Source organism: Gallinula chloropus, assembly GCF_964237585.1.
Source record: "Gallinula chloropus genome assembly, chromosome: 9".
NCBI lineage: Eukaryota > Metazoa > Chordata > Aves > Gruiformes > Rallidae > Gallinula > Gallinula chloropus.
In genome coordinates this window covers 9,557,786-9,629,874 of record NC_140094.1, presented here as the reverse complement: position 1 = coordinate 9,629,874, position 72,089 = coordinate 9,557,786, and the positions used below count along the sequence as shown (strand labels likewise).

At 43.2% G+C, this 72,089-nt stretch overlaps 1 protein-coding gene across 1 annotated transcript; it reads left to right on the top strand.

Moving 5' to 3' along the window:
• Positions 1 to 12,146: 12,146 nt before the first annotated feature.
• HOMER2 (homer scaffold protein 2) lies at positions 12,147 to 69,765 on the top strand (the record flags this gene model as incomplete). Its single annotated transcript, XM_084268180.1, has 9 exons — positions 12,147 to 12,241; positions 35,860 to 36,016; positions 53,622 to 53,753; positions 59,991 to 60,083; positions 61,335 to 61,474; positions 62,998 to 63,154; positions 65,436 to 65,546; positions 68,002 to 68,082; positions 69,475 to 69,765. The coding sequence occupies 9 exons, from the start codon at positions 12,147 to 12,149 to the stop codon at positions 69,661 to 69,663; spliced, it is 1,155 nt and encodes a 384-aa protein (XP_084124306.1). The 3' UTR covers positions 69,664 to 69,765.
• Between the last annotated feature and the right edge of the window lie 2,324 nt (positions 69,766 to 72,089).

Here is a 72,089-nt window from a genome sequence, read left to right as displayed (position 1 = left end):
GAAGGTTTTTCATAGCACATCTGGTGCACAGGTTATATTCCTTCTCAGATGTAGGTACTGTACAAGGGGGGGGGGGGGGAGGAAGGAAGAAAAAAGAAAAAAAAAGAAAAAAAGAAAAAGTGGGAGGACTATTCAGGCACTTAAAGCATACTTCTGTGGATCTGCTTGAAAGTCAGAAAATGGAGTGGCCGATTGCTAAGGTATCGAGCTCGTCATAATCGTCAGGCTGTCTAAACTCCAACTCAGATGCTTTTTAGATGTCAAGTAATCCTGCAAGCGGGGATGTATGAATCAGTGCTACCACGGATTGCCTATTGTAAAGAGAGTTGCAAAATACAAAGGAGGCACTTGCACAAAGTTTCTAGGACTAGATTTTATTCATACTCAATTTTCTTTTATTGTTGGATATTTAATTTTAGTTTGGGCTCATTTCTGGTGTTCATATCCAGTCTAAAACATTCAAATCTGCTGCAGCATGGAAATGCAAACTTATAAGTTAGATACTAATAAGTAGCACCTAGCTGAGTTTAGAAGGGGAATTCAGAGAATTTCCTCTTTGCTGTCAGGGAGGAGCTGGAAGGAATGGGGAGCTAATGGCACAGCTGGTGGGGTAGGGGGCCCATCCCACGGCCCCCAGGCAAGGCTATGGGGGTCAAACAAGTTCATGGGGCAAGTCCAAGATAAGTCAGAAATTCAGTGCATGGGTCACTGCCCAGACTGAAAGGGTAGCATGGCCAGGCACAGCACAGCGGCACTGGGCAGGGACCCAGAGCCCAGGGCTGAGCTCACATGAGCCCTTGTGCCCCTGGCAGGAGTATGAGGGAGGCCCAGGGGCTTGGTCATGGCAATTAAGGCCTGTCAGTGCACTCAGGGCCCAGATGCACACAGCTGGTAACAATTTCTGGGCTGTTTGAATCAGAAGCTCAGATCCTTGCAAAACCTTGGATCTAGCAGAAGGAAATGGTTATGCCTTTTTAGTAAATGTCTAGCATTTCTCCTGGCTTCCATAGTTTATGGAGTTTGCATGTTGCACGCCAATCAGTTGCCTTGGATACAAAGTCAAATATTCAACCTCTAAAGAGGATACCTAGGTCTCCTATTTTAGCCCTGGAGTCTCTCTTGTGTGGATGGTGACCTTCCCCAGGCACTGAGGCTCCTGTGTGGGCCTGCCATGCCCTCACAGAGGCCCACGTTTGAAACCTGCCCTTGCAGCCAGCCCTGCGGACAGATATGCAGTGAGGCCCCGCTCCTGCCTGTCCTCCTGCTTCTGTGTCTCAGAGCCACTGCAGATGTGCAAGCACGTGCTCAGATTCTGCTAAAGACAAGGAAATTCAATGGTATTTCAGTGCTTTGTTCCCTTTCAAGGCTCAGGTCATTGGAACTGGTCTAAGTAATGCTCCCTCCATTAGATGCTAAACCCAGCTCCCCTCAGATGGCTTTACCACAAAACTGTTAGTTAGCACGGGAATTTGTCTCCCACCTTTCTCTTCTTTGCATGTCAGGAGAGGTCTTCAGTGTACTCTGCAGTTCCTCTTAAGGGTAAGGGCCATTAGAGAAAGCAAGAGCTGAAGTACAGGACAGCTTTGTTCTCCTTCAGGTTTGGAATGTCTTCTTATTCCGAAGTTTTGTGAGGTTTTTTAATTGTAAACCAGAATTTTCCTGAGATAGCAATCTGTCTTGAGCCCCCACTGTGCTAGAGTGAAATAAGGCACAAGTGCAGGCTGAGTCTGTGGAGGAGCTGGCAGGATTTTGCAAAGCTGGATGAGCAGTCAGCTCCTTGTTCCGACATTGCTTCGCTACTGCCGTGCATTCCCCTGTGCATCCACGCATCGTCCCTTGTCCTACACAAAATCAAGAAGCTCTTTGGGCAGAGACTATCTATTCATTTTATGTTTGTGCTGTGCTGGGGCTGGTCCTTGTCTGGGGGTCTAGGTCACCACTGCTCCCAGCAGGAATTACTCTCCCTCCTGTTACTAAATTAGGACTGGAGATCATTCTTTCCAACAGACAAGGGTTCCTAATCTTTTAGGAGATTATGCTGTGGCTGCCACCCTTTTGCATACCCTCCTGCCCTCTCAAGACCTCTGCCTCACAGTGTCCTTCCCTGCCCCAGTGTTGCTGTAGCTCTTTCTCCATCTTTGCCCTGGGCTCCTGTGGCAGTTTCCTTTCCTGGAACCTTTCCACAGTGCCACTGTTCCCCTGGCCCTGCTCAACTCCCAGTTTAAGGTTTCTCTCTTCAGCACTTTCCTGAGTTGGGGCTTTTTCTTCCCCATCTCTGTGCTGCCTGCAGAAGTCACGCTGTGGTGGTAACCAGTTGTTTGGCATGCTAGTGCTTAGCTGAGCACTGCTTTCTAATGTTGGCTGGGAACCAGTGCAGAAGAACATGCCGACTACTCAACAGTCTACACTTAAAAAAATAGAGATGTTATCTTGGAAAATGTGAAGTTGTGATGGAGCCTCTGATGGAGGCTTATTAAAAACAAACTCAGAAAATCTCACGCCTAAATGAAAAACACACAGTAATTTTTGGTGATGTGGTGAATGTGATTGTTTCATATTATGCTATGGCTGCTCATTTTAAGAATAATCCATAGTTATTTTCTTGGTCTTAAGTGCTGCTGTGGGGGTATCTCAAACTTCCTGAGTAAAAACTTTAATTAAAAAGCAAACGTTAATCTCCAAGCAATAGCATCTGCAGCATATTGCAAGATAAGACTTCGCCAACCTGAAAAACTAAGCAAGATCCTAATTAAATCAGGGGGAAAATGATGAACTAGATATAGGTTTTATTTAAGGATGGCGGTTACATAAGGTATCGAGGATCTCATGGTTGCTGTCTGATGGGAAATGTTACTGCCAGATCTCACAGTTTATTTCCAGCGAGAGAAATCCTTGTTCTGCTGGTTCCAAGTACTGTTTTGATTTTGCCTTCAGTGGGGTCAGGACTTTGCTGTGGCTCTTTGTTTGACTCGGAAGTCACATTGGTCCTGTTGAAAGCTGCAGATGATCCAGTAATGAAGCAATGTGTCAGCAGGGTATGAGGAAACACTGCACTGCGAGTGCTGCCATCTTTCCAGTGAGGCACAAATACAAAGTCCTGACTATTTACGGTTATTAAAGGTCCCAGTGCACCTTTTGAAAAGTGAGGCTCTTAATCCCTCTGTGCTGGCCAAAATCTATTTCCAGCAATGCCACTCTGGCTATCAGCATTTCCTTTATTGTTCCAGATGGAGATAGTGTTGGCCATTGCATCCTGTTCTGAACTGTGTGCTGGGCTCCTCTCTGTTTTGGAACAGCTGATATTTTCCAGAAACAACCATGCTGCAGTGGTGTGTGAAGTGATCTCTATATATCCCTCATTTGTCTCACAGGAATGGAATGAGGATTAATCAGTTGTGACCGAATGATGATCCCAGTGAAGGCAAAAGAAGGGTTTTTCCACTGGCATCATGAGGGCCAGGGTTGGGTTCTGTGAGGATATTATTGTTTTGAGATACCTGTCCATAAAAACAAAATGAAAAGCACTACCTTGCTGAAGGTGTCTGTGTAGTGCAGATTCCTTTAGCTGAAGAGGAGAAAGCATTTCAAAGGCTGTTTGCTCAAGAGTCCAGTTACTTGTCACAACAGGCATTATTGTGCATGAGGAAATTCTGCTTTGTTGAATGTGGCTTTAAGCATGTCATGTTGGTTGGCTGGCATCTGTGGCTTTGCATGTCCTGTGCATTCAAAACATGCAGAGCTGACTCCTGCTCTTTTCCCAGTGTAGCTGATGGTGTGGAATTGTATCTCAGAAGCCATGTTCTTAAACCATCAATAATTCAGCTTTAAATATTGGAACAGAGTTGAACTGCGTTACAATAGCTGCAGGTTATTCTCTTTGACCAAACATTAATTCTTCTGTGCAAACAGAGGACCTAAAACAGGGAAAGTCCAACTAGGTTTCTAAGACTGCAGAGTGTTTCCTGCCTAGATCTTCTGTCACCTGCCACTTACGATGTCACATTTCAAATTATAAATCAATTTACAAGTTGGACAAGTGATATCACTGAAAAACATTTTTGCAGGATCACCTAACTTCTTCCATGCAAATATAATAATAGTACCTCTCTCATGCAAATGTAGGAAAGAGTGGTCATGGACTATTTTAGGAAAAGCACCCTCACCAGATGGACATAGACAGAATATTCAGGCAGTCACTGAGAAGCAGAAGTACAGTAATAAATAATATTAAAGGTGGGTATGGATGAAGATTAACCTGTTCCTCCAGGAAAAAAATCAAATTAGACTTGGAAAAATCTTGGTACCTTCATAACATAAAGCATGTGCTCTTCTGCAGATGAACAGTAAATGAAAAATAGAGGGTATGTGACACACTTTATAGCGTTGACTTCATGTTCTCAAATATGTAGAAAAAGGTTTTGATGTGTGTATGTTAATATTTTTCTATTGAGTAAAGATTAATTTAAACCAAAACATGGCTCAAAGCTTTTCTGGAAGTTTCAAGTGTTCTGCTCCACCTTCCACCAGGTCCCATGGAGTTCAACTGAATTCTGTATCTGCGTGCTTGGTGTCACCTTATGTGGTAGCACTCTGTGATCCCTCCCTTGGCTCCAAAGCCCTAGCTGAACTGTGGCTGAAAATCTTAATACAACATTAATGCAAAGCTGCTGCTACCTGCTGTCCTTTTGGTACTTACTCAAAACCCAGGTAAGCACTCTGGATCTAGCTAGTGCTCTTCCAGGTGCTTGAGCTGCAAAAATGACCCAAATATTTTTTATTTAAATATTAGCAAGTGACTAAAAATGTTGCTCTGTTGTTTTTTTTTTAAATACGGATTTTATACACCCCCCAAGGACTATGAAGTTTCCTCAGAAAAGTAAAATCTGTGTTTCCCATTAGATCAGGCACTTTATAAACTTCTATTAGCTAGGTTTACACAAGATTGGATTTAAGAGTGTTGACAGTAAATACTTTCTGAGAAGCAAGATATGGAGCTGAAAAAATCTGATTGTGTTTGTTTAACTGATTAATAGTGTTTATGTATTTTGTCATCCAAGTCTTGTTGCAGAACAAAGTTCTGTTAGGTAGAATTAGGAATGCAGAAGCTCCCCTTGAGCTAATTTTATCTGAGGAAGACATGCAGCCCAACAAATTCTGCATGATCTGTGGCCTGCTTCACCTTTATTATTAATTATTGTAGTCTAGCAGGTCCTTAGCAGGACATAAGGACAGGTATAAGTCAAGGTCTTTAACTTTATTTATACCATTTTCAAATAAAGTTAAATCTAATAGGATTTTTTTAGTTATGTCTTTTTCTAATGCATTTTGGAAACATGGAAACATTACCCCACTTCTTAAATACATCTTAATTGCTCTCTGTGGTCTGTATGGTGAAAAACTCAAAGCCTTTTTTATAGAACATGGTGCAAAAATCACTTTTGTGGTGACAAATACTTTCCTTCACAAATGAATGCTACCCCTGCCTGTGAATGACACCCATAGCTGAGCACTTCCAACTTCATATCTCTGAGCCAGGTCTGGCTTCCCTGAACTCAAGATACTGTCCAGAATTGGAGGAGAGAAATGTGCTCTGGTGCTACTCATGTCCTTATGAGCTTTAGTGAGAGATTTGGGGTGCTCACTACTACACCTCAACCATCAGGTTTTGTAAATAGGCTTGAAATCCAGACCTCTGGTGTACACGGTGAGATTTCTTCCTCTTCCAGAACAGCCAGGAGCTGATTAAGGGGCAAAGTCCCCCAATGAGTAAGGTATAAAGAAACACTGGTATTTTGCACCAGTCTGAAGTACAAATTCCCTCTTTCCTTCTGCCATACCCATCCCCATCTCCACATGTCCCTGATTACACTCTGGACTTGTACCCACCGCTGGAGAAAGTCAAGTGAGAGGCAGCACATTTCAGTTTTACTTACCCACTTGGGCTGGCTGTGGTCTCATGGGCAGGACTAGTTCTGCACATGACTCAGGACCACAGCAGAATTCCAGGCTCAGCAATGGTCCCTTAGCCCTGCAGCCCCCTTGGAGGACAGACCCCCTTTCTGATGCAGGAGAGCAGCCTGCAGTAAGCCTGGGGTGGGGGGTGGGGGGAGTCTTCTCCACCTCCCCTCTTCCCTGTGCCCCCAGACCCTTGCCCAGCTCTCTGACCAGCACACATTGCTCCTGCGCCGTAGAGCCCAATGCAGCCAGTACAGCAAAATGGGCTAATTAAAAAGGCAGCACTTAAAATGCCAGACTGTGGTTGCTTGGAAATGTAATCCAACTATGGTATTATTTTCGAGCTTAGATTTTTGAATCTAAAATTCCATGTGACGGAAGAGATGGGTATTTAAACAGATGTCTGCAATTTCTTTAAAAAATAGAGATTGAGTTACAGATGGTAGAAAGGGCCTGAGAATTAAAAACTCCTGAGCTACAAGGAAATTTACATGTGAGCAAAATGATTTGCTGAAATGACTGCTCGTGCAATTCTGCATGTTTGAAAATTAAGCTTTTTTCACCAAAAAAGTGAATATATTTTTCCCTTGCATATTATCTGCTTCTCTACTAGTACCCTTGGCTGTCACCATCATTGTCACAGCCACATCACAATAGGAGGGTCCTGTTTCTAGCAGACAAGGCATATAGTTCTTTCCTTCTCCTATCTCTTGTACAATTTTGCCTGCCAGGACCAAAAATTTTGATCTGGATTAGTTTTAAAGAAAATGAAACTACCCCATGTACATAACCAGTGCCCAATTGCTCTAGCTTCCATTTTATAAACCACAAATAAATGGAATTTTGTGATGTAAGCCTGGAAGGAAACCAGAGTCATCATCTGTACTTGCAGATGCAATGGATTATTTTTTTCTTCTTTTGGGGATTTAAAAAGAAAATTACCAAAATACACTTTGAGTAAAAAAGCTGATAACATCTAAAGTGACATATGAAATACAAAGTGCTGCATATTGGAAGGAAAAACTGAACATATTTGGTACAGTTTTGAGGAGCAATTCAGGATCCAGCTCATCAGCTGAGAGACTTGTGCATTGCTATGAAGAGCTTTATGAAGATCTCCGCTCACGCACACGCGCTCAAAAACCCAGCAGTATTAGGAAGTATTTGAAACAAGTACACAGACTCAAATACAAGCTGTAAGGAGACCTTTGCTTCCAGTGCTCCTCACCTACTCTGCAGAGACCCAGTCTTTCCATTGCAAAACCAGTTCAGGCTGGCATAGTTTCAGAGAAGAGCAGCAAAGACCCAGTAGGTGAGGGAAAACGCTGTCATGTGAAGGGTGAGCGACATCGTTTACTTTACACTGGAGCAGACATAATCAAAGTGTTTACATGAATGAAAACATTGAGAAGGAGAATCAGGAGTATCTGTTTTCTTTGTAAGGGCAAAGAAATAGGTTTGTTAAAGAGAGTAAGGTTGGCTCCAAGTATGGCACCACCTTAGAAGTGTTCAGGTTCAGGCTGCACTCCTGGATGTGTCCCAGGCTGGATTTCTAGTAGACCAGAGTACAGAGGATGCCTAGAGGATCTGTCCCAAACTGTTTATTAATGCTGACAGATGCTCTCTGACTATGCCAGTATCATTAGAAATCCATCAGCCTCTTACAATTTGTCAGCCTTCAACACTGTGCTGGGTACTCACATTCAGGGCTGGGAGACCTGTGGTGTCTGGTTGGGCATTATTCGGGTTTGGCTGGCTTTCTTTACATGTCTATGCCTTTCCTCTCTAAAATTTTATTTAATATTATTTTTTGTTAGCTGTGTATGTGTCTTCATTGAGAAGGCAGCATATAGCACAATGTGATGACACAAGCTCTTTGCATTTACATAAAAACCTGCTTTGAACTGATATTTGCTTATTTCACAGGACAACTTTTGGAAGTGCGGTAGAAACCACTTGTGTACTTTCTATTACTCGACTTAGACAGGAGCTTCCTGGCACTAATTATATATATTAGAACAAGCTGCAAAGAATAATAAGAGCATGTTCAACCTACTCATTTAGAGATGATTGACAAAACGCTTTTAAATGGGCTTCTCCTTTTTTTTTACTTTTAAAGACACTGAAAGTAGTCCTACATGATTGTTCTGGGATTATTTGGCTTTATTTCTGGAGGAGAGTGCAGAGGAAAACTGCTTTTACCTTTGGAATCACATGTCTTGCTGGAGGACTTGTTGAAGGTCTCAGATGTTTATTGTGAGCTCTGACATTTTAATTGAAAGGACAGGATTGTTGATTTTTTTTTAAACAAATAGATCCTTTGTCCAAATTGTTTGTTAGATATTGGATTAAGAAGGTTTTAACAACAAAAAACATAAATCAGTGTTTTCAACCGTCTGACTTAAAATCCTTTCTCTTCTCAGATGCTCATCTTTAAAATTTTGTATCCAGTGATATTATAATTACATTAATTCTCCATTTGTCAGGGGATTTTGAAAACTAATTCTCTGTTTCAAATGTAAAAATCAAGAATTCCCTGAAGCTTTGCTTTTTTGTTAAACTCCTGGATAACATTTAAAGCTTGAAAATGGTTAGTTATTTGTCAAAGTAAAAAATAGAAAAAAAGAAAAAAGGGAAATAGCACAGGTCTGTTTGACTAAAAAAAAATATGCAGATTTCATCAGTCTAGCTGGAAAAAAGAGAAAATCACAGTACTGAATATTTTATTTAATACTATCTGCCATGGGAGAAGACTACCTTGAAGTATAATAGTTGAAAAAGACTAAACAGCAGGTTTTCTGAAATAAAATTATATCTAAAATAAAACAGCATGGCAAATGATGACAATAGTGAAAGCCAAACAAAAGGAGAGAACAGAAACACTGAGGGAGAGGAAGAGACTGGTGAGCTGTCTGCTTTTCAGAATGCAGACTGGGTACATACTCCTGATTGCTAGATCAGTTATCTGACAAGGATATTCACCCTGTATCTAGGAATCAAAAAAATTGTATCTTTGGTAGGGCCATGGAAACAGGAGAAATTTCTCATCTAAAGAAGTTACATCCATTTACAGAACGTGGGTATTTTTATTGCTCAGCTTGAATCATACTGAGGGAACGTGCACCTTCAGTATTTTGAGTCTTCCTAACCGTGCCCCAGGAATACTGTGCACACTTGTGAATACTAAATGAGGATTGAATTACCATCATGTACACATCCTGCAGCGGAGCCAAATCGGAAGTGAAATATCACGTCACATATGAAAGCTCAAGAACTGATTAATTTTGATAGCATATTTATAGTCCTCATTTATGGAGAACTCAAAGTACTTTAAGAAAATGGAATATAAATTGTTCTAAAATAATGTAAATCAAGGGGAACTATACACTCTCTGACGGTGGTGTTCAAGACAGAACTGTCTGTAAAGCAATCGCTTCATCCAGTATTGATAATGTAAAACAATTTTCATGAGATCTGGACCTCATTCACATCCTTGGGACTTTTACCATTGACTTGAAACAAGAACAGGACTTCTTCCTCTTTTGGGCAGAGATAAGAGGACAACAACAGTGTGCCATGCCTCAGCAAGAGGAATGGCTCATCCCTTTGGAAGAACAGAGAATTTTATACAAAGAGAGTGCACTTATAGAAACCCAAATATGAGCAGAAAATTGAGTTAACTCGCTGTCTGCCACAACAGATGTCTCAGGGTCCTTGAGAGATGGGACCAGAACTCCATCTCTTCTAGACAACAGTTCTTCTGAAAAGAACATAAATCAAATGGGAAATTCTTATGAACAGAAGCAATATATAACATTTTGTATCATGCAGATTTCACAGGCAATTATGCTTCTGTAAGCTTAAGCTTTTTTTATATAATTGGGAATGAAAATACACTCTTGAATGCAAGACTGAAAAAGATTAAAACATTAGAAAATGCTAAAGCAACAGCAGTTCCGATTTCCAATTTTCATCTTATCATGACATGTAGTAAATGCATTACCCCATTTTGATCCAATTCCATTAGATATTTGTAAATCACATGCAGCACTTGTGCATAAAACACAGCCTTCACATCCTCACCAAAAGGAACAAATTAATCAGGGAGGACTAAGACAACCCCCTCTGATGAAAGGAATTTGTAATTTAACAAAATGAAGTAAATGGTGTAAAAACAGTGAGATAAAATCATCAGATTTATGGTGGAAGTTTTTTCTACAAGATTTCTAGGCTGCTGTTTTTCCCCTGAGAGAACACTACCCATCGCTGTTTCCCCGAGAAGAGAGGAACGGGCATATCAAAGCAATATTCAAGGCTGCAGCCCATCCTGAACGCAAAAGGACTGTGAGTTTTGCCATGACTATCCCAGAGGAAAAGGAACCTCACTTCCAGCTGGCAGAACAGGACGTGAAGTCTTTAGACATCAGGGATTACGTAAGGAGTTGTCTCCTTCAACATCCACAGTAACCATCTGACTGTGGTACTGAGAGTAGGTCTGTCAGAGGGGTGTCATCCCACAGCCTTTTGTAAACAGCTGTGTAATTCACTCGGCTTTCCCCCCCCATAGATTTTATTTGAGTGTATGGGATTGAAACTCCATGTTGCTGTTCCAGACGTCAGGAAATAATTGTCTGTCAGAGTAGGAGACAGTTTCATTGTCCATAGCTGGCAGGTGTTATGTTGCTGTTTAAGTTTTCCTTTGAGGTCCCCAGGTAATAACTGGGGACAACCCCAGTTATTACACAAAGATAAAGCAAGCAAACATAAAGCCCTTCCCACAACTTCTAAACTTTCTTTGAAAGCAAGGATAAATCAACATGAGATTAAAAAAGATTAAAATAATCACTCTTGCTGGCAGGTTAGTAATTATAACTTTGTGTGGGAGAAGTTAAAATCCTCTCTTATGTGTGAATTGGCCATCTTTTCCCAATGAAAGAATAACTGTGTCTGTGTAGCACAGATCTGTGGATACCCAAATGAGCATGTCCATGGCTTTGCTGTGGATTTGTGTCCTGGGATCGCCTATCAGATGTCAGTTTTGCCTTCGTGGTTGCGCAGCCATTACGCAGCTCTGCCACACTCAGGAATTTTTTCCTTCATGGAAAGGAATCATCCCTCCCTATTTTCATAAAACCCATAGGGAGATGACAGCTTTGGGACATGCCAGGTGCAGGTTTGCAGGGGGAGGACTGATGAGGGCTAAAAGAGGGGCAGTCATGCAGCAGTTTGGATTTCTGGGTTGAGCAGGAGGCTGGTGGCCAGATCAGGACTGGGGGGGCTGAGTGTGCCAGGGCCCGTTGCCCAAATGTGGCTGAAGTTGCCCAGTGGCTCAGAAGCTCTGGGGGACGGAACACACACACGGTGCTCCCTTCCTTTCCCTGGGAAATCGGATTCAAAGCGTGAAAGGACGTGGGGAAGGGTTTGATGGTGGGAGAGAATCGCCTGCTTGTGTTTCACCTGGCATCCCTCAGCGGTGACATCCTCTCGGGGTCAGAGGGGCATCCTCGGGATCCCCGCTCGGATCTCGCAGCCGTGCCCGCGTCGCGGAGCCGGGAGTGTCGGCGGGGCGCGCTTCCGCTGCGGGACAAGCCGCTCTGGGCTGAGCCGGTGCCGGGACGGCCGGTGGGGCAGCAGTCGGATTCCCGGGGAAGCCGGTCCCGGGAGGAGCATGTCCGGGACCGCCGGTCTGGGCTGTCCTCCCCGCCCCCCGCTCTCCGTTGGGGCTTCACTGGAGCGGGCGGGGCCGCCCAGGGACACCCCCACAACTTCACCCGGAGTTTTCTCGCCACCCCGTCCCCCTCCGGCAGGTCGCGGCCCCACCCGCCCCGCTCGCCGGGGCACGCACGGGAGGGGGGGAGTGTGTGAGATGCTGAAGTCTCTCGGCGGAGATTCTTGTTCCCTACTTGGGGCACAAACCCCGCAGAACGACTGTCGCCGCCGCCTGCCCGGGCCCGGGGCGGGGACCGGAGCGGCCCCGGGGGCGCGCCCCGCCGCCCCGCCCCGCTCCGCCCCGCCGCCCCCGCGCTGCCGCCTCGCAGGGCGGCGGGTGCCGCGGGAGGCTGCTCGGTGCCGCCGCCGCCCGGGAGGGAGGTTATGTAAGGGGGGAGGGAGGCGGCGGGAGGAGGAGCAGGACGCCTCGCCGCCGCCGCCGTGCAGCCGCAGCCAGCCGGGGCCGGTACCGGGGCGGCCGCATGTGCGAAGTGGGGACGCGGCCGCCGCTGGCCGCCGAGCGCGGGGAGCCGCCCGGGGGTGCCGCCGCCGCCGCCGAAAGGTGCCGAGACATGGGGTGAGTCCGCCGGGCCCCGGCCACGCGTGGGCGCCGCGTCCCGCCCTGGCCCCGCGTGGGCGCCGCCTCCGCCGCCCCGGCCCCGCGCCCCGACCCACGCGTGGGCGCCGCCTCCGGCCCCGGCCCCGCCGCAGGTGCGCCCGGCCGCCGCGAAAGGCTGCGAGAGCCCGGGTGCCCTGTGAGCGTTCCCCCAAACCCGGCGTTTTATAACGTAATTACTCGCTTACCCCCCGCTCGGAGCGGCGGCGGGGAGGCTCCCTTCCGAGCCACCGGCGGAGCGGGCACGCAGCGGAGGAAAAGCACCCCTGGTACGACACCGGTGCCAGAATCCCCGCTGGAATAAGCGGGGAGGAGTTGGGGGTGCCTCAGCCCCGGGGAGGCTGATGCGGAGCCGGGGGTCCGGTCCCTCACCGGGAAGCTGTGGGATGTGCGCACCGGGCTGAGCAGCGAGTTCATTGCCAGGTGTTCCACGCTCTGGTTCAGCGGGAGCTCTCGGCTGCCGAGGCACACGGTAAACTTGCCTCAGCTGTGCCAGTTGTTCGTAAATCTGTGTGAATGTTTCCTTCGCCACCCTTTATTTTTTTAAAAAACATGCAAGGAGCGTCTGCTCACATGTGGTGGCCTCTCGAGAATGCACCTTGATCTCTCCAAAAATCAGTCCTGGGTTTTTCCTATCCTCTAACTTTAACACGGGGACAAAAGCCGCCTGCTGGTATTAGAGCAGTTGGTGAGATAAATATCATGAAACAGAGGTTAGCGTTGTGCTTTTGCCTTGATCTATATATAGGTTTGAGATCCTCTCGACCAGAATGTCTTGGGGGATTCCAAACCCACACGTTTAATTTGCTTTATTTTTATCCTATTATGTTCTCTTACACCTTTTCTCTTCCCTGCCTCTCCTCACCCCCCTGTGGCAAGGAATCGCTCTCCAGTTTCTGAACTTCCTCATGCAGCTTCCAACTATGCAAACTCACACTATAGATTTATTATTGACAAAGTGATATAATTTGAGACAACGTGGATAAATAATGAATTAAAATGCCATGCGTGTGTCTGAATTTGATACCCAGGAGTACTAAATAGAAGCACAGAGACAGAGGGAGAAATAAGATCTAAGTATCTCCACGTGTTTCCCTTCAGGATTACAAGGAGCTCACCTGCTTCTTAATTAAGCAAAGTTCCACTGGAAAATAAACCAGAAACTGACCTTGGGGTTGGAGAAGGAAACATCAAAACCTGGCTGGAGCAGTGCTGCCCCACTGAGTCCAGGACGGACAGAAACATCCATTCAGGGGAAACTTGCCTCTGTTGTTGTACCTGGGTGCCTCTAAAGGCAAATATTTTTGTTGTCATCATTTTAAGCCAGTTCCATACTAGTAGACAGTTCAGCTGAAAAGTTTAGCTGTGGCTTGAAGAAAATTGAGTGGAAGGATACAGTTGTACCACAGCCTTCCTGTGAGCAGCAGTCATAGCCCTGGACTCAACATGGTCCTGCTCTGCCCTCCAGAGCTGTTCCAGCTGTGAAAGGTTTTGAAGGCTTTTGTGTGCTTTAGTTTTGCTCGTGTCTGTGCTGACAGTCAGGTCATGAGGACTTGTACAGGTTTGAGGCACGTTCACCAGTCTGGTTCAGTATCCTCGTTCAATGTGTTGCACTTCAAGGAAGCTATTTCAGTCTTACACCGGTGCATGTGAGATGAAGCTCTCAGCATCATTCATTCCCAGGGTTCTGGCGTGGGTTGTACACACTCACACACTCTGTACAGAGTGCAGACAAGGTGGTTTTTGTATCTGTGTTTTGCCACTGTCTCGCGTATTAGCTTGCCATTCACCTTTCTGATACAGAGAACTCGGAAGTACATTTGTGATAGTGTTATTGCAGCCATGGCCCCACGCACTTGGCATGGGAGCACACACTTCCCACCCCCAGTTCCATCTCTGCTGGCAAATCCTTCACCTCAGAGTGCTCCAGCATTCCCTTCTGTGGAATGGGCACCTCTGTGCTCATCTGTCTTTGTGAAGAATGTTGTGGTCAGAGCTCGGTCTTTCTTACTTGAAAGAATGTATTTTGACCCTGGCGTTCCAGTGGGATTTGCTTCCTGGGCACATTCTGATGTCACGTACAGGACATGTTCTCACAGAAATTGTGACAATGACTTGACTCTTACCTCTTATATTTATTTTTTTATTCCTGGGGGTGACCATTGGTAATGACTCACTGAAGTGCTTGCCTATGGATTTGGCAGTGACTGATGGTGCTATGAAACCTGATACAGCTACTTGAGCTCAGCAAAGCTATTTAAATTGCTTATTAGCTGTGAGCTGAGCTATTTAAACTGTTGTTTTAGTTCAACTTACTAGGCAGTAAGGCACTGTCAAGTTTTTAAAAAGTAATTTACATGCTTAAAAAAAATTAATGCCTGCAACTCAGGGCATGTGAAAACAGCATTGCAAAAAATAATACAGTATCCAGGCAAAAAAAAAACCAAACCAGCCTGTTTCAGTGCCCATTAAAGTCAGTGTTCCTGCTGGCTTTGGTCAAACCGTTGTTAAGGAAGGATCTCTATGGACAAATGTTTACTTTAAAAGGAACAAATCTTTTCCTAAATCAACACTCTCTTCTACCCAGCATATCTGATAACTGCTGTTCCCTCAATCATCTCAAAGCTTAAACTTTAGCTATTTGAAAACCACAATGTAACACATTTCCAGCAGTGGAAATCTTTGTCTGAAAGTACCACCTGATTTGTCTCTTGGTGTTGCAGGCCAAGGGCTAACAGAGCCGAGAAAACAGTTCGCTTGTCTCTGGCTCTGACTTTAGCAAGTTATACTTACTCATCTAATCGCCATGATCTGATTCAATTTGTCCTCAATTTAAGCAATCTAAGCCAACTTTCCAGTTATAAAGATGCTTCAGGTTTAGTTATTAGATGATTTAAGGAGGTATTGGTTAGCTGCTTCCTCTGTGCTTACATTCTTTGACTATTTTAATTTCTTGAGTATATTTGTATTTCCTTATTGGTCTGTTACAAATTATTTCTTATGAGGCATGTGACATGTATCCAGTTTGATTAGACCTGTAAATCACTTCACTGCTGCTGAAGCTGTTATATATATATTATCTGTTGGATTAAAACTCAACTAATTTAAATACCCTCTAGCAATAAAATTGAGTTTCAAATCTGTTTTATAAATCATATTAAAATGAAAACCAGGCCTCTGTGTGTTAGAAATTACTGCAGTAAGCTGTACAGCAATGTAAAATGTGTGCTACGTGGGTTAATGATGAACTAGCTCATAGCACACGTTTCTTTTGCCTGATGAGATGTCTTCTCTGTGGTGCTTCTGCAGAGGTTAGTGCAATAAGTAAGCCCTGGCTGGCTGGATCCATCCATTCCTGTGCCAGGTGGGCTTTGAGTCCACTCCTTCCTTTAGGAAGGTGGGAAAAGGCAAGTTTCTGAGCCTGGATCAAGTGATGACATAACCTCATCTTAAGGGGACTGGATTCATCAACATGACTTGCCACTCCTGTAATACTTTCGTGATGTGGTGCAGTTGGGGGCCCATATTTCTGAGACTAATCATATGTAATGCTTTTATTATGCAGTGACATTTAAGAGCATCAGGAAAGTCTGTCTTGCACTCTCCCCTTCTGCTGTTAGCAGTGTCCGTTGGCCGACATATGGCTTTATTTGGGGAGCAAACGGCAAACCAATGGGAGGATGAGGAAAGAAGAAGGTGAAAGAAGCAGATGATGTGATGAAGCTGGTGTTATAGGAAGTCGTTAATTTTGGATGATGTTCAAGCTGGCCTTTCCTGGTACCAGCAGTACTCTAGATACCATGGTGATAAGCTTTGCCTAAGAAGCTCTGTAGCGGGGAATAGTGTGTTGCAGAGGAAATACACCCTGGCCCTTGTCCAGCTCCTGCTGAAGTCCACAGGAGACTCACACCAGCTCCCTTGAAAGTTTGGCTGAGCCATCTGTCCACGAGGGAAGGGGTACCGCAGGAGTGGTGGGCAGATGACGGCACCCAGCTTTCACTGCAAAGCCAGTGTCCCTCAAAGCAGAGCTGGGATGAGCTTATGCCCAAGTGCAGCTGTGATGGTACTGCGAGCTCAGGGACTCTTTTTTTGAGGTTTTAAGGTCAGCAGCTTCAGTTCGGTTCCTAGCATAGCTCAGGGGACAGATTATATCAGGTATCATCCAACTGGTGGCTGTGCTGGTGTTCAAGGAAAGGGACTGAGGTGTGATAGATGCTGTTCATCTTGTGAGTTTTGAAGCAGCTGGCTGGGGATGCTTGATTCTGCCCAGCCTTGGTTCCTTATGTAGCTGTTCCTGTTTTGCACAGTGGGTATAAATGGCTGCTGTTCTGATGTAGAGACTTTGGTATTTCTGTGTAGAGATACAGGTTTCTGTACAAGATCCGGTGGTAAAGGCAGGTTCAGAGAACTTTTAAGTTCTGGAGCAGTATTTCGAGTACACTGAAACGGATGGGAAAACTCAGCTGACATTAACAATATGTATAAAACCTATTATGTGTAGTTCTGTTCTTGCATTTAACACAGTGTAATGAAGTTAGGCAGGGAACTTGGGTGGAGGAAAGAACAGAAAAAGAAGGAATAGCTGGATGGTCATAAGGACTTGTGTATGGTTAGGATTTTGGTGTGATTGCATTTATGTGAGTGAACAAACCTGTAATGTAGGAGTGTTCCTCCCAAGTCTTGTCAAGTGAGAGCCCTTGTCTTCTCTCATATGATTGGGCATGAGCCATCAATGTGCATCTGCGGCCCAGAAGGCCAACTGTATCCAGAGCTGCATCAATAGAAATGTGGCCAGCAGATTGAGAGGTCATTCTGCCCCTTACCTCTGCTCTGATGAGACCTCACCTGGAATACTATGTCCAGGTTTGGAGCTCTCAACGTAAGAAGGACATGGACCTGTCTGAGTGTGTCCAGAGGAGGCCACAAAAATGATCAAAGGGCTGGAGCACCTCTCTTACAAGGACAGGCTGAGTTGGGCTTGTTCAGCTTGGAGAAGAGACTGCTCCGGGAGGAGCTTATATGAGTCCAATACCTGAAAGGTGCCTGTAAGAAAGCTAGGGAAGAACTGTTGCCAAGGACATGTAGCAATAGCCAACGGGTAACAGTTTAAAACTAGAAAAGGGGAGATTTAGGTTGGATATTAAGAAAAAAATCTTCAATATGAGAGTAGTAAATCACTGGAACAGGTTGCTCAGAGATAGTGGAGGCCCCATCGCTGGAGATAATCAGTCAGGCTTGATGGGGCTCTGAGCAACCTGATCTTGTAAAGATGTCCCTGCTTACTGCATGGGGGTTGGACTAGGTGACCTTTGAGTGTCCCTTCCAACCTAACACATTCTATGATTCCGTGCGAGTAATTCGTAACGTTGCAGATGCACGGAACTGAATTTCAGCAAACAAATCTCCTGTGTGAATAAGCTCCAAGGAGAACATGGGATTGGGACAAGTTAAAAAGCAAGCTAATAAAAGAGTAGCAGAAAGAAATGATGAAAGAATGATTGGCATGAAAGACAGTGGGTTAAGTGGGGCAAGTTCAGCAAGTTGCAGTAGGAAAAGTCAGCCAGTGTTGCAGATACTGTTCAGTTCCCTGGTGCAAATCTCACCAAAATTTGCTCACATAGACAATGCTGTAGAGAGTGAACAGAAAGAAAACTTAATGCTAAGAGCAATCATAGTCAAGTTTCTTTCAGCTGCTAGACTAATTAATTGCAACTATTAATTTGATCATCACTTGAGAGAAAAACTTATAAATAAAATATTCTCCCCAAAGTGGGGATTTCCCTCAAGCCCCTCTTTCTATTTGAAAAGAGGATGGCAAGTAGGTCTCTTGATTTAAAAAAAAAAGGCATCATTTGAAATGTTAAAAAGGAGTTATCTGATGTTCAGTTCCTTAAAATTGAATGTAGTTTTAACTGGTTCAAGATCTGACAAAGTGTTGTAAACTGTTCAACCATATTCCCAGTGTGACTGAAGCGAGCTGAGAGGAGCAATGAGTTTGCTGAGAATCCAAGAGCAAGGGCATCAGCCTAGTTTTGCATCTAGATTTTCTGCAGTGCTGCATATTTGTTTTATTAATTCATTTGGCTTTACTAATGAAGTGCCTACAATAAATAGCCTCACCCATGAACACTTTAAGGACGTGTAAGCATTTTGATTCAGCTGTTGGTTTTCCTGTTGACTTTGTGATAGGGCGTGTGTGGACTGGGAATTTCCTCAGTCCTTAAGGTTGCTACATGGTCAAATCTCTGCTAGCTTTCACCTTGAATGCTATCCATCATGTTTGTGCACTTTGTGCACTGCCAAGGCAGCGTGTGACTTGTTTGTACTGTGTTTTGGTCATGGCTCTGTGTGGTGTGAATGTGCTTAGGAGAGCGTATTTCAACTATGTTTCTCTGATAATTCAGCTGTACACTGTAAATAGCCGACAATCCTGTTATTAAATCTCAGAATGTGACAAGGGCACTGCCTTCAAAGGAAGACAGGAAGCATTTAAACTTGAGCATTAAAGAAGCACTTTGAATGGCAAGAGCAATTAGGCAGGGAATAGAGCATTAGAATCAGGGCGGGTTACTGCTGCACCATAGCCTCACAGCACCCAGCACAGGTTAGAGATGGCGTGAGTAGGGGTTGTGTAATATGTACTCATGCAAAATGTACAAGATGAGATTGGATGATGCAGTTGATCTTTGATTATATTTTTGATGACACATCCTAGCTGCTCTCTGCCTGTTTGTAAGAGAGAAATCTGCCCGCTGCTGCTGGCTTGGAACTCTGTGCTTAGCTCATGTGTGACACGGGTAGCTGGCTGCTTACTCCCCATTGACGTAGCAACTATTAGAGGCTATTGGACCCTGTTGCATCACTTGGAAATGATTCGTAATGGTGATTTTGCCACTGGGGTCAGGATTAAAATGAAGATAATATATTTAAATAATTGATGCTTAAGGCGTTTTAGAATTTGTTTAAAAGAAGTGGATATTGCTGGATGACATCACCAAGTGGGACAGCCTGGTTAATGACTCATACGGGAGCAGGAGGCTCTGCTGTGTAGGTGTTCTAGGATTTGTGGGCTTCATGTTGAAGGCTGGCAAGACCAGGAGCTTTAGCTGCAAAACAACTGTGGCTTTCTCGTGGAGAAGAGAGGGAGCAGATTTGACACCGGGGAAAGAGGGCCTGGCAATGGAGGTGTGAGCAGAAGTGAGTGCCGGTTACTGTGCAAGGCGTGCTCACTTGGGTGGCAGAGCTTCCTCCCTTCCTGCCTCCCACACGCTCACTAGTTGATTTTATTTATTTGACGTGGCTTATCAAAATGCAGGATTGTAAGGATTTCTGAAGTGACAAACTGTTTTCTTTCCGTCTGGAAGTTTCACTGCAGCCTACAGGATTTAGAAACTCAAACCCTGCTGCAGTTCAAAAAGAAATGTTCTGTAGAAGTTGTGGTGTTCTGCCTACACATAAGGGGCCTAGAGAACCCTCCAGAGCAGCTAGGTGCTGTTCCCTGATAGCATCTGCATTATAATATAAGTCCTGCAACTGTTTGCTTGTCAGGCAAGGTTTAGTACATCAGTGCAGCAAGACAGGAAAGGCCCCTTTGGAATATGTCTAAAAATACGTAGCCAGCTTGTACAATAATTTTTTCCTAAAGTGGCCTCTAGTTGAACTGAGGATCCTTCCTTGTGGACTGTGAAATGGTGTGTATGAGTACTGATTGTATAAATACTTGTTGTTTACCTTTGCTTAACGCTTTGCAGTAGACCCTGATCAGGTATGGAATGCTGCAGTTTGTCAGGGAGGGGAAAAAATATAAAATTTAAATCATGTATGGCTCCGAAGGGAAATGTCAATTTTATTATCTGGAGGTGTGAGCATCTTATTTTCAGTATTCATTCCTGGTCCTTTCATCCCTGGAAGAAGGACAGGTAGTGTAGTCAGAGCTGGGAATATTCAGTAAGGCTTTTCCTTTTGAAAACACAGTACTTTAAGATGTACACTCTCTTCTTCATGTTAATTGCATTGCACTCACTGACTCAAGTTCTTCACTTCTGGTGAGTTGCTCTGTGATATGGAACAGCAACACTTTCTTGTTGCCTTTGTTTCGTTCCCCAGTTTTATTCGGCTTTTGTATTCCAGCTTCCCACTGTAAATCTGTTGCACACATCTAAAATGTCTCCCTCCAGTTGTTTAAGTGGGAACATGTGATCTGGTTTGTGATACTGAAAACTGTCAAGGAGAGCATTTGAAAAGACCGGGAGAAATGCTCTGAGTGGAGGCGTGCAAAGCATCACCAACCAGCACTCAGGCTGCTCAGGGCTGCCTGGGGACCCATGGGTAAACCTGGGGAGAGTCTGACACCTTATTATTGTTTATTCCCGACGTGGTGATGTCTAAAAATGAGGCAGGGTGTAGTTCACAGGCGAGTGCAAAGGTAGTTGTCCACTTGTCTCTGCCTTGATGTTGGCCCACTTCTAACCAGGATCTACCTTTACTCTCTAGGTAAAGCCCCCACCTCTTACATCTTCACATAGTCCAAAGCCCTGGTTGCCCCAAACTTGAAATACTCTTCCTTCACCAGGCAGCAGGTTTCTACCCAGGCAGGGCAGCCCCGAGGTGCTCGTGGGCACAAGGTACACCAAGGGCACCACCATTGCCCTTGGGGATGCAAGGAGGAGATAAAAGCATCTTTGGGCTCCACTTATGTATGTGTACAGTCCAAAGATTACTTCCAGCTGGGAGAGGGAGAAATGTATTCTTTTAGGAAAGGATAAAGGCACTTGTGTGCCTAAAACTTTACAGCCCATGGATGACTGAGAGCTCTCTTGTTGTGATTATCTTGTGTTTGACAGCTGTCTTCACTTAGGCAGTCTGTTACAGGAGACAGCTAATTTTCTGTTGCCTGTTGTTTGTAGAGGTGGTCTTTACAAACTTGTGTTTAAGGGATCATGTAAAAACACTAATAGATAAAAAAACCTAACGTGGTTTGTGGTTTTCAAGATGAACAGAAGCCGACTTGGCTGAGAACAGGGATTTGGCGCTTCGCTACACCCACCCAAATTCAAGGAAATTCAATGAAAAGCTTGAATCGCGAATCTCAGTTGCAATGCAACACAATAGCTGCAGAACAAGGGTTGGAGCCACGCTGCAGAAACCCAGCTGCTGCTTTGGGAGTTACGTGGGGTAGAAAGGGAGGCTGCTCTCCTCCTCCCAGGCAGATCCAGAAGTGTGTGTGAGTCCGTGCTTCCTCAGGGAGCTTCCCTTGCCCTCTGTGGCTCTTCTACCTTCCCCTGTGCTTTGAAGCAGGGGAATGCGTGTGTGTACATGATGCAAATTCCACTGTGTCGTAAGAGAGATCTGAAGGGCAAGTAATGTCTTCAAAGATTCTGAGCAATCCTCAGAGACGTTTCCCTGGACAAAAAGCTCTGAGCATCTGTTTTTTGAGACCTTCAAAACTGTGTATTATGGAATCATCAGCTTCCAAGCACTTAGTCGTGTGCAGGCTGATGCTCCCAGCAATCTCTCTCACCATGCTCTGTCTCCCCAGACTTGCCTGCAAAGCCTGTGGTTTGGGCTTCCTTTGTCAGCTGGACTGAGCTCCTCATGAAGCCTGGGGTAAAACAACTCTCCTGTGGTTGTGGTTACCTGCTTTTCCCTCCACAGGGAAGGTCTGTTCTGAATCTTTCAGTCTCAGAGCAGAAATCCTGCATTTTTTCACATCTTTGCAGGAACTTTTCTTCAGCCTTAGAAATTAGTACCTTAAATTCTATAGGGGAGAAGTTGGCAAAGTTTATATTTCAAGTTTAGAGTTTGGAATGGAATCAAGGTATTGTACCCACTTTGCATTCCCCATTTGGTCTTTCCTCCCTGCCTTATGCATTGCCATCCTTGTCCTTGTGACACAGAGCAATATTGTGCTACTCTAGAAGGCTTCTCCCATGAAACATCAAAGTTCCTGATTTGCAACTCACTTTCAAATAAATTAACATAAGTGATATGAGGTTGTACTGGAAAGAGTTCATGCTCATCAACTACTTTACAGGATGATGTCTGAATTATTGGCTGGAAGATAACATAGACACATAATCATTGGGAATGATTTGGGATGGTTCAGTGCTGCTCATTATTCCTTAAAAGAGTGACTGGTTTCCATGAGTTAGGGTAGTTGGAACTTTTGCCTTGGATCCAAGCTACTTTTCCTCACTTTCTGTTCTTTTTCTGTCTCCTTTTCATGTTCCTTCCCCTGTGGTGACGTAGGAGCTGCTGTGGCTCCCTCAGGAGGGAGTTCAGCTTGGCTAGTGCCAGGAGCAGCAGCAGCTCAAGTCCAGGTCAGAGCATTGGCTGAAGTGGCATGTGGAAAAGCACAGGGCTGTCTAGGGAGAAGAGGGCAACTGAAATGCTCTTTTGCTGCCTTCCAGGGGCAGTGATGCTTCCTAACAGAAAACTGTGTTTGGAGAGATCTGTCATGGAGGCATTACAAGTCAAATCGATTTAATTCTTAGGGTGCTAAAGTGTGAACGTGCAAAAAGCATAGTAAGAATTTCTCACCAACTGGCACCTTGTCCTTGGTGGTGAGCACTTGATCCATTCTGCATACTAACACCAGGCACTAATTTTAGATCACAGGGACTACGAAGAGTGCAGTTGCTAGCTCTTGACTTGCTATAATTTACTTACGGCACATAGGGACATGTGGTGCATAAACTTTCTCTCCAGTGAGGGAAGTATCTGGCTCCACTAAGAAGGAATCTCCTACACTGTACATAAACCAAGACATGATTTTTTATTCCTATTTTAAAACAAATGTTCAGAATTTTGTTCTGAAAATGAAGCAGAAAAAAATATTTGAGTTATGTAATATGGTTCATTATCCTAGCACAAAAATCCATCTAGAATTTATTGAGCTGACTTTGCTCACACTTGCTGGGTACAAATAAGCTGTAACTTAGAGCAGAAGAGGATCAGGTGTCCAGCAGGTATTCTCCCATTGTTTTAAAGGATGGTTCCACTGCTGCATAAATCTCATAAAAGGTTCAAAGCCCCAGAGCAAAAGTATCAGTAAAGGACGCAGCCATAAGCAGGTTGTGTCATCTGGGATGTGTGTCAGCATGACATATTATCCATGGAGTGCTCTGTTTGCATTTGGTAAATATGATGAGCTGCTGGCTTTGTGCTGAAGTAGCGCTGCAGAACTTAGCAATGGCTTATCCAGCCAGCAGTGAGCAGGATGAGCCTCTGGTCACTGGAGGTTTACAGGATTGCTGTGGGCGGAGTTCTGTCTTCTTCCAGTCGATTCCTCTTTTGGGAGCAACCATGGGGATGGCTGAATGTATATAGTACACATGTAGTCCTACTCCAGAGCTCCTACTCCCTGTGGTTCGGTCAACCCTCTGCTGCGTTTGCATGAGTATGTGGCTACCTTCAAAAACAGGACAATAAATTCAATGTGTTTTCAGCCAGAGAGCAGAGAAAAAATACCAGGAAAATAAAGTATCTGTATCAGTGCTCCCAACTCACAGGGCAGACGGTGTATCAAGCAGCAAATAGTGGCAGCTAAATAAGGGCAATGCAGAACAGCTAAAATGAGGCACGCTATCCCCTGGCTATCATAGCATCACTGTGCTCCAGCTGAGGACCCAGTACACAGCCGGTTTCATCAATAACTGCGCAATACCCGCAGGCTCTTCAGCCGGCACAGAATGGGAATCCTGGGAGAGAGCCCAGCCCTGACGTGCTAGCCCATCCCAGCTCATCATTTTTACCCCAGTCCATGGAAAAATTGCTTTATATCATCTCATTGCTTAAAACATTTTGGTAAGTGTTAACATGCTTTCAGTGCAGTGGAAATAATCACCATATTGCTGTAAGATTTGCCATCTGTCCAGGGATGCTGAAATACAATTAGTCCATGTAGTCCATTTATCAATCTATAAGTGACAATATTCACATTCCTGGCAACTTTGGCTGCTGACAGAATCAGCACTTGTATGGGCCTACCTGTCTGACCTTATTATAGTCAATACATAAATGAGATGGAAAAAATCCTGTTATTCAGCGGTGTCCTTCACCCTTGACAGAAAGGGGGGGGGGGAAAGTCTGTATTGGAGTAAATGAGACTGAGGAAATGTTATGCCTTAATTTTTGTAGCACTAATTGGATTTTTATGTCTAGTAGACCTTAATTTTATAAGGCAAAGCCAGATTTACCTTCAATCTTTCAATCAAGAAATAACACCAGGACAGAGTATGTCGCAGGGGAAAAAAATTATTAAATCTTCCACTGTTGTATTAACTTCCAAGGCACAAAAAGCTGAATGTTGGAAACATGAGAAATGTGACCATTAGCATCATACAGGTGAGATTTTATTCTTCCAAGGTTTCATGTTTGACTTCAGAAAAGTGAGAAGATGGCTATTCAGGAAGGTGAATAATCTTTTGAAAAAAAGGTAAAGGCCTTTATATTTTAAAATTACTAATGATTTGACACTATAAAGGGTCTGACTTTTGTGACTGCACCTGCGAATCTAACCCTTGATGGGTGTCCTAGCTTGGCTGCTCAGGACTATTGCCTCCTTCATAGCCTCATTAGATTTGTAATGGCTAATACATGTCCAGCAAATAACTCAAACTTTTTATTTGTTATTACGTACTACCTGGACTCATCCTGCATAATAGGTTTATAAGCATGTGTGCTATGTTTTGTTTAGTCCTCTATTTTCAGCCAGCCCACACTATTTTTTTGAGACTTTGCTGACATGAGAATGTAACTTTTTTTTTTCCTGCCTATTTGCATTATATCCTGTAGTTATGGAACCTGTTATTGCATGAGAAGTGCTGATACTTGAAATTAAATCCTCCCATAGCCCACACCTTGTATAACCTGTACGCTGCAGAACCCACAGAGCTGAAGGTGTTGCCATATTTAAATCAGAAGTGCTGAGGGAGCAGGAGTGTGGAGATCAGAAAGTTTCAGGAATTTCTGGGATAATTTTCTCCCAAAATTACCTGAAAATATTTGCAGTTTGCATTGCTGTGATTATTAGCAAGTCATAGAGGGTTACTTTTGTGGTTTTTTTTTTTTTACTGGGGTAGTTTTATGGTTTTACTGGTGTAGGGAGTTTTGTGGGGAGGGGGTTTTGATTTCTGTTTATTATTCATAACCTGTTAAGTTTTCAGATTGAGTACTTTTTCTCTGAAGCTTGGGAGATTACAGGAGGATCTTCACTTTTTCGCTGGCATTGCTGACAGCTTTTTATACCAACAAATAAATGTACATATTTGAGATCTGTACTGTAAATCTGATGGCAACAGATGGTGTTATATTTTTACAGATTAAAGTGAATAACGTTAGCTTCTAAATGTTTGAAATTTCCTTTGTATTTTTAACTTGAAGCAGAAGCAATGTGTCATTCCCTGATCTCAGTGGCTGCTGGTAAACACATTAGTTTCAAGAACCGTGTCCCCCAGTTCCTTGGAGAGGTGCTGCCTGTGTGCTAGCAGCAACCAAAATATTCAGCTTGTTGATTCTATTAGTCTATTAAAATTGCCAGAAAATGGAAATCTGCTTTTTCCAGGCAGTCTAATTGAAACTGCAGTGAGTGGGGACAGGCACTGGCTTTAGCTGTGCCTGTGGATGCCCTTTCCCAAACACTGCTGTGGGGTTGCTGGCTGTGGGCAGGGGGGATGCACTTGCACGACCCTGTCTTTGCTCTTTTGCATACACTGCCTTTGGTGCTCTTCACTACATTTGGTGGGTTTTTTTGCCTTCTAGGTGGTTTGCTTTACAAGGAGGCTGGTAGCAATAAAGCTGTTCAAACATGGAAGTGTTGTTGCCAGCCCAGTGCTGCTCTCAGCACGGACAAGTTGATACCTGTACCAAAACCCATTGCGGGCATTGATTTGCATCTCTCTAATCCCTTACAGAGTAAATTGCTAATTCTTTAATTGCTTTTAATTTTTACATGCTAAAGTTTCATTAAAGGCATGCACCCTTGTATTAAACCATCTGTTGGCACCCTTTTCCTTGGTGTCTCATAAAGCACTCAGGCGTGAGTGTTTTATTAGCCCAGGTGCTCCGGCAGCATCTCCAGTTACAGCGTGTTCGAGCGCAGGGCACAGGCTGTGCCCTGCCAGTGCTGCGTGCCCATGGTGGTGGCCGCTGGGACAAGCAGAGCCCTATCGGTTTCTTCTGACGTTATGGTTGGTAGAATTCCTTATCTGATCCTTTAGGCAATAGATCAAAAAGAGTTATACAACTCAGTCTTTAAACTGAACTGATTGCCTTCCCCCCCCCCCCCCCCCCCCCCCCCCGGTGTAAGTGGAAGAAAAGCCTCAGGGGAGAGCATTTGAGTAGGGTATGGGAAAGCATATCGATAATTACATGCATGGATTAGTGCACAAAAGTACTCCCCTCCAAGGATCTGCTTAGTTCTGTGGCATTTGGAATAATGGAGTGTTTAATCATATTATTTTGCAATAGTGACGCTTTGATTATGCTACTGATTAAAATCCACTTTTTGGATTTCTTTGTGCAAAGATAACATCATCTGCCATGCAGATTCGTACAGCATGGGAAACGGAAGTGTCCTAAGCTTAAAACTGCTGCCTTGGTGGTGTCTCTGGGTTTTACAGGCACAAACACATGTGGACTTTCACTTCAGCCTTCTGTTTGTAGGTACGATGTCTTTTGATGGTACATCCTCTGACATGTAATCTCTTCATTTCTTAAATAAGCACCAAATAGCTCACACAACCTGAGTGTCCCCAGCCTTCTGCCACACCAGAGACATAGTACAAAGGGTTAGTAGTAACAGCAGAGAGTCCACTATCACACTAAAGAGTTTTCCTGTTGGTCTACAAATGCCAAATAAATTAGACTCTTCCTCCATCATTGCACCTATGTTTTCTCTTCTTTGCTCATTTCTCACCCATGCTGACTGCAGATGTGTATGGTCCTGGTGTGGGGTGCGGAGGCTCGGGAACAACTGTGACTGCTGGTGCCTTGTGTCCCCCAGCAAGACCAGTGCTGGGGGCTCCTGGGCAGTGCCAGCAGGGTGGGTGAGGGCTCTGAGGGGTTTTGGATGGTGCTTGAGGAGCTTGATGCAGTTCTGGTCTACATGCTGACTCTTTGTTTCTCTGTTGTAAAACAAACCAACACTGTGGTGTTTTTCCTGTGCTTGGTGGCACAGAGCTGCAGAAACCTGGCTTTGTTCACATTTGGTTGGGCTGTGCCAACAGCAGCAGAGGCCAGTGTGTGCCCTGTAGAGGCGAGGTGAGTGTTTCTTGCACGTGGGGTACCCTGCACACCCCACCCTAAAGAGCTCCTGTGGGCTCCCTCCTGCTCCAGCTTGCCATGCTGTGGCTGAGGGTCTTGCTGAGCTTTCCAGAGCAGCCCCCAGCATGTAAAATACAAGGCTGGTGCATACCAGTGTTTCGTCCTCCTTAACATCAGCTGCGCGGGGTGGACTTTGGGATGTGCACCTGGGTCTGTGAGCCAGAGCCTGGGGAGTTGTCACAAGCCCAGCATTGCCTGGGTTTGTGACACCCAGCAAGGTGCCGAGGGAGGCTGCTGGCTCGCTCCTCCAAGATTTACACTTTCAATTTACAATGGCAATCTCTTGCTGAAATATTACAAGGCAAACATTGTGCCACAGAGGAAGCTGTGCGAAAAGCATTAACTCTGCTGGAGCCAGGGTGAACCCAGGGGATGTGATTTGTAACTGATCCAGGGAAGCAGGAAGGTTCTGGGGGTCTGTGGATGTGCTGGTGCAGACTCATTTGTCAACAAGGGCAGGAGAGGTGATGGCAGTAAACAGTATTTTTTCAGTTGGATAGGGTTTGAATTTATTGCTATGCAAATGGCAAACCATGTGAATGTTACTGGGAGCGCATGTTTATGGATCCTCTTTCGATGTTTTCTCAGGAAAAATCTCAGAAATAATCAGAGTAACACAACCAGTTTCACATGCATGTGCCTCAACGTGTTTGTTTCTAATAAATAACCTGACATGTGGAGTAATAGTTCAAGGTCTTCTCAGTCCCTGTCACTTGTGTATGAGTGTTTATTCACAGCGTCTTGAAAGGTTAATAGCTGTCTGGAGATAGTCCAAAACCAAGCTTTTTCACTGCAGAAGTTAAGCCTTTTAATTTGTATATTGACTTCATAAAGGCATAATTCTGTTGTGAAATCTCACAGATGTTACAATGATTTTCATACCAAGAGCTTTTGTCCCGAAGATTTATTCTTTTGGACTTAACTCAGCTGCAAATCAAAAATGAGTTTAATTAATGCTTGTGCTTTTAACAGAAAATTTCTCTCCATCTAGCTAAGGTGGTTCTTTTTGTTTTTTTTTTTTTTTGTCTAAGTAACTGGAACTATAATGCTTCCTACAAGTGCAAGAAGCACCTTCTGTTAATTACATTCCATCTATTGAAACAATAATGCCTGTGGAAGAAGTGACCTAAAAGGAAGCAAACTTTTTTGGTGGGAATTTCATATATTTCTGCCTATGAGTTGATATCAAACCTAGTACAAAGTGGGCACCAGAGAATCACAGCTGTGGCTGTGCGAAGGAGTTGCACAGCCGTGCCCTGGATCAGCACTGCTGGCCCTGGATTCAGCAGTTCTTACAGCTTCATCACGGTCACCCACAGGCAGGTCGGTCTGCCTGCTGAACAGGAACTTCAGTAGCTGTCAGGCTGCAAAGGACTTGGAGTAAATTATATTTTAAAAATAGCAGTTTCTCTTTTTTGTTTTCTCTTTTTTTTAGGGATGGTGTAATTTCTGTTCTACAACTCGGAGTTGTTCAGAAGTTGTTCCCTGTACCTTTGTATGTACGTGCAGATCCACCCTTCAGCAACGCACTGCCTGGGAGCACAGGCTGTGCTCGTGCAGTACTCACAAATGCAGGTTAAGGGGTATCTGAATTTTTCTTAGTTTTTGATTTTCCCAGAGAGGAAAAAGAAGAGCAAAACCCGAGTGTATTTGTCCACTGCTAGCCTGTCTATCGCTCTAGGCCAGTTCTCTCATCCCTCATGTAGAAAAGATATTATGGCCTCTTATTCTCTGCATTCACCTTTCCTGCCCTGTATTGTTCAGGTTGCTTCTCCATCCTCCCAAGTAACTTTTGCTGTGGAAATATTTGTGTGAGGAGGAGCACTTGCATTGCAGGGTGAATGGGAGCTGCCTGGCTCTGGAGCTGGGTGTGCTGAGCAGACCCGCATCTGGCCACCAGTACTTGGCTGCAGGAGAGTGGTTGGCAGGGCTGGTGTCCTGTCCCAGCCGCCTCACGTTGTGTGGGGACAGTTCATAAAGCCACTGATAGTTTCTCTCTGGTTTGTAGAGACTATTCATTTTTATAGTAATTGCTTTTGTTGAGTGGTGAATATTCAGCTGCTGAGTTAGCCTTGTAAATTCACGTTAATTCAAAAACTTCCCTGAGTGGAAGATGGGGTATAAAACTGCTCTGCAATGATAGTGACAGCAAAGCTACAGGGAGGAAATAAAGGGATTTAATTCTGTTTCCAGGCTTGTGACTGGCTCTGTTTTCCTGGGATGCCATCTCACTCTTAGTGGCTGTTTCCTCAGGTGTAAAGCGGAGCCATTACCCACCTGCTTGCTTCACACAATGAGTTTTGCACCCTCGCAAGCTGAAACAGGCTATTCCCTTTTGCTTGTGTACGCAGGCAGACGGCACCTGAACCTGCCTGTCACAGCTGATGAGATCTGACTGACCTGGATTAATTAACACATGCCAATGTGGGAAGGGAGCAAACTGACTGCTTTCATAATGCTAGTATGCTCATAACACATCTGTAAAATGTCCTTGGTCATCATTAAGGTGCTCATCCGCGTGGTTTTCTGCCTCTTTAAAAAGATGGCATGAGCCTTCAGTATGTAGCAGGTAAGGCTGGAGGATAGCAGACTCTCTTGTTTGCTTTGAGCAAAGATTAGTTTTGTGTATAAGCTGTGACCAGTGTGCTGATTGCCATGTGTGACATGAGAACTGTTAAATTCTCCCCACAACAGTTGTGTCCTTCATTGGAGGTCTGCCTTTGCTTGGCTTTTGGTGTTTTGAGGAGAGGGGTTTGTGGTTCGTAGTTTGAGATGTTTATGTATGAACAAGTGAGTAGGGCTGCAAATAGATCAAACAGGTTATTTTTAGGCATCGTTACTTGACTGGACTTTTATTGAGTATCAAGATGAGTATTTCAAACAGGAGAAAAACCTCCATCCATGAACTCAGGGACCATCGTGCCTCCACGGCTGAGAAAAGCGAGACAGCAGCAGACTGGCAGGGCAGCTGCACACCCTGCGGCACGAGGAGCCAGGTGCCAGCACCACTGCCAGCTGGAAGGGGGCATTTGGTGACTTGTGGGGTCATGGAGAGTAACCAGAGAGCTTGCTGCTTTCAAGGGGCAAGATACATTTATTCAGTTTTGTTTGGGACCAAAGGCACTCACTGATGTGCTCTTCGGCTTCGGAGCTGAGAGAGAGGCACAGGTAATAGGTGGTGGCTTTAGGAGCTGGCAGTGTTACCATCCCACTTTCACATGGGAGGAGAGGGTGGCTGTCAGGTGGGCCGGCTGTGGGGGAGAGGTGGTGTGGGGACAGCACTCCTTTTTTTAGCAACATTATTTATGATAATCCAAAAATAAGTAAATACAAATGGTACTCCAAAGTACATTATGTGTGAAGATACACATAAAGGATTAGTTCTTGTTATTGCCTTGTCAGGCAGCAGTTAGCGGTGCCTGATCCAAATAACTATTGACACCAAGTTTATCATGTGGTGTTTAGCAAGTAAAATCTTTTGTATCATAACCAGGGACAGGAGGTATGTCACAGGCTAGGATTTGGTGCTAGTACCTACTCTTCTTTCTTGAAAGATCCTCATTCTCTAATACTTGTTATAGCAAATCACTGCAGATGGGCTGGTGCTGTCAGGTGGGATAAATCTCAGTGTGTGCATGACACTGGCCTGTAGCAGGAAGCGCCACATTCCAAAAACTCTGGCTGATGTGCTGTCTGCAGGCGTGTGCATCCTCCACCAAATGGCAGTTATATGAGGACATATTTTTTAAAACTTTATCCCAGTTGATAAATTAGACAGTTAGGGCAACACTGTCTAGTATTAGCGCAGGCAGAGCATGAATAATCCTGTCCTGTAAGCTAGGACTCCTCTTCGTGGAGAGTTTCGTGTGATCTGTTAGTAACAGTTTTAGCAAAATGTGCAAGTTGTGGTTTTGCCTCTGGTGGAGCACCAGGGCTCCTGTCACAGATATGTTTGATGTTCCAGATCCTACAAGAAGTAAGGAGCTAATTTGTGCATTCTATTTAGTGCTCGGTCAGTGTGTTCACCTGATGTATGCTGGACGCTTTGCACGTCTAAAAACTGGGGTGCTGAGCCTGCTTGATCCCCACAAGCTGCTGTGTTGTGTTTACTACCAACAGGTTGCTCAAATGCAGAAATGTTCACATCACTGATGCCTCATTTGGAGCTTGCTGCAGGTGACCCCATGCATGGCTGGGGTCTGTGGGTCCAGGGTTCTCCCAGGTGCCAGCTGGGTTCCCAGTCAGGGCTCACTGTGTTACGGCTCCCTCAGCCACCAATATCACAGACCCCTCACAATGCTGTTTGCCAGTCAGCAAAGGCTCTCTGCAGCTGAAGTCATTTAAATCACTGGTTGTGCTCATGATTCAAATGATAAATGAGGAACTTTGAATTAAGTAATGTGAACTTTTCCTAAGTGAGAGCTATTCCTGTTGATTAGGAAGGGTAATATAAAATACATGGCTTGCAGCTAGTCACACACTTGTAAAATTTGGCATGGTTATATATTAACCAGAAAGTGATAGGGTACCTCAGAGCTGTGCATGCAGTTCGTTAGCTTCACAGCCTTAGATTATGCTTTTTTAATTCTTCAGAAAAGGTTAATGACACATTTGTTCATTAATGGAGAATGATTGCTTTTTACTTGAGGTTTCTCACGTGCCACAAGGTTGGCAATTAGAAGTCAACTGAAAAGTGCAAAACCATGACTTGAAAATTGCAATCGTGTTTATAATACACACTGGTCGTATTTAATAATAAAAAAGCTTATCAAAGTGTGTTTTCTATCTTAATCTGCATTATTAAAGAACTATTAGCTATAATTTAGGCCTCCATTTGCTACTTTTCAAGTGGATTAACTCTGAATAGCGAATGTTACTGTCAAATTGATTTTTAAACAGTTGGGGGGGGGGGTTGAGAGTATTTAATCAATCGTTAACAACTTTGGTTAAAATTCATGAGATTTTAAACATTCATCAATTCTCTTTGCCCTCTGATTTCCGAGTCCATGGCCTTGCTGGCAGCACCAGTGCTCCCTACCTCCCCAGGCAAACCAGCAGCCTCATGCAACCACCAGCTTCCAGGGGCTGGAAGGATGCAGATGTGCTGTGGGAACTGCACGTTAGCATTGCTGCTCTTATAAGCTTAACACTTAATGAATCTCTAATAAAATGCAAAAAAGAAGAAACCCTGGAAAAGAAAGTCATTCCTCTATCAGTAAAGCAAGTTTCAAGTGAGTAATACAAAATAATCCTTCTCAATTTGGAGCTCTGCAAGACCATGATAAGTGTCTTAGAAATGCCTAATTCAGCATTTCATGTGACAATTAAGTGCCATGGTTTTATAGTTCCCTCTGTGCTTCCACGGTCAGAGGAGTTTGGGATGCAGTGAGGGAGGATACTTCCCCTTTCCACTATGTTTGTGCCACTGGAGTTTGTCAACATTGTTGGCTTTGTGACTGGCCGTGATGTGAGAGAAAGCATGTGGCACTGGCTCTGAGTACCTGTGATTCCAGCTCATGGGCCCTGCTGACAGGTTTGGGCTTTTTAGGGTGAAAGCTGAGAGCAGACCCACAGGTGGATTCGGCAGCAGGGAGCAGACCAGGGCAGTTTTTCCAGGGGGTTGTGTCCTGGTGCTTTGCTGCCTTGTAGAGCCACCTAGGGCATACATAGTGAGCATCCAAGTGGTCGTTCCTAATTTGAAACTCAGCACAAGGTTAAAAGCTCACTAAGCTTGAACAAATTAAGAATGCTGAAGTTTACACACCACTTTTCCTTTTTTTAACATTTTTTCAACTAGCACACTATCACTGTCAGTGGTAGGGCTGCCACTTGCACCCAGTAGGACACAACACAATTTTTTTGTTTAATAATAATAAAGATCAGAAACCTACTCAAGTTTTGCGTTTACTTTTTAACAGAAGCCCCCCACGAGTGGATAGATGGCTGTCTCAAGCCCTGAGCTTCAGTATCCATTCCTTTATCCACTTGGATGCATGTTGACAACAGCAGCTGCTACAATAATCCTGAAAAAATAGAGTTTTTTCCCTTCATCCACTTTTGTTATCTCCAGATGTACTTTATGTGCTTGCTGCTGCAGAGAGACGAGGTATATCTGTAACCATGTCTTCTGGTGTTACTAGGATGATGTAGCAGACCTGAAGTTGTTCGGAATGAGTTTGTGTGAAGGAAAAGTATGAAACTTCCAAAAGTTCCAGCTGCACTATATAGGTCATATTAACATTAGCAAAGCCAATTATCAGTCGAATCCACTAAAAATATAGAGTTAGGTAAAAGGCAAAATGAATTCAAAATTATTCTTCACTCTGGGAAGGTATGTATTTTTAGAGTAAAGGAGTAAGCAGCCTGGGGAGAACTTCCCTTCCCTGCATCCCGTATTGTGAACCAACCCCATGACCTCCATGGGCACTACGCTGATAATCCTGTGTAATGGATGATGGAAACATTTTGAAAATGTTATGGAGGCCTTCCTCTTCTTCCTTCCCAGCTAAGGACAGCATTGATTTTCGTGTGTGAAATGAGTCAGGTTCAGTGAGTTACTGATAAGGAAGTGCTGCAGCAAAGGCTGCTCTTTCACAGCTGTTACATGACAGTCCCATTGTAATTTCAATTTATTTTATATAAGTATTTTACAGAGTTCAGCACAGCTATCCACCCAGAAACCTGCATGGCAGTCCCTGGAAGAATGTAAAACTTTGCTGATGTCTTACAAGGAGAAAACCATGGTTACATGTTCTCCCTCCTGTGCCCTGGCTGGGCATCGCAGGCTCGATCCATCTTTCCTGAGCGAATTCCTCAGTGAGCTCGCTTCGTCTGTGTGCTATTCCTGACTTTATCCCCCTTGTTTTTAATTTAACTGCTACGGTCAAGATCATGTGTGATGTAGATATAGTTCCTACGTGCAGTACCTGAAGCTGTTCAATTCTAAAAATGCACAGGTGGCTGTATCAGGAACTGAATGTTACAGAAATCTTAATAAAAACATCCTTCCACATCTGTGGGGCTGAGAATAATAGAATTATTTATGTGAATAGGAGACAATAGCATATGAAAGCGAGAGATCTCTCTGGCCTTTCACCTACCTCTCATTTGCTTTGTGCAAAATTCAGCCTGGCAGTCTTTTCAGTTTCCCTGTGGTAAACATTTTTGGGCACTGACTCTATTGTAGTACGATGGGGTATGAATCCTCTCATAATCCTGGGCTATTGACGATAGAGTATTTTGCATGTGATAAGAAATATTGAGCAGTACACTGAATAGAAACTGCTCTGTACTTTAGCTTTTAAGAACTAAAAGTGTAAAAATTTATATAAAAGCACAGTAGAACTTGATTTGCAGTTCACTTCTACTTTTAAACTTGGATTAAGCGTATGATTGGAAGTGAATTTAGTTTTATGGCCTCTAAGTAAGTCTTAGTTGTGATCTTCAGCCCGATGACTCTGTGTGCATCACATCTTGTTCTTTTGGTCTTGCATCTTCTTTGCTTTCACATGTGATTTGCATTGTCACGTGTTGAAGGTGAAACAAAACATCTTCACTGTGTGCACAATTTTCCTGATGACAAAAAGCATCTGAGGAGGGCTGGCATTTAGGAAGGGGGTCTCAGGGGCAATATGTCATCCACTGAGAACTCAGGCAATATATATCAACACAGCCTTTTGGGTGTGTTTCTCTTCTCCCTCACTTTCCAGGATGATTGACTGGTTTTGCATCTGGTTAAATATTCATGCACATCTACAGAACAGTGGGATTCTGAGGATAGAGATTAATATTTCAGTAATTATAGGATGCCTGTAGGTTGCTGGAATCATTGGTGCATCCACAGAGGAACCGTGGCTGTAGGTAGCTGTTCACAGGAATGTGTGGCAGGAGGAAGCCCAGCCATGGGGGGACTGTGCGTTGCTTTTGGCAAAATATGTGGATGGGGAAAGAAAGAATGCAGGGCAGTTTCCTGGAAATAAAATATTTTGAGGAAAAGGTGGGTACTGAGTTAGTATAATGTGGGGAGAAAAAGCCAGGGGCTGTAGCAGTAACTGAATGTTACTTAGAGATGCCAGGGAGAGGTACCCGAGGCTGGATTGTAGCTCGGCAGCGTCACTGCTCTGCCTTTTCACTTGGGGGATTGCCAGGCGCTCTCTGTGTTGTGATTTCAACGTGCCTGGTCAAGGCTGGGCTTCTGGGACATATCATCTTCTGCACACTCATGCATCCATTTCTCCTGTCCCTCCCTATTCCAGAGAACAGCCCATCTTCACCACCAGAGCCCATGTCTTCCAAATTGACCCCAGCACGAAGAAGAACTGGGTTCCCGCAAGCAAGCAGGCTGTAACTGTTTCCTACTTCTATGACAGCACGAGAAACAGCTATCGGATTATCAGTGTGGATGGAGCCAAGGTAGGAGGCTGATGGTACCCTGGCGTGTTTACTGTGTGGAGAGGATTGTGGCTGTCAGCCCCTGAAGGTTCACATTGATGGGCTGCGTTAAGCACTTAAGTTGATAAATACTCACTTTTTCTATATAATATCCATTGTGGACACTTGTGATAACTAGAAAGACACCGGGCACCTTAAAAGGGATTTTGCCAAACTTAATTGATTCTACCTCTGACTAGTTTGACTTCACCGTCTTAATGAGTCAAGAGCTTTAAGTGTCCAATTGAGTCTGCAGGATGGTATCTAAAACCACTACCCGTACCAGGTAGATAAGGCTGAGGTCATTTTGGTGAAGAAAATGGGTTTTTTTCAAAGGGAATGAGGAGGCAGATAGGTGCAGATGAGAGCTTTTAATGTAAATGCCAACTTCATATCCACTTTTGCCTGGTTGAACTGTTTACAGGTTAGCATTTCATTTTATTCAGGTTTTGCACTGGAGTTCCTCAGCCTCAGGTGACATGTCAGCCCTGAAGACTCCCCCCCACACACACACACAGCTCTTCTTACTTTGTTTTGCATTACCAGATAGCGTGCTGAAGTATTTCCTGTAAGAATCCCCCCATCAGTTGGATTGAATGGGTTGCTCAGACAAATGTTTTTATTATGTATTAGGTTTATGCCTCTGATTAGTCCCTCCAAAATAACCTGCAAGGTGACAGCTTTCCCCTAGCAGACCCCAGTCAGAGGTGAAAGTTAAAACACCTGTGCAAAAAACAGCTCTTTTGGCAGAGCACTAACTGGAGGGTAATGAGACAAGTTTACAGCCTGTTTATCTGTGTTGCTGTTTGGATGAGAATGTTAAAATATCACTGTCCTGGGAGAGAGAGATCACAGAAATCATCCCTTAATAAAGCTTTTCTATTTGTCATGCCTATTTCACATGCTTGTTGTTCCAAACATCTCCTGTGCTATATTTGGTTATATATTGGCTTATAAATCAGGCCCAGTGCCTGTTTAAATTGATGGTAATGTTTCATTGACATGGGTATAGCATTAATATATCACCATCATTACAGTGTTTGTGCCGGTGTGTTCGTTTCCAGAAACAACACTTAACCAGCTGCCTTGGTTCACAGCCAGCACACACAACCCCTGCAGCTTGCTGGGGAGAGCTGGGCCCCCCCAGGTTTGCTGACACCCCACGGATGCTCCTGTGCCTGCTCAGGCAAATCTGGCACTGGTAGCAGTGGGCTGTGGGCTTTGCAAAGCCAGGCGAGCGTGACTTGCAAACCCCAAGCAGCGGGTACATGGTTTGTGGGTGTGCATGCATGCATGCATTAAGACCAATTAATGAAAAGAAAGTAATTACTGTGTGTGGCAGGGGGAAGTTGCAGGGGAAGCGTATGCCCACAGCCCAAGGGTCCTGCCCAGCACTGCAGAGTGTGTGCTGAGAACTAGATGGGCATCCAAGCTCTGCATTGTTATCTGCTCAAAACACATTCGGAAGGAGCCCTCCCCATTTCAGTGTGTCCCAGAAGGAGGTGAGCTTTCCATGATTAAAATTCTCCCCTGGGGTTTCCTGAGCAAGAATCAATTGCTGGCCACATGAATTATTCCTCTTGTATTGAACTTTTGCTGATTAAGGAACAGGTCAAGAAGAGATGCTGCCTTCACGCTCACCTCTGGTGAGTCCCCAGCTACCCTGCCTGTCTGTTTTAAGAGTGCTGATTTGGAAAAATAAGGTCTTTATACCCAAATAAAGTTAAAAGTTGTTTGGTGGGTTTTTTTCTGTCAACTATTGTTTGGTGTTTTGACCTACTTTTCTAGCCAAAAATGAAACTGGTTATGACTGTGAGGAAGAATATAAGCAGCATCAGTTTGTGTTGTCCTGATTTCCATACATATCAGTCTTCCACGTGTTGGCAAACACCAGCTGGATTAGCATCACAGCATCACTGTGGGCAGAAGTTATCCCTGCTTTCAAGTCAAAAAAGCTAAAGCTTAAGTAAATTAGGGAGCTGGCCCTAGAAGGAAGCTGGTGATGAAAGGCATGTATCTCTTACAGCTCTCTGTCCTTGTCTGAACTGCAAAGTGGCTGTTTTAACGGTTTATTTTAGACAGACGTATGCAATGCACATGGCTTGCAGTGAAATCTCATTTAAATCCAACTTGTAGGCAGCAGTTGGATTTGGTTTGGATTTTTCTTACCTTCTGTTGATGCTACAATAAAAATATTTTGAAGTGATCAAGAATACAGGGCGCTTCACTTAAACTTTGTTCATTGTCCAGTTGCATAAGCTTTATTTTACTTTTAGCACTCAACATATCGCCCTGGGCAGCATGTTAAATTGCAAGTATGGGGAGTAGCATATTGCTGCTGAAACCAGTTAACACTGCTGTCGTGCAGAGCATAGGGCAGGCTGCCTAATGTGAACCTGATGAGTGCTTAGTTTCCTCCTGAGGCACCACCAGCCTGGTGGGCTCTGATTCTCATAGCAGTGGCTTCTGCAGGCTGCTGCTGTGGTCCTCAAAGGTACGGACCCTCTGCTGTCCCCTGTCCTTCAGCCCCATCCTCTTTGATTCCAGCAGGCATAGTCTGTCCCCTTGTCCTTCCTGGCAGATCCCTCTCCCTCACCCCCAAACCCGCAGGACACAGAGGGTGAGGAGGGGTGCTTCAGGGCAGAGGGGAGCAGGAGGATTTAGGAGTGGGCTGAAGGAGGGGATTAAGGGAGCTGCTGAGCCCATATGTTTAAAGGCCTTAATATTGGGAACTCATTTTGTGAGCATACCTGGCAGGAAGGCAGAGGGGTTCTTGGCTCTGCTGCCCGTGCAAGAGGACCCTTCAGGGATTTTCCCGTTTGAGTGGTGGGGAAGGACAGAAGGGCTTGGCTGGTCTGTGGGGTGGGAAAGACAGACACTGCAGTGAAGAGGAAAATGGGGCAGAAAGGGAATAGGGTAAAGGTAGGGATAGAAGTGAATTAGAGGGATCTTAACTCTTCCCTTGAAGACAAATATGCCAGAGGCTCTTTCTGAACGCTGGGAGTCTGCTATGATAGGGGTCTGCCAGAGAGAGTCAGCCTTCCAGGTAACAGGTTTCTTCCAAATCTTCCCAGCCCCATAACACAAAACCCCATTGAAATGCCTTAGGAGTCAGGCACTGAAAAGTGGAGACCCTAGATTCAAAACAGCTTGTACCACTTCCATTCCTTGTGTCTGCAAAGCTGGGAGAGAACAGGTCTTATAATTCCTGCATCTTTCACAGAATAACAGGTGCTGTGGACAGCAGCTTACAATTTATAGCCAAAGATTTCACAGATGCACCACGTGATGTGAACCAAGATACCATTCCCAAACAAGGACATGCATTAGTTTATCTTTTAATTACATTATAATTGACTTGTATGTTGTCAAGAAAGTAATTTCATCATGATGTTTTAAGAAGTTTCTAGCCAGAGGCTGTTTAAACTACAGCCTAATGAATGCTGGAGAAAATGATCCAGTAAAATGCAAGGGCACATACTGATTCAGAGTTAATGAGGCAGCCAAGAGACTTCACCATATGAAAGTGCCCAGTGTCGCGGGCAAAAGTCAACCCTGTTGAAAAATGACAAAATATGGTGATGATGCAGGGGGAGAACATGTTGTAAGTGCCTGGTTGCTGTGTAGTGTGTCGGGAAAGCCACACACAGGGCTCCTCATTAAAAGTGACCTACATTATTCTGCCTTTTAGAGGCAAAAGGAAAGTGTGAAAGTATGAGAATTACTCAGATCGATATCCCCCCTAATAATAATGGTAGTGCACTGGTTGGTGGGTTTAGGTTTTTTATACACTGGAAATGTATTTTATCCAAACAATACAGGTGAGGGAGAAAAGATGATAAACTGGTTTCTGTATAGACTTTGAGAAAGAAATATAATCCCTCAGAAACAAGCTCCTGTCCTTGTTTTCAAATGTTCAGATGTTATATGTCTACAGAATGTGTGGGTGCAACAGCAACACTTTTATCTTTTGGGAAGTAAGTTGTTAATAAGGAACACTTAGCTATCTTAAAAATTAATATCCAGGAACAAAGTATATAGTGAGACATTTTGAGACAGCAGCACCAAAGTGACACAGAGGCATGTTAGATGCCAGTCTTGAATTGTTTCTGTGAAGCACCTAACAGATGACGAGCAAAAATCAAAGTCAGGGTTAAAAAGATGAAGAGACTGCAGAAGTAATTTTGGTAAATATATGATACAGGAACATGGACTTTGTGTTTCAGAGGGAAAAGAAATTGTCAGCTGACACTTATTCCCAGTTGCTAGATCATTTAAAAGAGTTTATTACCTAACAATTACCTTGAATATTGAAGATCAGCAGCTAAGTTGGGCATAATTGTGTGAAAGTATCGAAGAGAGAACTGGAAGAATTGCTGTGCTGGGAAAGCAAAATCAGTGGGTCTATTTCTGAAGTAAATTGCAATTAGTAAGAATAAGAATATGGGCCAAGTTTTGCGAATCAGCATTCACATAATGTTCCCCAAAGTGAATACAGTACATTACATAGTATGATGAAGCTGTTTGATTAAGTGGCGTACATGCCCAACCAGTGGGATCTATCAGAGGGCGTCCCAGCAAGAACGGACAGTGTGTTTCCAGAGCAGAATGAAGCTGGCAGAGACAGAGCCCATAGTGGTAGTAGATATTTAGTAAGGTAACATGGGGTGACAAGTAAATCTGCTGATATTTGATGTATTTCTGGCTTTCTCAGTTCCTGTGCCAGTCCTAATTGCTACCTAATTCAATAGCTGCCTACCTCTCTATGACCACGCTTTTTTTGTTCTCACGACTGGAGGCAGGCATCCTCGGCACACGGAGAGGAAATTCAGAGTTCTTCCAGTGCTGCGTTCAGAGACTCAAAACAAATCATTTTCTTTGCCCGTGGAAAAGGAATTATTTTAAGACATAGTTGTTAAAAATATCCTAGGGTATTTTGCCAAAAGGTGACTCTTAGATTTGAGAAGCTTTCCTTTCACAGGGAAAAAAAAGATTGCAGGGTATGGTAGCATGGGTGAAATTCCTTCATCTGGCTAGTTCTTTACATGCTTTTTTTTCCCTTCATTGACGTAAATCCAGCCATTAAACCAATAGCAACTCTTTCCCGGGCAAAACCTACCAAGTAATTTAGATATTACAAAATTTTTGGCACTGAATTCAAAAGGGCTCCTGGCATTGGGTGCCTCGCTGGGGGCCTGCGTTGGTGTGGCAGCACTTAGCTGTGCTTCTGAGACCCCATGGGTCTGATGTGCGATAACGTGTAGCAGAAACGACCACAACATCGACTTCCCACTTGGCATTGACAGTATCAGCGTGTGTTTGCCTGACCCCGTGCTCAATGAATTAGGTGGAGCACTGTACCATGGTTTATATTATTTAAATATCTAGGGGTTTTTTAAAATACCCAAGGTGCTTAAATACCTAATTTTTCCCTAATAACTTTGTAGTGAAATGATCAGAAGGTGTTGTGAAGCCTTGGGTAGAAAAAGATAAAGGGATGTAAAAGAACATGAGAAGTGACCTTCCTAAGAGGTGTGTTGCCACTAAAGTACACAGAGAAATCCTGCATTAAATGCTATGCTTTTTCTGTGAGTGTGGATGTGTGTTTTGTCAAAGGGACAGAAATCCTTTTGTTTCCAGTTTTATATGTGGCCATTGCTACCAAGGGTGCTGTGTGCATCCCAGAGGAGCGCAGTGCTGTGGGGGTCTGAGCCGGCTGCCCTGTGCAGCTGGAACACAGAGAGGCCCCATTCCTCACCCTGAAGATCATTTTGCTGATGGCATCACTGACAGGACTATCATTTCCAGAGAGACCCAGCTGGTAAAATCTGATTAAATTAGCAGAAAATATTTGTTATTCCAACTTCTGAAAGCTTTTTTCACCACTGGGTAACTGAGATGGGTATTTCTTCTTTTCCCAAACCTTTTCTGCCTTGCTCTGTTTTGCCCTTCGCTCTGTTTCTTCCAGGCTGGGTGTGAACACCTTTCTTCTCCAGTTCTCCCAGAAGGAATGCCAACCGTAAAACTGGGGTGTGGGGGAAGCATGGGCTCAGTAGTACTTATACTAAGAACCAACATGAAAAGGACCTTTCATTCAAAAGGCAGCATGTAACACTTGTTACTCTTTGAGGAGCCCAAAAGATGTATCCCAGCTTTATGGTGACACTGCATTAGGGTAAGCTGATGGACTCAGTTTTGACTTCTGGAGGTCCAGGTTGACTGAACCAGTATTCCTGCATTCTTGGCCATGCCTGTCCACAAACAAAACCTTTACATGCTGTAAGAAAAGCTTTCCAGTGCTGGTCTGGCTGATTGCTGTAATACAAAAATTTGAGCATATTTGATGGCCTTCATCTTCTCTTTATCATAGTATTTTAAGTATTTCATGAACTATTGGAGCTAATTTCAACATGATTATTAGTCCTGAAGATGATACTGGAGCTATAAAAGAGTAATTCCAACAAATGGAATTAATTAAACCGCCCCACATAAAAGGAAGAACATCTTTTGAAGTACAAATTTGTGGTATAAAATGTAATTTGAACGCATAATCCTGTCTTTCAGTGAGCATAGTTTGTGTGTGTGTGTTACAGTAAATGTCTCATTGCTTTTATGATGCTGTGATGACTGTTAAGTAAAAACACTAGTTGTGGGTTTATGGTCTCTGTATACATATGACAGATAAGTACTGCTGAGACAGAACTACAATAATATCTCTATACTAAACTTTTGTAAATCCATATTAGAACCTTTAAAATAATTTGATGCCATTTAACCCACTCTCCTCAAACTAGTTTGCTTCATGTGGCAGCCACAGCATGGGCTTTTTCCCCAGTTCAGGTATCCCAGCCCGTGCTGGAGAATGATGCTCATCTGTTGGAGACATGTTCTAGTACCAATCATGCTAAGCAAAGTACTTTGTAAAAGATGCCTCAAGAGTCTCGAGCTGCTTTTTGGGCATGTTGTTGCTGTAAATAATGAAGCTGATGGGGCTGCTTTCTCAGAGAGACAGCTGCTCCTTTTGTTGTGAAGTTCTCCTTCATTTTACATGATGAAACAGATTAAAAGCAGGACATCATCTGTCCTGCCCTGAGTCACAGCACACCAGCCATACTTAGGCTGGAACTGGTCTCTCCAGCAGTGGAAAAACTTGCAGTAAGTAATGAATATTTTTGCTGTGCTGGCTTTAAATAAAATCAGGAATTAGCTATTAACGATGTTGGAGTTGTGGCGATGCAGCTTCCAGACTTTAAGCATCACTTTAAAGGGCTCGGGGGAACTCTAAGTTTAAGGACATCCTGCCATCAGTGGGTGATGCTGGTGCCTCCTAGGCAGAGGTTGCTGCCCCATTAAGACGGGGGAGGTGTGGGTGTGGGGTCATCAGCAGCCCTGCAGCTGTGGTACAGGTGTAGCAGCAGGAGGGTGTTTGCACTGGGAAGTGGGTCAGGCACTTCAAAAGTGTGGGGTGTGCCCAAAGTGAGACACTCCAAATCAGAAATAAGGCAGAAATCCTACAGTAGCGGAGAGAAATGTGAGTGTTGGGATTAATGGAAGTTGCAGTAGTACAGACACAAACAGAAAATCAAAATGCACATTTTAAAACAAGTATCTGTGTGTGTGTGGGGTCAGCACACTGAGATGGGCACTGGATCCTTCTGCTTTGTAGACCAGGACTTCACGTTCTCCTCAAAGGCATCTTTGAAGTAAGAGTCAAGGAAATTCAGGAAAATAACAGTCCTCTGACGATCTCAAAATATTTGTGTTGTCTATGCTTGTGGTGTACTCAGCTTAATTAAAACTCCCTTAGTTGTTTCTTTCTAGATATTAAACTAACTTGAGAACCCATTTTTTGGTGATGAAGAAATACAGCACTAAAGGAGAAGCAGGCCTGTCAGCCAAGGATGAGACTACCCACTTGCATCACCCTTTATTTGCCTAAGGTGGTATGAAGTATTCAGTAATTCAGGCTGACGGGAGGTGTTAATAATTATTAGTAATTATCTGGATTTAATATTTGGGAGGATAGTACATACCTTTGAGTTATGACTGCAGGGTCATTTCCAGCAGTTGCCAAGACTGGTTTAGATAGGTATATCTGGTAACACTGGGTATGCTTGTGTGACAGGTCCTTGAGTGTAGAGAGGATAAGAAAAGAAATACTGTTAGGGGTGAACTGCAGTGGTGATTTCAGAGTTGTTAATTCAAGGGAACGTGAGTTGGAATGGGAAAAAAATCAAAAATATTTGCACAAACAAGACTTGGGACTGCAAGTGAAAGAGAGCTTGTTACAAGCTGAGAAATGGAGCAAAGTAAATACTGGGAAATTTGGTGGGTCTCTTGAGATTACATCAACCAGATATCCTGATCATCTGCTCAGGCTCTCTTTTGGTTTAAAAAAATAAAAGTCTGGAGCTGTAGAACTCATATCACTTAAATGTTTCTATATTAATCTCTTTCCCAGTTATTAACTTTGAAATGTGAAAAATCCTCTGTTCATTGTCTGGATTATTTCTGGAAGTAAATCCTTCAGAAGCCGGCTAGTAAGCTTAGGAGAAAAGATAACAAAGTGCTGGCAACAGCTGTATCCTTGACAGAAGAACAGAAGCACATCTGCCACTGTTGGATCCTGTCTGGCTTATTTGTCTGGTTGCATGCACAGTGGAGGCATGTGCTGCTGGCTCAGTGGAAAGACCACACACAACTGAATCCAGGAGGTCAATGCTGCAGAAAACTTTTCATAAATGCAATTTTTACATGATTTTGGGGAAAAAAATAAAGGGGAGGTAGTTAAAATCCACACTAGAGCATTTTTTTGTTGCACTACTCAGCAGCAAGTGAGGACACTTTGGTCTTGGTAGGCTTTTCCTTTTTGTAACCTCATTGTAAAATTTTATGGAAAAGCTCTGTCCAAGAAAGTACTTAAGTGCATAACTTCCTCATGCAGAGTTGTTTCTGATCACCAGACCCACGTAGTAATGTGGCACCCAAACGTGCCAGAGCAGTTGAACCATGAGATGTTGCTTTAAGAGAACCGGAATCGAGCGCAGGATGCCTGGTTTAGGCTGTGGCCCTTGAGCTTAGTGAAGCTTCTGAATAATTTGGAACAAATTTCTGGTGAAATGACACCTGTAGTTGGGTGAAAATTGAAGAAAAATGCAATGGTTTTAGTAGCATCATCAACACAGGCACTGCATGGTAGAGTTTGCAGATAGTTTCCCTCATCTCTTTTGGTTTCATCAGTTGTTCAAAGCAAAACCCATGAGATGAGACTGAAATAGGCACATTTATAGGTGATAAAAACTTTTATGCCTGCTCCCAGACTCCAGTGAGTACAGTGGTGCTCAGTTTGCTTGTGGGTTTCACGTTGCACTGCCTTTTTTTCCAAAAGCAATGAGGATGAGGTATCTTGTGCCAAAAGATGAGCTGAATGGAGTCTCCATCCACTTGAGCTTTTGACAGCCTCCTCCCAGGGCACTAGGGGCTTCTGTGAAAATCTACAGTAAGTGCAGCACTGATTAGCGGTTGGTTTCCTCATCTGGGATTTTTATTCCCTCTTTTTTTTAAGACCATCTTAAAAAATTGAAAGCAATAATAATTCCTATAACCTGAGCTGCATGAAAGTCTGAGGATTGCTTGTCCAATGAAACTGCTGCATCAATTATTTGTTCCCTTCTCCCCCGCTGCTGTAGTGCCAGAGGTATCTAATACTTGGAAATCCCTATTCAGAGAGTTAATGTATCAGACATGCTAATCGAGTCATGCCAGATGGAGTTTATAAATAAACTACACTGCATTGTGTGCTCTTAAAATTTGAGCATCAAACAGAATTCAAGGCAATATTTTCCCAGTTTTACAAAAAAAAACCAAAAAAACAATCCCAAACCCAAACATTGTCTCTTCCTTGATTCTGGATTGTGAAGTTGCATCCACTGGCACAGTGGTTGTCAGATGGAAAAGGAGGAACAGTATAAATGACTGGCAACTATTTAATACTAGCTGAAGTCCAAGGCTGATTCCCCATGAGGAGTGGACGTGAGCCTGAGCTAACCAGTGAAATAAGGGATGAGGCATTTCTGAGCACACAGAGGGATCACCTTGTGTCTTCCATTACATTGGTGTATTGCTCCTATGTGTTGCTAGACCTGGTTGCTCTTGATTGTCATCTAACACTGATAACGCACTTCAAGGTGCTTCAGAAGAAGTCAGCTAGATCCTGACTGTATCCAGTTCTGGGCTCCCTGGTATAAAAGGGACAGGGATCTCTTGGAAAGAGTACGGAGGAGACTATGAAGATGGTTGAAGGCCTGGAACATCTCCCCTATGAGGAAAGCTGAATGAACTGGGGCTGTTCAGCCCTGAGAAAAGAAGCCTGAGAGGGGAACTGATTAATGTTTATAAATATCTCAAGTGTGGGATATATGGGGAATCAGCCAGCCCCTTTTCAGTGTTCTGTGGAGACAGGACAAGGGGCAATGGCTGCAAGTTGGAGCACAGGAAGTTCTGCACCAACATGCGGAAGAACTTTTTCACAGTGAGGATGACAGAGCCCTGGGACAGGCTGCCCGGGGGGGTGTGGAGTCTCCATCTCTGGAGACGTTCAAGACCCATCTGGACACCTATCTGTGCAATCTGTCATAAGGAATCTGCTTTGGCAGGGGTGTTGGATGTGGTGATCTCTGGAGGTCCCTTCTGACACCTACAGTTCTGTGAATCTTTGAAACCTGGCATCTCCTAAAAATAACGTACCTGCCCTTCCTGGCTGTTCCTCATGTCAAGGGACAGCTTCTTCCAGATTTTAGAGGAAGAGGTAAGCTTATCCTAGTACTGACCACTCACTGGCTTGTGTAGGGTGTTAAAGAGTAGAGTCTTTAATGGTGCCCTGGCCATGCCCTTTCTGACCTCTGCAAAGGGACTTTCTGGCTGAAGTGGAGCTGTTGGATACAGCTTGAAAGATGCAGAAAATGAATGGTGCTTAAATGATTCATATAGGGATGTGGTTATACTCTACAGAAAGACTATATGCCTGCAAAGCTTGAGTGTGATTTATCTGGGGTTTTTTTTGGGTTGTGATCGAATTGTAGATAATGCAACTTTCTCCTTCACCTCATTTTTAGTCACCAGGAAAATAATTCATAATCTCCACTGTGTTCTTCTCCCCATCTCTGTCAGTTAGAAGCCTTATTTCTCATGTGACAACAACACATGAGCATCTTGGTTTATATATTTTATAAAGTGTTGCATGAAATTCCTGGGTAACAATTTGTTCCAGTGTAGAAGGTTTGAAAATCCTTGCTGTAGATTTTCTTCATGAAACAGCTGCTGGTGCTTTGAATCGTGTGGGTGGGTGGATGTGTGTGCTGGGCCTAAAAGGAAAAAAATTCTAGTCAGATGTCAAAGCAAAAATAGGAGATTTTAGAGATTTAGACTGGGTGGAGGAGGTGGGAAGCCAACTCTGCAGAGATGTTAATTACCTTGGGAAGAAAAAGAGCGCAATGGAGTAGGTGTAGCAGGAGATTTACTTAATAGAATTCACATAATCATGAACCCACTTTTGCTGCATTTAGACAGGTTTGCAATGAGGGCTTTACAACAGAAATATTTTACCAGAGGAAAAACAGTTATTAGTCTTTTTGCTGGGGGAGGTGGGGGGGGCATGCACTATTTTTACACCTCTCTTCATGAAGGACGACAAGAGCTGTATGGTTTTTGTCTGATTTGTTGGCCTTTGGGGTTAAAAATAAACATCATCGTTCATTGAATTATCCTGGGGATGCAAAGTGATGCAGGGGAAAAAAAAAGAAGCTGTGTGCAACTGTAGCAATGGCCCTTTTGCAGCAGCCTGTGAGATACTTTAACTGCAAAAGGTGGATCTCGTCTCTGCAGAGGTAGCTCAGGTTGGGAAGTAAATGCTTCGGACTGCACAGAGTCCCCTGTGGCTTGCAAGGTGTCTTGGCACCTTCCTCTTAGCAGAGTGCAGATGAATCACTGTGGTTCCCTTCCATTCCTGCCTCCTGCAGAAATACATGACTTAGCTATGGAAGCTTTCAGAGTCCATCGATGGGTGCAGTAACAGCTGTCCTGGTTAACTGTGTAGAACGGTAATTCTTGAAAAGCAGGGGCTGGCCAGGCTTGCTGGCACGTAGGGATAAAATGGTGGGTACCCAGAGCAAAAGACTAGTAGTAGATTTCCTGCCAACTGTTGCCTACACCATGCCCTGGGTCCTTCCAGTCATGCACAAGCAAGGGAGCAGAGCAGGAGGAACAGCAAAACCAGACAGCTCTTCTTAGCACATGCTTACAGTCTATCCCACCTAATTGATCCATACCATCAGTCTGTCCCTGGTAAAGCATCACATGTGTGTCAGGTGCAGCAGATAAAGCAAAGCCATGAAGTAAGTGCTATTGCTGCTTTGAGTTTTCCCAGGCTTTGCTTTTCTTTTTGAGGGGTGTGGGGGGGTGGTGGTGGTGGGCACTCTATATAAAGACTTAGCAGGAAGGGTGTGGAAAAAGATTTGATCACATCTGATGCCCCTGGTTTGTAAAACTGCTGTAATTAATCCTCCTGCATTACAGGTTTACTGTTTTGGCCAAGTTTCATCACCAGGTTCTTATGCTGCTGTGAGTGCATCTTTGTGCTGCTCTGGCTGTACTGTTTGGTGGCCTCAGCAAGGGACTCTCTTTTTTTTCTATTAATAGCACTGTCTCCATCACCAGTGTGTGTATGTGTGCATGTGCACGTGTGCTGGCTTTGTAGGGCTAGAAATGAGCTGATCGGTTTATCACCAGTGACATATCGGTGAAAAGATGTTACATTTAAGCCTCTAAGCTGTCAGCAGAGGTAGGAATGGTAGTAGATAGCAATGGGTATTCCCCTGAGGGAATTGCTGAACATGTGGGATAGAGGGAGAATTCCTCTGCAAATCCACCCCTGTCTCATCTTCACATCCAGGCACACAAGCCCTTCTGCTTCACATGGACTTGATGGGCTGGAAGAACCTGCTGAGCCTGTGATAGCTATGGTCAGAGGATTAGCAGCTTCTTTCCTTCTTCAATTCTGTTTTTAGACTGGGATACATCTTTAGTGAAGATTAACAGCCTGGTGGGTTGGGGAAATTAAATTTCACAAGGGCTGCAAACTGGAAAGCACATATTCAGAAGTGTGAAAATGAAATGGGGAAGTTTTAATGTAGTGACTTCTAAATGAGTAGATCCTATGGCTTTGAGCCTTAGGTCTTTTCTGGAGGTGAGGTTACTTCAGAGTAACAGATGATAGGAGTTTAAAGGACATTTCTAATCTGGAACTCTTGTCCCAGAATAAGGGGCCTTTTCTGATTTAACACACTTCCAAAATACCTTTGCTAATATGTTAGTTAGCTGTTTCATAGCTGTTATCTCGGTCTTTTCCCAGGCAGAGAAGCCTGTGGCAGGGCTGGCTGCGCTGGCTCGTCGTCCCCTTTGGCAGGTGTCTCAGAGGAAGCATCCTGGTGGATTCCTGACAGCACATCAGCCTGGTTCCTTGGGGCTGTGCCAGTGGCTCTGCCAAATGCCCACCCTAGTAGCTGCTCTCCTCTCCTTGGAGCTGAGCTTGCTCTCATCTCTGCTTTTCCCTCTTGCAAATCTGGTGAGCCAGGGCCGATGCAACCATGGTGTATGCTGTGAGCCAAGCTGGCACACCCTGAGAGCTGCTCCAGCTCCGCTCCCTCAGCTGACACACGTTCACCTGACATTAACCACACGGTGACTTAGGGAAATGTACTTGTAGGAGCCACGTCAGCTTTTCCCTTTGTGTGGTGTTGTGATATGGCAAGCTCGGGAGGGGAGCCTGAAGCCTCCCCTAACATAAGAGGCAGATATATATATCTAGATATATTATACACAGCAGGAGCTGCCAACACATTTTTTTTCCTTCTACACGCTGAGGTCATCTTGTGAACTCTCCCTGCTTGATTTATTTGGCAGTTTCTCTCCATGGGAAAGCAGCAGGATGGGTGTGTTACAGCCAATGAATGTGCTGTTCTACGCCCACTTATTTGCATTCACTTTTATCTGATCCTACCTGGTGTGTGTCTAAGTGTCTGGAGTCATTTCTGGTTGATGTAGTGCTACCTTGTCCTGTGAAAATTCTTCTGTGTCATCTTTAAATAAAAAAAGTAGATCTGTCAGGATTCCTTTTCTCCCAAATGAAGTGAAATTAGTGTGAGGTTTTTGTTTGGCTTACGTGGATGTCTCAGGAATGTTTGCCCTCTGATTCACTTGCATGTAGATGAGAGCAAAGGCAGTTTTTTTTTAACCACATGTAGACAACTCAGTATGATGAATGAGTTTATAATTCTGTAAGGTGCTTATTATATTGTGTTCCTCTTTGCCTTGTCTTCAGGGAGAACTCTTTAACCACTTCAGGGATTGATTGCATTTGATTAGAGAGTAGTTTGTCTTTTGAATCCATTACCCTGGATGAAAGCCTGCAAGGTTTTTCCATTTTCTGATGCAGCCAGAATTGCACCGTGTGTGTGTTATATGAATGAGGACCAAATGCAAAGTTGTTTCATAAGAGCCCATTTGAATTGACGAGTGGCCTTTTCTTACAGAATTATAATACTGGATTGTAGGTAAGGGTGGAAAAGAGCCTGCAGGTTCATCCTGCCTGCAGCAGTTTTCAAACACACCCTTTCCCTCCTGCATGCTCCCTCTCAGCTCCTTCATCCTTTGAAACTTGAAAATTCAGGCTTATCCTTTCATGAAAAAAGAAAATTTTCCAGATTTGGCTTCCTGTTGTAGTGGCCACAAATCTTCCCTGCCTTCTGCCCCAGCTGGACACCTTCTGCCTCAGCTGGAGAGCTTCTGCCTGGGAGATGGGTCAACTTCCTTTCTGGTCTCACACAGCCAAGAGTGAGCCCATTTTAGGGGGGTGTAGGCTGGTTTACTTGGCAGGAGTACTTGCAGACCTCAATTTCCACCATCCCTGGAAACCAAAAGGCCCTTTCTTTCTCTTCAAGACAACCAAGATAGTTGTTCCCTTGCCACTGTAGTGTCTCTGCTCTGAAATGATGACCAGATTTACATGGGAAGTGAACAGACAGGCTGATGTTCCCCAAATTTAATGTTGTAGCATCTTCTGGTAAGTGTGACAGAGCAATGGGGTGAGAATGGGGAGGAGGACAGGATAGATAAAGGCAACGTACCCACAGCATCCAGCTCCTCTGAACTGTTTCCATCAGCTCTGAGTTAATCTCCTTAGGTTTTCATTTCTCTGTAGGAATGCAGCATTTCTGAAGTGCCTGACTGACAGGAGGATTTAAGGAAACAAAAGGTATAGCTGATTTCCAGGCTGTTTCACTAATTGCAGCTTATTACAAATTTAATAGATGAACTCTCATTTTCTTGAAGGTGTGTGATCACCACAGCATTTTCTTGGATTCTGTGCTGGCTATAGGAAAAAATAGCTTATCCCAAGGTCTAGGATAATGTAGTGCATTTCATCGTGCAGTAGATGTTTCTTGGTTTACAATTTGCAGGCTTGATTATGCCTTTTATCATGTCTTTGATAACATTGGACTGTGGTCTAAAAGATCTTTGGTGTGGTTTTTTTAATCTATTTGTATTTACTCCATTATTATTGTAGGAGTTATGGAAGAATTTTATTATTCTTGGAGTCTGCTTCCAGCAAGTGAGGCTTTCACCTTTCAATGAAATGGGTCACTTTATTAGTTTTTCCCCCACAGATATCTAATTAGATAGGCACAGTAGGACTGAAGTAATACTTTTTGTCATTTGAAATGTCTGGGTATTTCAGAGCTTTTTAGAAGTTTTTAGAAACTCTGTAACTTGAAGCTAAACATTTGTAAGGAATCTGTCTGTCTGAGGTAAGCTTTCTAAAGAGGAAATACACATAAACCACTTCCCTTAACGTTTTTGGAAAGCATCCTGATTTTTCTGGGTTGATGATAGATTTTCCCCTGTTCTTATGACTCTGTATGGTGCAATTCTCCTATTATCATGCTCCCTTTCCTTTGTCAAAACCCTACATAAAATCTTTGATACTCTTTTAATTCAAGTCTCTGAAATCACATTTAGATTTTATATTGGCTGTGTTTCCCTCGTGTATCTTAGCCAGAGGAGAGCAGGTCTGGGCAGCCCCTCTGCCTGTCAACCAGGCCCTCAAAGGGATGTTTCAACCCTGAAAGCTGATGTCTGGATGGTGTGTGTTGGCATCTCCCCCTTTCTTGCCCTCTTTATTCCCAGGCAAAAAACCAATTCCAGGGGTACCAGCCACCTGGCTTGATCCTTTTGGTGAAACTGTCGGTGGTAGGAAATGGCAGAAAATGGTATGTTTGTTTGAAAGTGATGATGCAAAAGAAGGAACCACTGGAGCTCAGCGATTTCTCAGGAAGAAAGTAAAAGCATCAGCACAGAGATCAGAAGTTAGGGAAGGGACTGGGCAAGGAAGGATCTTTCTCTGAGAAATTTAATTCATACTTTTTGCTAAATGTAAATGATAGTTTAGGAAAAAAAAAACCTGCCTGGAATACATAGTAAATGATGTTGCCAGGATACTTCCTGATCATGTTAATTAAACTGTCCCACAGATTTGGCTTAATTACTGCATAATTTGCATATTGGAAATGATGGTATGCATTACTAAAGAAAGCTCTATTCTGTTAGCAGAAAGAACACTGTACATGAATTAATTTCCAGGGGAAGAAGTCTCTAGACTCAGATAATAATGTATCTTGAAAATCAAGTTAAGATTTTTGATAATGAACTGACATATATCTCATTCCTTTTTGCAAGATTACATTTTATGCCTGTTCCATTAAGTTCCTTAGAGACCTCATCCCAGCAGCCTTCCTCTTGTTGGCCATTTCTTTAATTACAGGAACCACTGCTGCTTTTAAGGTTGCTGCTGGTGAAGCAGATGTTAGATAACTAAGTGGCAGGATATTTGTCTTGAAGAGGCCCACATTAGATACTGCATGCGTGGTATCAACTTCACAGCCCTCCCAAGTTAAGCTCACTGTTAAGCTATCAGTTTCTCTTTGTCTTCGTGTTTTTGTCTGTTTGCTTTTTTAATTGCTGACATGTCTGTGGCATCCTTCCTGTGGAGGCCTGAGAAATGGAGAAATGCAGAAATATCTCTTTCCTTTTCTGGTCTGAGAGCAGGTGCTGCTGGTTGACACTGTGTTTGGACACCTTGGGTCATGCCAGGTGCCTGGCAGGGAGGTAGAGGTGGCCATGTACCCTTGCAGCATGTTAAAAAAAAAAGAGGATTTTGCACCTGCAATTCTGTCAGGGTAATTTTATACCTCCTGTCCCTGCTGCTCCTTTGACTTCAGTGATGCTTCTGCAACTGTGTTTGACTGCAGGACTGTGATAGTGCTTTGGAAAAAGAAGACAAAACATCAGAATTGCCGCATCAGTAAGATAAGATAGAAACTGTTTTGCTTCAGGGGAAAAATCTTCTGAATACAGCAGTTTTCCCAATATGCAGTGCTAATCACTGTGGGTGATAGGATCCTGTTTTGCTAGGATATGCATTTCTAATGTGGCTGCTACTTTTTAATTCTCTTTTTAATCTGTTTTTAAACAGGTGATCATCAACAGCACAATCACACCTAACATGACCTTCACTAAAACATCGCAGAAGTTCGGCCAGTGGGCAGACAGCAGAGCAAATACTGTGTTTGGCTTGGGCTTTCCCTCCGAGCAGCAGCTGACAAAGGTACTGAGGCTCACTGAATTTCTGCAAAGGCTTGTTTCTTGTTAATGAGCAATTGCATATACCCATCCAACCTCTTCTGAGCTGCATGCTTCAACAGGTCATCTCCATCTGTGCAAGCTGCCTAACTTCTGTATTTACCCTGTGTCCATATATAAGGATCCAGGCAGTATTACAAACTTTGTGGTCAAAACTATAAATTAAATCTGACCACTGACAATGCTGCTAATGAGGCGAACTTGACTGCTCCTTACCCAGTGTGGCTGGAAGCACTTGTGTTTTCAGATCTTCACAGAAACAACCTGAACTCTGAAGTATTTTCTGGGCATCTCCCCATCATGCTCTTGATAAATTCATCTGGGATAAAGCAATACTTTGTTTTTGGCATTGTAGCTCAGCAATGTGATTTGCAGCCCTGACAGTTGTGGCACAGAGAGAGCATGAGTAGCCAGGGAGATCTGACTCCAGGTTCTGGCAGAGCTGTGTCTCACAGCTACACCCCAGACCCGGGCTTGATATTGATGCAGCACTTCTTGGGACCAGGGGCTGGGTGCAGCAGGAGGATTGTAAAGTCTAGAGCTGCCTTTTGTGTTACTTGTAGTGTCTAAAATAGCAATGGCATGCCATTGCACTGGAATTTTCCATCACCTGAATTGTAATAGGATTATTTTACTATGTCTGACTTACAGAATTTTTTCCGTGTCCAGAGAACTACATTTTTTGCAAGTATTTCTTAAAGATAAAGCATATCTTACTTTTTATATTACATTATTTTTGGACTTGGGATGTCCATAGAGGTGCCATGGCAATAATGTGCTCTCCTGGGATGCTAATGCTACCCAACCAATCATACATAAATCTGTTTTTTAAAATTGGGATGGTGGCAGTGGTAATGTTTTATGATGCTTAACCAAATGTAGAGGATTGCTCATTTCACCTACACATATTCTCCACTCCTGTGGCAAAGAGGTGTTTGTAATAGCTAAATAAGTAGTATGGGAATATGGAAGGGTTAAAGTGGAGCTAGGGAAATAGTTTTGTTTTGAGCAACTGATAAGGATGATACAGTGCGACCTTTGAACACCAAATGAAAGAATTTGCACCTTGAGATGGTAATTTTTAATCCCACATTACTGAAATTGGCTCAGGAGACAAGAGATATGACAAGGCAAAGGCACATGTGGAGGTTCTTGCACCCTAATCAGGAAGATTTTTCTATATTCAACAAAACTGTCCAAACATACTTAGAAGAAACTTAATGCTGGTATCAGAAAGCCAATCTAGGCCAGACTAGAGCCAATCTGAAGAACATGTTGCATGGACACAGGGGCCCCAGCACCAGCTGTGTTTCTCTCCATATCAGTCTGCACCTCTGTTCGCCCTGCAGGATCTGCTGAAGAGCCCACTGCTGGTAATACACCCTCCTACTTGCAGGAAAAGCTTTCCAATCATCAGAAAGGCTACTGGTTCGAATATTGAAGGAGAGTTTAAGGGGAGCACTTCTGAAAATGGCTCGAGATTATCTATTAAAAAAAAATAAAATCTGACAGTTACCTAGATGGAAAATGTAAAAAAAACCTGGTTGATTACCACCCTGCAAAGCAATGGGACAAAATATCCCTTATCATCCATGCTCCTCAGTTTAATTATTGAACCATTAGAACTAAAGATCAGAGATGGTGGAAAGATTACAAATGTATAAGTGTATTTGGAATAGTAAAATCAATCAAGTTTCATTTTATGTTGGTATCATTATACTCTTATAAAAGATATAAATTAAAGCTTGCCAGTTTTACTGCAAATAATTGAAGGTTTTAGTCAGGAACTGGGAAGGCACACAAAACCTCCTCTAAACCAGACATCAATAGCCGTGGCTTTAAATAAATAAATAAGCTGAAACATGTCTGCTGAAAACAATGAATAATAAATAGATATAAGGGCAGGTTAGCAGAACCTAAAGACACCTGCATTTTTAAGTGTATTGGTTGGCCTAATAAAAGATACTGCCTCTTTCTAATGCCTTGCTTCTCTTGAGATACATAAGCGTTAATCCAGACCCATAGGGAAAAGCAGTTCAAATTAAACCTGAGCCATTAATGAAAGCTGCATTCAGTGACGTAGTAACCTAATTACCATTCACATTTACTGGGAGAATCCCAAGGCTTAAAGTTGATGTCCTGCTCAGGGTGTTTTTCCCCTCTTGCAGTACTCACCAACCCTCCTTTCCCCGCTTCCCGCCCAGTGCCTCAGAAAGATCTCATGGCGTTATCCAAACATCGCTACAGCCAAATCAAAACAGGACTCACAAGAGAATTAATGGTGTGCCTGGGTGTGGGGAAGAGGCAGGCCTGGTGTAAAGGTAGTGGTGTGTTTTGCACTTGAAGCTGTTAAGTAAAACCTCTGCAATCATTCAAGGTGCTTCAGTGCAGACCTCCTGAAGAAGGAGGTGTAGGTAGTCAAGGGCATAGGGACAAAGATTTATACAGGTGAGAAACCCAGTAAACCCAGACTTTGCACATCATAAAGCTATGGTATCCAGCATCTGGGGAGCGCTGGACTTTATTTCTATGCATGTATGCACAAAATGTGTGTGTTATTTGCCAGGCAAGGGGGAGAAGGCTCAGAGCAGCGTCTGCCCCTGTCCCCAGCACACAATGCAGCCCCCCGCCCTGAGTCCAGCTGGCATCAGTGCTGGCAGCGCACTGGCTGTGCTGCTGCAAATTACCAGCCACTTGCTGGAGTAAATAGTCCTGTTCACTGCCAACCTGCCTGGTAGTGAGGGCACGTCCAGAGAAAACCATGAGCAAAGCCACGCATGCGCTGTGTGTCACAGCACAGCGGAGCTCCCAAACAGGACCATCGCATCACCCAGCCTTCTGCAAACTGAGAGGGCAATGAAAAATTTATGAGACTGCTTTGGGTGGGAGCAGCTGTTTCATCTATCTCACACTGGCATGATTTATCAGTAGAAGACATAAAGTATTCTGCCAGATCAGCAGCTTAAAATTTACACATACAAAATAATGCTTTTTAATGTATAAAATGCTAAGAAAGTCTATTTAAATATATATATTTTTCTCCAGGGGACAAGCTGGCTGCAGATTTGAACAGCCTTTAAATAATTTGTGCCATACACAGTTGCATCCTTGAGTCCCCATTAAATTTCACTGGCCAAGACTCATAATCAAAGCGTGCTCATGGGCTGCAGCAGCCTTAGACTAAAAGGTTCACTAGTGGTGGTAGCAGCAAATCTTTTCCATATTGCAGCTCCCTGGGGCACAGGAAGACATGTCGTAAAATCCATGATGAACTATTGGAGTGGTGTTTAGTGGTGTTTCTCCTACTCCAGTCTTTTTTTTTTTTTTTTTTTTTTTTTTCTAATTTTCAGGAGCTTTGTCTGCCCAAGGACAAGGGTGAAGGAAAGGAAAGATGAAGGGAATAAGATAAAAGGAGAGGGAGTGTGGTTTTGGGTATTTATAGACATCGTTGCCTCTTGAGACCATATTTAACAAGCTTCTCTTTACTAAACAGAAGATTATTTCACTTTTAAACTAGGAGTTTCACATATAAAAAGCAGTCCCTATTCTTGCAGTGCTTTGATAGCTCAATGTTGACTTAGATTTTGGAGGTGGCACATGATTTTTTAGTATCAATTATTTGTCAATTACTTGTGCTTGGGATAGAAGGAATCTGTTACTGGAGAGAAGTATCTCTCTGGTTTCTGCCCGTGATTAGCTGCTGCGGCTGTGCCATCAGTCTTAGACATGGTCTCTGGATCTCAGTAGCTTCAGAAACGCCTGGTCTACTGCTGTAGCAATTAGTGTTGGTAATGCTACACAAGTTTGGGCTGTCACTACCGTGTTGCTGCACTCAGAAGTGTAATCAAGTGAAAGACTTTAATTTCATAACAAGCCAAGTGATCCTCTGTAGCTTTTAAAAATAGACTATTAGTAAAATCTGGTAAGTATTAATTAACTAAGAATAAAAAAGAAGCAACAGCAGAACTCTTTATGGCCTGACCTTTTCCGAGTGTATGGGATAAACAAAAACCAGAGACAGTCTTTCACCACCGTTTAAGTTACAGCCATCTTTAAGTTTGGAACAAGGATGAGACCGAAGGGTAATATTTAGGCTTTTAAAGCCAAAGATCTGTCACTGAGTTTGTGAAAAATTCAGTTACTGGTACTTGTTTCTGAGAGCAAATGTGTTAAATACATGTGTTGGTAAACTAGAGAGATGACTGAAATCTCTTGTTCACGGAGGTCATTATCAGGTTTATCCTGAGGGTTAGCTTTGCTCGCTCGTGTGTTACTTTTTATTATGGATATGGGGAAAAATGACCTTTCCTTCTCAGCTCACGTAATTTTTCACAGCAGTGTCCTGTGTGCTTTATGAAGATAGCTGCAAAAATAAAACCTGATAGATCACTTCCAATTCTTTTTGTCTTTTCATATTTCATACAGTCCATGAAGAACCCTCATAAATTTTTCATGCTTTCCCATAAAGATTTATTGTAAAAGAGAGACTCAAAACAGCCCTTTACTATTTGCAAGAAACCCAAGTGTAGAACTCGCTGTTGATACAATATTTTAGAAATAATCACTTTGTTATAGCTGTTCTGTCACAGCAGGAGGTACGTTTTGTGTAAAGTTGAATCACGTGAGGTGATAATGTAATGTAGCTGTGGCTAATGATCTTCAGAGGGATACAAAGGTAATCAAGTCACTTGTGCGTGTAGTGACTGCACATGCCATCCGAGAGCAACTGCCGCCATCCCAGAGCACGTACTTTGCATACACGATTTCAGCTGTTGTATAGAAAACAGCTGGATGGAGAGCTCAGTCTTCATTCATGAGCTTCATCACAGATCATAGCCTAGAACTGAAATTTCACTTGGCTTTGAGGATGTGCTCCCCCATGGGATTTGCAGACAATGTAGGTGTGTTTGTTGGAAATTTCCATTTGTGTGTGTTACACAAAGCACAGGTGCCTCCATGTGTAAATCCAGAATTCTCTTAGACCAGTTGGAGGCTTATTTTACCAGTCTTTATAGTCCCAGTATTTTACTGAGAGAGAGAGAATGCTAAATACCTGCTGTAAATCTAAAAGTTAGAAGATGAGATTAGTAAGTGGATAATGATTCTTCCCATTCCTTGACTATAAAATGTGATGTGTGTTCATGCCTTTATTTACAATTTTGTCATAAGTGTTCTGAATCATCTGAGGATATAATGACAGTCCTTTTATTCACAAACTGTGTAATAAAATAGATTTATTTATATGCACTTTTAATGTGTCTTTCCTTTCTAGTGTTTCAAGTTTCTCAAAACACAGGAAAGCAAGACCAAGCTGCTTTAGCAGGAAGACAAAGTTACCCATTCATATACAGGGTGCATATTAATTGATTTCTTTTTAATGCCTTTTCTTTCATCTTTGCAATCCTCCTTTTAAAACTTCAAACACTGTTTAAAGTGTTTAAAACCCTGCAACCCTGACTGGCTGTGATCTTACTTATATTTCAAAAGTGCTGGACTGGCTTCAGAGCGGATGTCCTACGGCAACTTGTGGAGATCGGGATCGTTACATTTCATCTTCATTTTTCCCTTTCCTAACCTCCCCCAGCTTGCTATAACCCGCTTACAGGAAGCAGTCAAGCCTTTCCCTGAAGCCTCCTACCTTTATTTTGGCCAGTAATAAGAAAATTAGACCAGAAAATCTGTGTTTTCATATGACCCCATCTCACATTCAGATCTATCCTTTTCAGCTTTTTTCTATGTCTTGATAATCCCTTCCTTGCATCCTGCAGATGTCTCATAAGCTCATTTGCATTCTTTAATTTAATTGACTTGCTCTTAGGAATAGAAGACAGATAATTTTTTTATCCAAACATATGTCTTTTTATACTTTCAACTTTAATAGACTGTCAACATTTAGTGAAACAGGAGGGGGAGGAAATAAACAAAACCAAATCAAACCAGAAGACACTAATAGATCCTTTTTGGTCCATGGGTATTTACTCCGATTGACCAGAGTTACAGATGTCCCCACGTTTAGAAACACACCCATTTCTTTTGAAAGTACATTCCTGCAAAGAATGAAAATGTTTTTTCTTGGAAAAAAAAAATTAAATTATCAAAATAACTTGTTCAATTTTGGAGATCTGTGAGCCATATAAAAATGGTAATCTGAACAGTTTAATGGATGATAAATGAGTTAAATATCTTTCATGTTTTTTTTCAGTTTGCAGAGAAATTCCAAGAAGTAAAAGAAGCTGCCAAACTAGCAAGGGACAGATCTCAAGAGAAAATTGAGACCTCAAGCAATCATTCCCAGGTTTGTAATTTAGCTTTAATGCCTGTGTGCATACAGGATAAATAATTTAAAGTTAAATTTTCTAATGGACTGTACCAGCTTTTGGCAGAAAGCTTAAAGTATATAAAATGAAGATTGCTGAAGGTAATTGTCAGCTACTGGACATTAACATTGTCAGAAGAATATTTTTCACCCATCCATGCTCTTTTCCTTCATTTATATCTGTTTTTTCAACAGTTCTTGAGCTGTTATAACTGTTGTACAGCAGGGAAAGCTATACACCCTTTGATTTGTACTCTTGCAAGTACGTGGGGTCACTGGAAAGTAATTCAGTGTGGTGCTTCAGCAGACAGTCAATGAGATTCATTGTGATACATCTTTTGGGCATTTCTGAAGTGCTGTCATAGGAGTTTGTTTTCCCAATGGAGAGACTGACTTTGAGGCCACAGTGCTTCCCTGCCATGGAAAGCTGTGCTGTGGGAGCAGAGGCAGTGCTTTGTTAGTGGGGTGTGGGACAGGCAGCACACCTTGATATAGCCAAAGGTCTCTGTGTCCAGGGAGATCTGAGTTTCTTACACATTGCGGGAACGGAGTGTTGTCCCAGTGCCTAAGCTTAACTGTAGTTCATTGTGCATTGCAGTAGGTGAGAAAGAACCCTGTTCAGTGAGCATTTTTGGCCTGGGCTAATGTTTGGAGGAAGGTTAGACAAATTTTGATCGGAGAGAAATTCAGATGCACAATCAGAAAAAAGTTGTGGAATGCTCTTCGTCTTGTGTCTAATCCCTTTGTGGGGTCCACAAATATCAATCTGAGAAGCCATCTTTGGATACTCATTTTTTAAGGACTTTAGCAATAGCCTTTATCATTCTCTTTGTTCTCTGCTGGTGACAACCACCAGGCAGTCTATGAGAGGTATCTCTTTGGAGGAGCAGTATCTTTTTCGTATTATTTTTGGTTTGTGCTTTGTGTGCTTCCAGGTGCACTGTATTATTTCATTATCTTAAAAAAAAAGGAAAAAAAAAAAGCTTGTCAGTTAAGACACTTAAAAAGTTGTTTTGAATGTTTTCTGTGTTATTATGGTTTTTTCATTCTTTTCAAACAGAGCAGTGTTGCAACCTAGATGTAAAGGGTATGTGTCTGTTACTGCTCTTCTGCCAGGAGAGCGTGTGCAGCCCAGGTCTCAGTAGAGTGCTATGGGATCACGATCATAAAGCAATTGGTGTTGTGGTGATGCCAGACATGCCCAGTGTTCGTTTGTGTATTGTGCTGCAGGAATCCGGACGTGAGACACCATCTTCCACTCGAGCATCTAGTGTGAATGGGACAGACGATGAGAAGGCATCACACGGTGGTCCTGCTGAGGCACATCTCAAGTCTGAGAATGATAAATTAAAAATTGCTCTAGCCCAAAGGTGAAGTTCCTCTAATACCTAAATTGCATTGGAATAGTGTGCTGTGATTATCTGGTGGCTAATGATATTAGCAGAAATTATTCAAATGTAATTGCATTAATTTAAAATGATGCAAGTAGTATGGGTGAATGAGCAGATTTTAGCACATTGAGAGATATTGACCATTTAGGTTTTTTCCTGATTTTACTCATGATAAAATAAGATCTCTTTTATTCTGCTGATGCCAACTCTTATAACCACCTTCATTTGTGAAGTTTTACAGCTACAGAAATAACACTAAAGCCATAGGGGAGCAATTGCTACTGATAACATGTGAAGCCAATTTCTTCCTCTTTGAGTTTGCTGCATTCGCTTTGATGAAAATAGATATGGATTTTTAAAATTATAAAAAGAAATTAACTCAACCATGAAAAGTTGAAGTGGGAAACATAATTTCACCAGGCTGCTTAGAAGTCTTAGGGGGATGTTGCTAAAGCTGTGGACAGTCCCCCTTGAAGTCACATTCTTTGCCGTTTGCTTTGATAAATTATTTGAAAATGCCAGGAAGTGTAATTTGCAACTGTAGTGAAAATACAGGCACTGGGATATGCAGAGTTACATTAAAATAGAATGATTCTCTACTGGGATCTTGCCTTGTCTGCTTCTTGCATGTGAATATGTTTGTGAATGGAAAAGAAATGTAACAGGATCAAGCTACTCTTAAAAAATCTATTAAAAAATAAGGCAGCAGCACCGTAAGCAGCATTACCCAGTGTGCGACTCTAAAGTTGCATATATTACATTTGCAGTACTTCATCTCTCTTTATTGACATTTCAATAGAGTAACCTATTTCAAATCATAATGTTTGCGTGTTCCTTCTGCTGAAGACACCTCCACAGGCATGTAGCAACTAGCACGTAGGGAGCTTCAAAGCCTTCCTTCCATTCAGTCTCTAAGCTCGTGCTCTGTGCTGCAGCTTGAAGCTTTGGGGAATCAGGAGTTTAATTCTTCGACATTACGTAACACTTTTATATTTAAGGCTGGGCATTTAAAAAAATAAAAATCAAATACAGGTAATGTCAACCCCCTGACATCTTCTGTTCTGAATTATCATACCACGTAGAGTCGCCTTGATGCACAGGTAGCAGGTCCCCCAGGCCTGCAGTGCCGCAGGCGCTGAGTGAGGCCCAGCCACGCCGCTCTGGGGTGAGACAGGCCCAGCACAGTGCTGGAGTAAAACCCTGTCTGCAAACAGTGGAGGTCCTGGCTGTCAGCTAAACCCAGCAACCTGGTTTGAGAGCAGGACTTTTGTTCCAGGAGCATAGGTCACTGTGGCTGGAGTTGATGGGTCCCTTCATTTTGGCAGAGACAGACAAATTAAAGCTTATGTTCTCCTTAGGCAAGCAATGACGAGGGGCAACAACATCTGAGCGTGCTTCAACCTATGTCTTGGTAAACACACACCATGGCGGGGGAGTTTGCAGTCAGGTGAGGAATAATCATGCACAGGGCTACAAGGTAAAGCCACTCTGTTTTTTTTCAGTTCATGCAACGTGAAGAAGTGGGAGACAGAGCTGCAGACGCTGCGAGAGAGCAACGCCCGGCTGACGACGGCACTGCAGGAGTCTGCGGCCAGCATCGAGCACTGGAAGAAGCAGTTCTCAGCCTGCAAGGAGGAAAATGACCAGCTCAGGATCAAGGTAGCAGAGCATACCCACAGGAGAGACACCTCTTCCAGTTAGCTGCTCCTGACATTGCTCCTTGTCTTGGATTTCTGGGTGGGGAAGGGAGTTGGGGGTGGGAGGGGGTGTGTGTGCCTGTGTGTATGTGTGTTAGGAGACAGGCTCTGTCTTTGAAAGAGAGGTGGACACAAGGACCATTAAGGCAGCTGCTCCCCTCTGCGCCCAGTGAGCAGGGAAGTTCAAAGGGTTGAGGATCAGTGGGAGGACTGGTGCTGCTGCATTAGGTGAAGCTGCCTGTTGGCAAGGGTTGCTAACTGGGGTGATAAAACAGAAGTTTTAAAAGGGGCATTACTATTGCATATCCCTTTCAAAGCTCACTTAAATACTGCCAGATGATGAATGAGCAAAAAGCAAGGATCTGGCCTGATTACCTGCAGGAAACCAAGCTGGGAACCACTTCAGTATGAGAAGCAAATCCTGGTGGCAGACAGTGGGCTGTGAGCACTGTGGGCTATGAGCTCGTTCCTCCATCACTAATGCTGGGCACATCTCTTCCAGAAACCTTTCAAGACTCTTGTCAAAACTTTTTTCCTCTCCATTACTGTGCACATTTCTCAGTACCGTAAGACTGAGGGTAGGCAGCGGCTACAGCAGAGAACAACTGAGAAGTTTACATTTTTAAAGCCTGAGTTTAGAGTAGTCATTGTTACAGTCCCTCAAATAATACTGGGCTGTCTGTCAAGCGCTGGTAGCAGCCCCACACAGTGCTGGCCATAACCTGGACACAGGGAAACCTGGTTTCTCTGCGCACCACTCGCAGAGATAATTTCACTCTGTTCATCTGAAATGTCTTTGAAAAAAGCTGCTCCCTTTCCCTGTTCACTTAGATGGATCACATTTGGAGTAGAGATCAGATTGTTTCAGTCTGGTGAGCACTTTTCCTTTTGGTTTCGTGTTTGCTTTCAAAGAGGGGAAGGAATTTCATATCTTTTTGTATGTCAGTAGGCTGCAAGCACTGTTGCAGTGTTGGACGTGGCCTGGGTTGCACACTAGCACTGAGATTCCCCAAGGAGGAACCTTTTCCTTAGGTAGATGCCCTCTGTCTATGTGCATGTATCTTAGGTGTGCACAGGGATAATTCAGAGATCAAACCAGAGCTGCATTAGCTGATGTTGCATTAACAGATTAATATGAACTGTTACATGATTTGGGTTCCTATTTCTAGTCTCTTCTGGACAGGGAAGAAGTAAGAGACTAGAACATTGTGTTATAAGAAATTAGCATAACTTTCTATTTTCTACTGAATACTAACTACTAATTTGTAGGGTTTTACTTCTCTGTACTGTTGCAGAGAAAAGTTGTTCTAATCAACGTTAACTGATGAAACATGCCACATCTCAGTAACTGTAGCCTGGATATGAAGAGATTATTAAAACACTGCCTTACTACAGCCACAAAGCTGTCATACTGTCATACAAAGGCTGTGCAGCAACGCTGTCTGCATAACCTCCTGAGTAGGTTCCTTGCTTGGTGCTCACACTGCACCACTGCAGCACCCTGGGAAGTTCCTTCTCCTGTATTAATTGGGTCAGAATTTTTTGCATATTGCTGCATCTTCAAATGAGGGAAGTTGTAATCCCAAAGCAACGTGAAGCCGAGAATTAAAATACATACTTTAATGAGCTGGCCTGTTGGCCTGTGGGGAAGTACATCTCCTGGGAGATAAATCCAGGGCTGGCAGGAGGAGGTATGGAGAGAGCAAAGTGCGTCCCTGGGCGAGAGAACGAAGTGGCATATGTTGTTCTGAACTGGTTCATCCCCCCAAAGTTTTGATGCTGTGTCCCTTGTACTGTAGCTAGAATAATAAGGAATCCCTGAGGAGGCAAAACTGGAGTGCTGGAGAGATTTCTTCCCCTTGCTGCGTTAAGAAAACCCATCCCTTACAGTCTTGTCTTGGTTTCATGGAAGTGAAGTGCAAATTTTATCCCCAGCCCCGCTTATTTCAGCAGCTCAGTGTTTTGTGCATTCTTGAGTGATTGTCTGAGATCCTGTGCAAGAGAGAATAAACACAGTCCCCAGGCTTCCTACTGGATGTGTAAATTGGCTCTTTTTAATGAAAGAAGCAATATTTTTGTGCAGTGAATCAAGTGCTATGATCTCGGAAGCAGATCCATGACAAATCAACAATGTCCATGCTTCCTTCTGCTCTGGAGAGCGATGACCCTTTACATCAGCAGTGGTCTGTCTCAAATTTCCAGAAATCTGAAAAATTTCAACTAATGTCTGACGTTTCTTAAAGATTGAAGAACTGGAGGAACAGTGCAATGAAATAAATAAAGAGAAGGAAAGAAATGCACAGTTGAGTAGACGTCTCCAGGAGCTGGAAACAGAGCTTCAGGACAAAGAGCTGGTAAGTGCCCTGGACACAGGAATGACGTACTTTGGAGTTTGAGTGGCTCAGTCTGCTTCTCATTTGGGGTGTAGATTTGTGGGCAGGATCACCTACAACCAGAAGCAGCCCAGTGTCTCAGAGTATCACCCGTTTCTAGATTTTCCACATACAACTCTTCAGCAGTAGTTTAATAGAGTTCCTCAGTCTTAACTGCATGGTATGTTACATGCTGTGGCAGCACACATTAATTTGACAGTGGTTAACAAACACGATACTTTAACATCTTCAACACTTTACTCCTAATAGAAGAGCCGGAGTGGTGAAACAAGTTGCCCAAAGCCAGGCAGACCTATGCTGAGAAGAGTTTCAGTTGCTAGTCCCCACATCCTGAATTCCCACAGTTATCAGAACCATCATTAAAAGACGTAATTTGCAAAATATCTCAGCATTTGGGTAGCAAGTCCTGTTTCTTGACCTGGATGGCTTGTAGTCTTCAGCTTTGCTGTTTTACAGTCTCACTCTGATCTCAAGACTAATGCCAAGAGTGAGAAATTCAGATTCATTTAGTGTACCCCAGTTTGTAATTTTTGACATACAGGGTGTTCATTTTTCTAGGGAGAACGATGTTGATGGCTTTGAGCCCCTGAACAGTAGGGAAAATAATGGTATCCTTGTTTTTTCCTTCATTACAGTGACCAAATGCTCTGTGCTGGCTGAAGAGAAAAAGCTATCAGCAGGTGCTGTAAAGTTTGCCATGTGCCATTACAGCATCTCTGCTGGTGCTCTTAAAAGCAATGCTGTTAAGGGGATGGCACAAGGAAATAGTTTAGGGAGATGGATTTTGATGCACTGTTATAAATATAATATGTTTTTCAGCCCCATATTTCAAAGGAAAATGTCATGCTTTCTTCCCAACCTTTCTGTGGTAATAGCATGTATAATAACCCTTATTCTCTGCCAGCATTTTCTTCAAGATTCACATTTTTATGGTAACAAATGAACCAGAAAATTGATTGACTTGTGACTATTACACACCTATCTTCCATTTATGCTGACAATATACTAACTTGTTTTCAAACTGCATACTTACATTAGTGGGTTCTTGATTAGGTGTAAACCACCTGTAAGTAACCTTTTCATGGTTTGCAATTCAAACCAGCAAGAAGCCCTTCCTGGACACTGCTGTGTGAGAGCTGCTCATATCCTCTTTGTGAAGGAGGGAGAAATTTAAAGACATGGGAGTCAGGACAGAGCTATCTAGTGAAATATTTATATATATACCATATGCCTTGTGCCATATACCACATACATAGCATGTATATAAATATGCACACCCTGTATTATACTATAAAGTAAGTATACAGTACTCTGTATATATGTGTGTGTGTGTGTGTATATATATATAGAGAGAGTATATATAGTATAATATATTTTGAGATGTTCTCTCCCAGGTATTATTTATGCACATTCAGATATATGTCCATGGGAATCTGGTGACTTGAGAAAAAACTGTTATTGTCTGGTTCTGTGGAAGGGCCTGACCTGTGATTCTGTTACACTCGTGTTGTGCTCTAGGTTAGGGTAGAAATCACATTTCATAGCCAAGAAATCTGCCTTCCAGATAGGACTGGTCTTGCAGCACTGTGTCAGTACAGCTCAGAGGGGATATACCACTGCTGGCTCTTGAGACATCACTTACATGGGCAGTTTCTGGAGGAGGGTCTTGAACTCTCTTCAAGGCACAAAGTTTCTCTAGACCTGCCAAGGTGCTTTTCAGATGCTGTGACATTCTTCCTGTAAAACGTACAGGCTTTCTTCACGTCTCTCCCTACTGCTCTCATTGGTGGTGTTTGTGGTGTGAATGCGTTCAGTGCTCTTCATTTCCATCAGAGACATGATCTTCTGTCAAGTCACATTGCTCTTCTCATTAAATCCTTTCAGCTAGTCTTCTCAATTTTGGTAGTGATGCCAGAATACAAATTGAGGGGGGGTTGTCTGAGCTGTACAGTGGAGGAGAACCCATTACAGCTGTGCTCTGTAATGATGCTTCTGTGTATTCTGTTTGTAATGCCGTTGACCCTTTTTTGCTGCCATATATCATTGAAAATTCATGTCTAATTTGCTCTTTGCCATCATCTATATGTTGTTTGAAGCACTACAGCCTTGTTGAAAGTGTCTTTTGTATAGGTATGTGGTTTTGGTTAAGGTTTCATTAAAATAATTAATGGCATTCATGCTAGAGATTGGATTACATTGTCTGGTTTAGAAAAACAAGGTAAAAGATATAGTGTCATTTTCTAGTAGAAAATTAGCATGTGTTTTGGAATGCAGACATGCTGTTTTGATTATTTTATATCCAGATACCGTGCAGAATACAATAAAATATGTGAAGTCATTTCATATTCTCAAATTTTCATTATATTTTAAATTGAAGCTTGTATTAATTTTATTTTTTAATTTTATCTTTTCAAAGGAACTGGAAGAGCTGAGAAAGCAAGGTGAAGTTATACCACAGCTCATGTCAGAATGTGAATCTATGTCTGAACAATTACAGGTACAGTTTAGCAATTAATTTTAAAATAGTTGATACATTTATTTTCTTTCTTGTAGCTATATGCTTTTCTCTGCTCAGACTTCAGTGTTTTGAGGCAAAAGAACTCCAGTTTGTAAAAAAGAGGAAAATGCTAATTACATGCAGAATACACTGTGCCCCTCCCAGCACAGGAGTAATTAAAGAGCTCCATTTCTTTGCCTTGCTGTTTGCAGAAATTGGTTTGCCTGGGATTGCATTGCATTTATCTCCTGCAGATTTCAGGCTATCCTGTATCCTGCATTGTTTCTGCTGTTCTGGGCTTGTGAGCTGCCCCACAGCCATGTGTGTCAGGCAGCACTCCGAGACCTGCGGCTAATTGCCGCAGTGGCACCAGGGAAGGCTTTTTGGAAAGAAGCAGATGAGTGTAGCTACACAGCACCAGGGAGAAAACTGTTCACCTGAGGATGCATTTTACATCCTGCGTCATTCCTTCCAGCACAGCCTGGCTCGCTGTGGCTTGGTTCTGCACGTGAGGCTCCTCTCCTGGGAGGTGCTCACTCAGAGCAGAGCTGGATGGGCTGCAGGGGCTGGGCTTTGGGCATCACTTGTTAAAGTCAGGGCTCATTAAATGCAATAAATTAATCCGTGAAGGAGAACAAGTATAATCAGTCTTGTCAAAGAAATAAACTCCCATAGATCAAATGAACCATCATTCTGATAATCTAAATGATCAAACATAATCTGGAAGGCTGCTGAGGAGTGCAAGTCATGGAAATGGTTAAAATATGAACATTGTTTGATTCAGCAAGGTGAAGTATGTTGTCTATGGCTTTTGGTGAGAAGAAATGTGCGATCGCACACATGTAATGGAGAACAATAGGCAGAGGAGCTAACGAGAGGGGAAGGTAATAGAACAGACTGCAGCAGAAGTGTGAGATGTCTGCCCTGTTCCTTGCTGAGTGCTCAGACAAAGTGGAACTTGAAAAAAATACCAATAAACGCAAAAATGCTGAACAAAGCAATATTATTGCTCAGGCAGAATTTTCTAAGCTTGTTTTTCAAGGCTAAACCACCATAGATAATTCCATGTGTAATTGGTGGCACAGTGTCTAATTCTGCAACTGTAGCAATGACAGAAATATATGCACAGTGCATGATTTAAATCCAGCTGAATTTTAAGATACCAACCAAATGACAAAATCTGATGCAAAGCGTCTTTTCCAGTTAAGCTGTGTCCTTTCCTGCCTGGGCTTTGTTTCTTTCTAATCTGACTAGCACATGTCACTTGCTCAGAGAGGTGCTCCTCCTAATCACTTTGCAGAAGTCAAAGCAAACTTTTTTCTTTCACTTCACTGTTAAATGCTGTTCGCCCTTCTTCTCTATGATCATCTTCTTGTCTCTTTTGTCTTTAAGGCTGCTGAGCAAAAGAACAAAGATCTTGAAGAGAAAGTCAGAACTCTAAGGACAGAAGTTGAAGAGAGCAAACATAGGCAGACCAACCTTAAAACTGAATTAAAGAATTTTTTAGATGTACTAGACGGGAAGATAGATGAATTACATGATTTCCGACAAGGACTGTCTAAACTTGGGGTTGACAACTAGATGGCAATAGATTTTTTTTTTTTTTTTTTTTTGTAATCTAGGATCTGGATGTTTGATGTTTTGTTGATCCCAAACGTGTGTTTTACAAAATATAACTAGAATGTTCCACTTGTTTGCATCGTTTTTGTACATAGAGGCTGAAAATTTGCTGTGGGGTTGTTTTTTGGGGGGTCTGGGGTAGGGTTTTTTTTTATTTTGTTTTGTTTGTTTATTTTCCAAACCAATCATGCTGCTCATTGAATTCTGTTGAGATTAGAAACTTTCTATATTGCTGCTCTGGCTTCGTGGGGTTGGGAACAGGTAGAGCGTTCTGTCTCAGGAATCTGGAACTAGATCTACCTTAAAATGAATATGCAGTTAGTTGTTGCAGGGAAATTTATATCTTTCTTAAGGGCTGTTGCAACCATAGAAACAGAAAACAAGTCTCTTTCTTGTCTGGACTATCAGCACTCCTAGCAACATCCACTTTTATTCCTTGGCGGAGCAGAGAGATTAGCTGGAGCTCCTGCAGTTCGTAAAATGTGCCCGTGATGAACTGCAGTCAAGTGAATCACTTCACACAGATGCCAGTATCTTTAGGGACCACGTCAATCAGACCTGATTCATCAGAAAAAATCCAGTGGATTTCAGATAACCTCCAATACAGGTTGCATGTGCTTGCCTGGACCCACACAGCACAAAGTCAAAGATGTAGAATTGAATTTCAGCTCTTTAAGTCATGCATCTCACCCAGTAGGTGAGGACAGCTTCTCTTGCTTAGCAAGATCATCTCTCTTTGGCCTTTGATTTTGAACCCATATAGTTCCATCATCATGTGCATCCCTGAAAAACAGCCACCTGAGTCTTGGAACCGGATATTTATTTTACAAAGCAATATGTTGCTGGTTTGTACACAGGGCACCTCTGTGCAGCTTGGTTGCTGTTGATTAACTTTTGCAGTGGTGAAGAATAAGATATTGGTCTGGAAAACAACATAAGGTTACTTGAAGGTGTTGCTCAGAAGCAAGTTTCTGCCCAGGAGACTGGCAGGGTCCTGACCACATGAAAGCAAAATCTTTTCATATGATTCCTGTGTTCTCACCTTGTGTATCTTTGACACTAGATGGTAGTTGGTCACCAAGTTAGACTGTCCAAAAAGAACCCCATCCTAAGAGGCAGAAATGTTTATTCTCAAACTGATTATTCAGCAGCTCTAAATAAGTTTTAAGACATGCAGGGTCATATGTTGGGCTCCACCAAGAAGGAAGTTCATTCATCACAGAGATCTAAAAAGGGCCAGAGCAGAATTCAGCCCAAATTTTGCCCTTGCCCCTTGGTCTGCCTTCAGCTTCTCTTTCTTCTCTCTCCCTAACCTGGTTTGAAAGTCTATTTACAGGTCATCTGAATTAATTCAGAAAAGAATTTTTATTTAGGTGACATCATTATTACCTGTTTACTTCAGACAAAAGCCTGGTTAAGCACTGCATTAGTTCACTCCAGCAGTGACACAGAGAAAATAGCCATGTGCTTTTTTTTTTAGGGACCTTTTTTTTTCCTCAGAACAGCTCTATTAAAAAGGTGACCTTTAAAGAAACGTGGGTTATGAGTGAAACATGCATTTAATATCATTTGCACATGGGTATGCAATCTCCATGCTGGAGATAGGATCTGCCTGCAATTATCCCTTGAATTTTCATTTAATCTGTTAGTGTTGCCTTTGTTGCCTGTTTTTCAAACTGGACTTTGTGTATTTTTTGCTTTTACTCCCTTTAAACAACAGATGTGAAGCTGGGACCTTTCATAACCATTATGACCATTTAAGTCTCTTTCAAAAAAAATTGCTGTAGGCTGTTGATATTTAAAAATAAAAATAAAAATCAGGTACACAGCATGTAGGCGTGTGAAAATGAGACTTTGCCAGAGTGGAAGATTCAACAGTTGCATAATGTGGGGTTAGAACAGGCTTCTCAAAATTGAAAATGACGTCAGAAACTGTGTGTGGTTGTGCACAAGCTATCTCCATTTTTAGTCTTTTTATTTGATAGCAAATCAGATAGACCCCATCATTTAACAGGCAGCTTGTACTGCTTCTCATCTCCTCCCATGCTGCTTTAGAGCCACAGAACTGCAGCCCGTCCTTGCATCAGCTGGGAACCAGAAGATAACCCAACTAAGAGCAACACGCAGTACTGGGAGTCAGGGCCTTCCTCATCATAGTGGGTTTTTGCTTCTGTATCAAGGACCCTGCTCCACCTTCTGCTTCCTTTCTCCTGTTGAGAAGTCTTAGGGCTTCCTTCTTGGTTTTAACATAAAATCTGATTTTTGACACGATTCTGGGGAGAAGGGTGCAACAAATTATATCACTGCAGTTACTCCAGATCTTTCTTTCTACTTCAGCCAAGTCTCAGTTCCAGTTCATTAGGAATGTATTAAGCTACTCTCAAATT